This window comes from Culicoides brevitarsis, chromosome 3, assembly GCF_036172545.1.
Source record: "Culicoides brevitarsis isolate CSIRO-B50_1 chromosome 3, AGI_CSIRO_Cbre_v1, whole genome shotgun sequence".
NCBI classification, from domain to species: Eukaryota; Metazoa; Arthropoda; class Insecta; order Diptera; family Ceratopogonidae; genus Culicoides; species Culicoides brevitarsis.
This window is the reverse complement of record NC_087087.1, coordinates 3077410-3149498: the sequence shown is the minus strand read 5'-3', so window position 1 is coordinate 3149498 and position 72089 is coordinate 3077410. Positions and strand designations below refer to the sequence as shown.

Below are 72089 nucleotides of genomic sequence, written 5' to 3'. Positions count from 1 at the left end.
TTTTTTAATTAGGTAAGTTAATTATTTTCTTACAAAAAAAAATAATAATTTTCTTTCATTTATTTTTTGCCATTGTTAATATTATAAAAAAATTATAAACCTAATAAAATTAATTAAAAATAAATAAAAAAAATCAAATATTGTAAAAAAATAAAATTTTTATATAAACTTGTAAAAAAATAAATAAAATTTAAATTTAAAAAAAAATAATAAAAAAATATTGAAATATATCAAAACTTGTTTTTATTTTAAATTTACCGTATATGATATCTAATACAAAAAACTAATGTTTAATATCAAAGACAGCAAATCCCACAAATATAATTAATGATCTACATTTCTTTTCAAATGTACATCATTTTTCATTAAATTAAATTAAAACGTGAGTCACTTGTTGCCTTTAAAACACTTTTAATCCGTTACCTTTTCCGCACGACTGTCATTTTTATCTTCTTCTTTACATTTATAATTTCATATATATTTCACAACTTCAAGTTAATTTTAATTTAAAACGCATATCGCTCAAAACTTTTTTTTTTTTGATGTTTCTCAAAGCAAAAAAAAAGTGCCCAAAAATCGTGTAACGTGTAAAAAATGATGTTTCTTCGTTATCTCTTGTTGTTGTCTTTCAGACACTTCTCGAAAAGAAAAAAAAATTATGTGAAAAAAATAAATGAGAAGAAATCCAACTCACATATTTTATTATTTATGTACAAAAATTACAAATAATGTGATATGTGATACAATGTACGCGTTTTTGTGTCGTGTTCGGTAATAAAAGGACGGCGAACGGTGTGTGGTCGACACGACACGACACGACGACGATGAGAGTTCATGTGAAGCGAAAATAGCAACAAATCATTCTAATTTGAGAAATGTTTTGTGTACACATGACGTGACACGGAAGAGGTAGTGTTTGGGCAGAAACCGAATTGAATGGTCGAGCAGAAAGAAAGAAAGCAAACTGTAACATGAGCTTTAGTAATTAATATATTTTATATTTTTTTTTTGTTGAACACAACCCAAAGTTAGTAAATCATTAACATTTTTTTTTATTTATGATTTTTTTTTGTTTGTTAAGGATTCGCGATTCAAGTTTCGGCAATTTCAGTGTCAAGAAGGAAAATTTATGGTAATTAATAAAAATATAAATAAAACGCGCGCGCAGGAAAAAAAAGCAGTACGAGAGGAAAGGCGTCCCCATTTTATCTGTATTATCGGAAGGCATGCGAGGCAGGCAAGCAGAGAGATATTATGAAATTTCGCACGTTATCTGCAATACTTTATTTTTTCAACAACAAAACATATACACACATTTTAAGATGAAGCGGTACTCAGTTAAAAAATTGGGGCTAAAAATAATTAAATTAAAAAATTATTTAAAAAAAATTTTTAAAAATGTAAAAAATAATAATTAAAAATTTAATAAAAAAATAAGTTTTAAAGTTATTTTATTTTTCGATAATTAATTAATTTATATTTATATTTTAAAATAAGAAATATGTTAAAATATTGAATAAATATTTAAAATAAATAAATTAAAAATAACTAAAAAAAATAATAATTTGGGGTTTTTTAAGATAAAATCAAAAATTTAAAAAAAAATATATTTAAATTGAAAATTTATTATATTTTATTTTTTTAAAAAATAATTAATTAATAATTAAATTTTAATTAATAATTAATAATTATTATTAATTAAATTTAAAAAATTGGAAAATATGTCAAAATCATTAAATTTAATTAAAATTCAAAAATTTAAAAATATTAAATGATTTAATAAATTATAAAATTTTCAAAATTAAAAAATTTTTTATTTAAAAAAAATAATAATTTAAATTAAATTAATAAATTAAAAAAATGAAAAATTAATTTATTACTTAAAAATTAAATAAATTTAATTTTTTTAATATTAATTAATTAATTATAATATTTTTTTAAAATTAAAAAGTTTTTAAATTATATGGAAAAATTAAAAATTAAAAACTTTATATTTTTATTTAAATAAAATAAAAAAAAATTATAAAAAAATAATTAAAATTATTTAAAAAATATAAAACAAATATTTAAAATTAATTTAAAAAAATTTTAATAAAAAATCAAAAAAAAAATAAAAAATTTATTTTTTTTTTTTTAATTTAATTTTTTAATTAATTTTTTTATGTAAAAAATTTTTGCTTTTGATCAGAAATTTTAATTTTTTTTTTATTTTCCAAAAAAAAAAAAAATTATTTATGATATTTTTTTTATTTTAATGGATTTAAATTAATTAATAATGTAAATTAATTTAATTAAAATTATTGTTTTTTGAATTCTTAATTAAAAAATTATTTAAAAAAAATAAAAACAAAAAAAAATTATAAAAAATTTTTTTTTGTTAAAAATTTTTGATCTTTACCAAAAAATTTCGAAATGAGCATCAAGCAACGAAGGAAGAGATAGATGATGGTATATTGTGTGTTGCCTTCTCCTCTACGTCCGGTTGATGGTATAAAGTGCTGAATGTGTGTGTTAGGAAAAATTATTTCTTTTGAATACTTTTTTGTTGTTGTTGTTGTTGTTGCTGCTGCTTGCTGTTCTTCTTGTATTATTTACGTATCTTCCGCTCGGTCTGTAGCAAAAGCAGGCAAGGAGGCAAAAAGAAAACTGCCGACTCTTATTTGCGTACCCGTACAGCATTCTGCTCCAATATATCTTTCTCTTCAGATAATTTTATACTTTAGCGCAAGTCTTGGGTGTTATTTATTGCCAGAGTTTTCTGTAAACTTTTTTTTTTGTTGGTATACTAATAAAAATAGAACTTTTTTCCCAAGCTGTTTTTTCTTTTTCGCTTCATGATGATGTTTGTTCGCTTTTTTTTTCCTCTACGTGGCTCGCCAGACAAGTGAAAAACTTCAAAGTTTTTTTTTGTGTTTATTTTTTTTTTGCTTCAGAGAGAAAAAAATAAAACATTCCAATGGTTATATTTGTAATGTGTTATTATTGCGAACAAACACAAAACTCGTATCTAGCAAAGACTCATCCTCCGCCGCCGACGACGAGCATCATCCACAAAAGAAGAAGAAGAATAACATTCATTTCTCAACATAACAGCTTAAAATGTGAGAGATGCGCGCATTAAAAGTCATTATGCATGTTGTTTATGCAGTCAGCGAGCGGGCGAACAAACGCGGCACACACAAAATTTATTTATATATTTTATTTGCACACATTTAAAAATAGCTGGTTGGATTGCTGGCAACATTTCTTTCTACTTCCCTAAATTTTTTTTTTTTCATATAAAAAATAGAATAAAAAATTAACAAACAAAAAATTGGATGCTCATCGCTTCATTGTGCAATATATACCATCCTATAATGATACTTTTAAATAATAATAATAATAATATTTTTAGGATGATGCAATTTGAAAAAAATTTTCATGTTTTAACCAAAATGTTGAAAAAAATTTTAAATGAAAAAAAAACTTAAATAATAAAAAAAATTTTTTTTTTCAAAATGATCACAAATATTAAAATTTTTAAAAATTACAATTTGTTCTTAGTTTTTTGCATTAATTTATTTGCAAAATTAAATTAAATTATTTTTTTAAATTAAAATAAATTAATTTTTTTTAAATTAAAATTTAATTTTTAATTAATAAATATTTATTAAAAAAATAAGTTTAAATTTTAAAAAATAAAATTTTTAATAAAAAAATATAATTAATTTTCAAAATAATTTAATAATAAATTATACCAAATATTAAAAAAATAAAAAAAAATATTTCTTTAAAAATAAAATTTTTGAAAATCAACTAAAAAAAATAATTCAATAAATTTTCAAAATAAGTTTTAAGCTTTATTTTATTTAATAAATTAAATTTTAAAAAAATTAAAAAAATATCTTTATATTTTAAAAAATAATTTAATTTTATGTTTATTAAATTTAATTGAAATTTATTCGGAAATTTATTTGAATATTAAACTCTTTGAAATATTGTATATTAAAAAAATTAAAATGAAAAATATAAAAAATTAAATAAAAAATTATCACGAATGAATAAAATATTTGAAAATTAAAAAAAAATTATTTTAAAAATTGTTTACTAAATTATAAAAGTTAATTTAATTTAATTTATTCACATTGGTAAAAATTTTAAAATTAAAAAAAAATAATATTTTAATATAATTTCGAATTATTTTAAAAATAATAAAATTTAAAGGTTATAAAATATTTTCAATGAATGAAAAAAAATTAAAAATTAAATTTAATTTATCGAAATTGTTCTAATTTTAAATTTTAATTTTATGATTTTTAAAATAATTTGATATTATTTCAAAAATTTTTATATATATTTCAAAAAAAAAAAATAGTTAGTTCAATGATTTTTTTTAAAAATTATTTAAAAATAATAATTAGTTAAAGTTTGCTGTAATTTATAAAAATCATTAAATTTTAAAAAAAAAAAAAAATAATAATAAAATAAAATTAAATATAAAAAAAATTAAAATGCATCGATTTTTTTTTATTTTATATTTTTTTTAATGTTAATTATTATTTATTAGTTTTAAATATTTTTTAAAAATTTTAACAATACAAAAATATCATAATTGCTTAACCCTATTAAAATTATAAAATAATACACCGTCCTTTTTTTCTCTCTCACAAAAAATATAAAGTTGTTATTTTCCTTCATCATTTTCGAACATTTGCATGTCTCGCAAAAAAAAAATGTTAAAATAAAAATTACTTCAGCAAGTGCAAAAAAATAGCTAAACAGACGGCGATATGTCTGGCGAAAACGATAAATCTATCAAAAAAGTATTTTTTTTTTGTATTTTTCGTTCAGCTCGAATAAACGTCGCGCGAAAGATGATTTCATGATGGAAGACTTTATCTGCAATGACTGCCCTCTTTTTCTCATCACACAAAATAAAATGTTGTCGTTAAGAAAGAAAAAGAAGAATTTGAACAAAAAAAGTCGACGATAAGAATTTTTCTTTGTTTTTGCGAGCGAGGCACATGTGAAGACAAAAAATACGAGATAAGACATAAATTACATGATTCGGAAAGAAACTTTTTTTTCTCGTCTTGTTGTTAGGAAAAATTGTTTATACACGAATTCGCAACGCAAAAAAAAGGACAGATGAGATATTATCACTTCTTGGCAATTCTACGAGGAGAAACGAAAAAAAAATTTTTTTTTTTAAATTTATCACTCATTTTAATATAAAAGTCGTGCTGTGTGTGAAACGGCAACACATATCCTTATAACTCACTCCCGTACGAACTTCAAACATCTTCATTTCTTTTCATCATTTTCTGTGCCAAAGAAAGCATGGCGTCATTATGACGACGTGACACATAGTCAAAACGGAAGTTGCTGATGGAACGAAATCATTTTTCTTCTTTTTTTTGTGTATTTTTCGCTATTTGCAGATTTTTTGTGCTTGCCGCTGAGGAAGAACTTGAGAAAAAAATTTAAATCCTGTTTGAAAAATTTTTTTCTCGAAGGCACACAGCGAGAAATAAATCAACGAACCATGAATTGATCATGCCAGGATTTTTTTTTGAATTATTTTTGCGTAAAATAAATTTAAAAAAAAAATTGTCGCATATAGGAAGTCATGTTATTATTAATTATTCACTCAATTAACTTCAAATTTTAACGCCATCCTGTAAAAATTAATAAATAAAAATTTTCAGGTAAAAAAAAAAAAATTTTTTTTTTAAATTATTATTTATGACACTTTTTCATATTTTTATGAATATTTTTTAAAAAATAATTTTTTTTCAGTCTGTTGGTGTTCCTTCCTTCCATATGGTTGTTTACAAAAAAATTCAAGTTTATTTTTTTACAGAAGCTTATCTATTGTCATTCAAATTATTGACACCAAAACAACATTTTGCACACTTTTTTGCTTTGTTACAACGTTACGTAAATTTTTGCAACACATTATTATTCAAAAAATATTAAAATAAAAAAAAATACTTGAAAAAAAAAAATTTTTTTAATATGAAAAGAATGACCAAAATATTTGTGTGTTTTCAATAACTTTCCTGCTTAAGTCGCAGCATAGAAAACAACAATTTTTTGTACAAAAATATATTTTTCATGCACAAACGATTTATGGCTCTTCTGCTTTAAATTGATTTGATTTATGACTGCCACAAAAAAATCTCTTTTTAAGAATTATATTGCACAAATACACATAATATTGCACATACAGGGAAAAAAATCTGGCAACGAATGCATCTTTATATGTTATATGCGAAGAATGATGATGCGAAATGTATAAAATATAATGCATTTCACTTTAGATTGTTGTTATCTTAAATTAAATATTATTTTTATGAAACTACAAACAAGAAAGTGATGTATGTTTTAATTGATTTGTTTTTTTTTTTATTAAAAATTAAAAAAAATATTAGATTAAAAATAAAGTTATTTTTGACGTTATTAAGGAATTTATAAAAAAAAATATAATTAAAAAAAAATTAATGAAATAATTATATATTTTTTTTTATTTTTCATCATTAAAAAATTATTTGTTATATATATTAAAATAATTTAAATATAAAATTTGAATTATTAAAAAAATTAGAAAAATGTTAAAAATTATTATTCAGTTATTTAAAATAAAATATTTAAAAAATTAATATTTTTTTAAAATTATAAAAATTTAAATGTTTATTAATAAAAATAATTTTAATTTTTTTTTTCTATTTTTTTGCATTATCTGTATGTTTTAATTAATTTGTTTTATGAAAATTTTAAAAAAAATATTTTAAAAAATTAAAACAATTAAAATTTTTTTTTAAAAAAAAAATAAACTCAATTAATAATTAAAGTATTAATTAAAATTAAAAATTGATTGTATTAAAAAACTATTGTTTCTAATGAAATAATTTTCTTTTTTTCATTATAAATAATTTAAAAATTTATTTTATTACAATATTTAGGAAATAAAAAAATTAATAAAAAAGTTTTAATTACTTTTTTTTAAATTTTATTAGCTATAAGCTTGATAAATTTTTTATTTTAATTAATGAATAATTTAAATTATATTAATTAATTTAAAAATAATAATATTTTTTTATTTATAATAAATAATAATTTTTAATTAAAAACATAAAAGAAATTTTGTATTTAATTTTAAAAATTAATATTTAGGAATTTAAAATAATTAATTAAATTAGTAATTATTTAAAAAAAAAATATTGAATATTATTATAATTCAAAATAAATTAATTTTATTTTCAAAAACATAAAATTATAAAATAATTTATTAATAAAATTAAATTTATTTAAATAATTAGTTTATTATTTTTGAATATTTTTTTTTAATAAAAAATAAAAGAAAATTTTAATTTTGAAAATAATTATTTGGGAATTTAAAATAAAATATTTCATAAAATCATAATTATTAATTTTAAATTATAAAAAATGTTAAATTGTTAAGTAAAAAATTATAAAATATAAAAAATATAGAAGTTATAAAATTATTATTTAAAAAAATTTAATAAAAAAAATAAAACAATAAAAATTAGCAAAAAAAGAATAAAATTGCACAGCCTGTGTTTTGATTTATTTAAAATAAAATCCAACAATGTTTAATCATATATTAACATTAGCCACAGTGCAAAATTTATGTTCTCAAATATGTTTTTTTTGCAAGCCGTTCATATATATTCAATTTTTCATTCAAAAAACTTGTGCCTCGTGCAAAAACATAATATTTTGCCCGAAAAACGGCACACTTGTGTGTTTTGTGTCGCTCGCACGAAAAAGGACATGGTATATATATAATAAATGTTCAATGTGTTACTCAAAGCTCCATTTATTTTATCAGTGAATGCAGACAAGCAAGTAGTATTATTGCACATTGGACGACATTTTCCATGAAAAATACATTTTAGGTTTATTATTTTGTGTAGAGAGGTCTATGTTGCATATATTTTATCTTTTCTCTTCCATAAACACTCCAGCATTTCGTGTCATTTTTGTCCGTGCTCGTTTTGTGCGGAGATACTACCGACTAAAATGTCAAGTTCATATTGCACCATGATGTATTGTTTTTCATTTTCTTATATGTTATATACAGATTTTTTCATATTATTATTTTTTTATATATTATATACTTTTATATATGTTGCAATATATATAATAAACTAAAAATAATATAAAACTTTATTTTTAAAAAAAAAATATATTTTTTTTTAAATTTTATTTTTTTTTTTTTTTCAAGGAAGCCAAAATAAATAAAACATCATATATAAATATATATCATATATGATACATACATATAATGAACGTTCATTTCAAAAAATGTTTACAAACTTACCCTACCCATACAAAGATGGCGCGCACATGTGTGACAAACAATCAGTGTCATCTATGTACAAATCGACACATGTTCCAAACATACAAAATATATACGTTAAAGACGCATTGGGTATAATATATAACATACACAAAAAAATATATATTACCATTTAAAATGTACTTTTAACCAATTCGCAAAAGGAAATCAAAGCAAAAAAAAATTTTTTGGCATGAAAAATAAAAAAAAATTTAAATAAAACTAAAAAAATTTCAATTTTCTAACGTATTTTTATTGACAAAGGAATACTTTTGTATCTTTTTTTTGTTGTTTCTTCTTCTTTTTCATTTTCTTCTTTAACCAAATATTGCATCTATTTGTATATAATATAATATTATGATAAATAATAGTTTTTTTTTATTTTATCATTTACTTCAGCATTGTTCATTATTATTATTATTTATTATTATTATTACATTAAAATAGAATCTACTTATAATTTCCATTATATTCACACAAATTTATAATAAATGATGGCAAAACATCATTCTACTTTCTTTCTTTTCATTTTTTAATATTATTAATTATTTTGTATAGTTTTGTATATTTTTTACGTATTTCTTTTCATGTTCCACATTACTGTATTTTTTGTTTTTTTTTTTTTATTTTAAATTAATTTAATTTAATTTCTAAAAATGTATATAATTTAAACACTTTACTTTTTTAATATTATTTTTATTTATTTATATTTATAGTATTTCATCATAATAAATTATTACGTATATTAAGTTTCTATATTTTTTTCTTCACATCTGGGGACAATTTTTGTGTTTTTTTTATTATTTTTTTGTAAGTATTAAAATTTTATTAACTACTTTATTTATATTAATAATAGTTTTGTTTTTTTTTTAATAATTAATTTTATTAAACTTTATTATATTATATATTTCTTCAATACTAATTTTCATTTTTTTTTACACAGGTGAAAATAATAATTAATTAAAATTTAAAAATTATCTATTTTTTTCTTGTATTATAATAATAATAATTAATATTTTTTTTATAATTATATAGGAAACTAGTACTTTTTTAATTGTGTTTAAAATGTATACAACGTTAATAATGTAAAATGGCAAATAATTGGATTTTTGTGTAAAAATAGTATTTACTCCAATACAAACATTTATCTTTTTTTTTTCAATATAATTTTAATTTATTTTTTATAAAAATGACTTTTTAGCCAATATTTTTTTTAATATTATTACGTATACTCAAGTATATTGTTGACTTTCTCATTCATCATAATTTTCGAATATATATATTTAAAAGTGTGTAGAGAAGAAATATTTTTTAATAAAGGTATTGATCAATTTTATTTATTATGATAATATAATAATAATAATAATAAGTGTATATTGGTAAGTAAGTTGAAATTAATTTTGTTTTTTAAAATAATAATAATAATTTTAGTACATGCTAAAGAAAATTATGAAAAAAAAATGAAACAAGTACGTTAACATTACATGTATAGGATTTTTAAGCAAGACTCACCCAATCATGTAGTACATTCTCTTGAAAGTTTATTAACTACGGTGGTCATGTTATAGTTATTATTATTATTATTTTAAATGGTAGATAGTACATAATAAGAAGAAGTGTGTATGATGTAGAAGAGAGTGAGATCGCGGAAGAAAACATATATTTTTTTTTGATTGCTTCTTTTATCGCTACGATTCATTATTATCATATTAATTTTTTTTCTTTATTATTATTAATTTTCTGAACTTATAATGTATGTCTATGTACAATATTGAGGATCACTTTTCTTCACTGGGATTTTGAAAAATTATATTACGAATAATAATAATTATATAATAATAAAAATAAAGTTACTTTTATATATGTATAAAAAAAATCAACAAAATATATCTTTTTTTTTATCAATTATATATTTTTTTAAATAAAATACTTGTTTTTTTTAAGCTGCGGACATAATTAATTTTTTCTATATTATATGTATATTATAATATTATATATATTATATTATATTATATTATATTATATTATATTATATTATATAATAATATATATATAATATATATAATATAATTTAATATAATATAATATATATAATATAATATAATATAATATATTTATTATAATATATTTATATATTTATATATAATTTATAAAATATTGCATTATAATATATTAAATTTTTATATATTTTTTTTCATGCTAAATATTTAAAATTTGGGCATAAATCGAAAAGTTATTTTTTCATCGATTTATGATATAATTTTTAATATTTAGTATAAAAAAAAATTATATACATATAATATAGTAAAAAAAAAATTTGTTCGCCACATTAATAATAATAAAATAATTAATTATCATTTAAAATAAAATAAAATTATGTGCTTTTTTGTTTGTTTTTTCTTTTTCATTAATTTAAACATATAGGAAAACATTAATTTCACTACAATTCACTTATTATACTTATAATAATAACCATTTTTTTATTATTATAAATTATTTTGAAAAGGATTTTTTTTATTTATTATTTGTATACAACTTCACTTCGACGACTGTAATAGTGGCAAATATAAATAATACATTGCGTGAGTGTTTCTTTGTTTTTTTTTTCGGTAAATGTTTCCAAAATATATGTCGATTTTTTAAAAAAGTTTTTATATTTATTATTTTTTTATTTTGTCTTAATTTGATGGACAAGAACGTAATTTTATTATTTTTTTACTATTATTATTATCATTATCAGTTTTTTTCTTTAATATAGTTTATATTACAGTTTTTGTATTAAAAATGTCTGTCAGCGGTAAATTATTAAGTAATTTTTTGGTACTCAATTTTGTACAGTTTCCTTTTTATATTTTATTTATTTATATATTTTTTGTATTTTTTATCTATTTATTTATAATTTTTTCTTTCAACGACGACACTTTAGAAAAAAATGATGATAATGGAGGAAATTAACGGATTAAATTTTTTTAAAATAATTTCATTCAATTACTTATTAAATTATATTTTCTTGTTATTATTATTAAAATTATATATAAAAAAATATAAAAGATCGAATTTCTCGTTGAAAGAGATCGATATCGAGCGTCGTATAATATTACAAAATAATAATAATTTAGAACAACTATCTTCACTCTTTCTCGCGATAAACTTTATTTAATAATATCAATTTTCCGTGCACGTTGTTGTTGTTGTTGTTGTAATGAATGAACATTATTAAGCTAAAAACGATCGCTTACTTACATCCATCATCATCGTCATTATCTTCAATTTTGTGTCTGCAGTGCCGCGTCGACATTTTAAATTATATACTCTCCGCGCGCCGTCGTTGTCCACAAAAAATGTGATGTTGTTTATACGCCATCTCAATGTTTATATATTGAATCTTTATAGCTAGACGAATTATTATACTTGTTACTGTACAGCTAGTTTTGCTCTACCGCGTGTTGTGCTGCCGCTAACGCTGCGGCTTTTTGTGCCTGCGCCTGTTTCTCCTGCTCGTTCAGCTCCTTGATCGCCTGAATTTCCTTTTTCAGCTTCATCCGGCGATTTTGGAACCAGATCTTGATTTGTCTTTCCGTGAGGCAGAGGGCGTGCGCCATTTCGATGCGTCTCCGCCGCGTAAGGTAATGGTTGGTATGGAACTCTTTTTCTAATTCAAGTGTTTGGTATCTTGTGTAAGTTTGTCTGCCGCGTCGCCTTAGCCCATTTGCTCCTGAAATTAGAAGAAAAAAAATTATTTTAATAATATGGAATTTAGTTGCGACTTTTTTTTTAATTTTTTTTTTTTTAATAAAACGTTTTACTTTGTTGAAAACTTTTTATGTCGGTACCGCAGTTCGTGAAAAATTTATTAGCGTGTTCCGTAAATTAAAATTTATTCATGAGCAAAATCGATACTCGGACATGATAATTATAAATAAATGAAATTTCTCATTTTCAGGCACATAGGTTTGTTGTTGCAACTATTTTTAGGGTGTTACAAGTTTTGAAGTTGTTTCAAGATTTTTAATTTTTTTTTTAAATATTTTTTTTTGGATTTTATATGATTTTAAAATTATTAATTTAATTATTATTAATTAAGTTTAATTTAAAAAAAAAATGGAAAAAAATGAAAAAAATTAAAAATGAGATTTTTTTGAAATTTTTTTTCAAACGTCAAAATTTTGACAATTGTCAAATTTTCTTATAAATAAAATATTTTTGATATTGATTTAAATTTTTTCATTAAAATTTATAAAAAAATAATTATAATAAAAAGAAAAATTCTTTTCTGTCATTTTTTAAAATATGTAAAAGGTAACAACATCAAAAAAAAATATTTATCAATTTTTCTAATTTTTTTTAATTTTTGACTCTATGACATTTGTTCATAACTTTTATTCAAAATAATATATTTTTAATTATTTTTTTGTTAATTTTAAAAATTTTACGAGAATTTTTAAAAATGACAAGTTAAATAATCTTATTAAATCTTATTAAATAATATCCAAAATTTCACTACTTTGACAATTTTAAAGATCTTAAATCTTTAATTTTTTTATAATTTTTTTTTAATTTTTTATAAATTTTTTTTTTCGAATTTTTGACTTATTTGTAAATAATTTTTATAAAAAAAAATAAATTTTTAATTTAATTATTTTAAGACTTTTAAAAATTTTTGACAGATGTCATCTTAGCTCATGTCAGATGTCAAAACTTTTTTTGAAAATTTAAAATTTTGAATTTTCACGTTCAAAAATTATATTTTGAATAAAAATTTTATTAGAAATTTAAAAAAATAATTGTTTAAAAAATATTTAAAAAAAAAAATTATTTAAATTTATTTTGACATTTATTAATTTGACAGTTGTCAAAATTTTTCGATAAAATTAATTTTAAAGCATTTTAAAAATTATTTTTATTAAAATAAAAATTATTTTAATAGCTTTTATATCTTTTAAATTTAATTTTTGACCAAATTTTAATAAAATTATGAATTTTAAAAAATTTTTTAAATAATTTTTTTTAATGAAAGGAAACAAATTAAAAAATTGCATCATCCTTAATTGTTAAAGTTTTTCGTGTTAAACCGTATTCGATCTTTGAGATAGCTCGAAATGGAGGTGTTTATTTAACCTCCATCATGTTCTGTGCCGTTCTGAGCTCCGGTCGCACAAAATACGAGAGAGAGAACGAAGAGAATGAAAACACGAACAAATAAATCTGCGGGAGGCATTATTTCATAAATTTTTCATGTGATCGTTTTTTATTTATCTTATTATTTTTATTGTGTAGCGCGAAACAACGTGAAAGGAGTGATTCGAGTGTTTTTCAGTTATTCGCATATCTTTAAGAGTAAAGTTGCTGCTATTGTTGCTGATTTTTTTTTTGTACCGCGTACTCGTCTCTAACATGGATATTTTTTTCTTAAATGGCCGAACAAGTTTTACCTTTTAAAGAATATATTTATCGCATACCACAATTTTAAACATACAACTCTCTAACACAACATTGAATATTCGATGTACTTTTTTTCGTTCGTTTTTGTTGTTGCTGGCGAACATATAAGCAAAAACAACAACATATTCTTCATTATGAATGTTATCCATACCTTATATATCTCGTGGTTTGGTTTTTCTTGCGATTTTTTAAGGCATTGCTGCTGCTGCACAAAAAATAACTACTTTCAAGTCGATGTTTGTTTCATTACGAACGACAAGCGACGACGACGACGACGAGGAAAAAAAGATAGAAAACACATTTTGCGTGCTATAAATAAAATCAAATAGACAAAAACGCTGTACGTTCATTCCATTCGTGATTTTATATATTTTAAAATAAACAAATGTTTAGAATTTTCTTCATTTCCTTTTTTTTCTTCTTTGCTGCACTTTTGACGTCGCTTCGTTGTCGTTTCAGTAGCGTCTTAAGGCAATTTCGCTTTACGTTTAACTAAACTGTTGGCAGTTTTGATGCAATTATTCGACATTCACCGCACCTCTTGCTCGGGTGTTCAATTTTGTTTGTGCACAAGCGAAAGAAAAGAAAGATAAATTAGAGAGAAATAGTTAACTTTGTTGTTTGTTCCTTCATGCTTCATTCCTCTCCCATACATATATTATATATTATTTCATATCACATGTACATATATAAAATTTAAAACAAAACAAAAAAAAAATCTTTTGAAAGCATAAATAGATAAAAAAAAGAACAACGGTTACTTTTCAATATTATTATTTTTTTACTCAGTTAGAAATTTAAAGGAAATATTTATTTAATAAAAAAATATTTGAAATATAAAAAGATATTAAAATATAATTTTAATTATTTATTTAATAAATTAATTTATTAATTAATTTAATTTTATTAATTAATTTTTTTTCATATTAAAAATTTAAAAAAATATTAAATTAAATATTTAAATTATTATTTGTTTAAAAAATATTTTTTATTTAATTTTTTTTTCTAATATTTCAATTTAACTTTCAATATATATATTTTTTTTAAATTAATTTTTTAATTAAAAAAATAAATTTTTATTAAATCAAATATTTTTATTATTTTTTAATTATATTATTTTTTTTCAAATTTTTTTTTCGAGTATTTTTTTTAAATTCCCAAATTTTTAAACATTTTTATTAAATTCATTAAAAAAAATGTTAAATTTATTAAATTAAATATTTTAATAAATAAATTTTTTAAATTGTTTTTTTTTTACTTTCCATTTTTTATTAATATTTATGTTAAATTAATAAATTAAATTTTTCATAAAAAATAAAATAATTATTATTTTTTTTAAATATTTAATTTATTTTATTTTTTTATTAATTTAATTTTTTAATTAATAAATTTTATTTAGTTTTAAATTTTTAAATTTATTTTTTTAATTGAATAAATTATTTTTTTCAGCTTTAAAGGGAAATTTCAAAAATATTTTTAAGCTCAAAATTACATCCAAATTTACCCAAAATTAATTTTTTTATATTTTTTTTAGTAAAAATTCAATTTTTTTTTAAATTTTATATTTTTTTATTTATTAATATTAATAAATATTTTTTATTATTTTAAAATATTTTAATTTTTTTAAATTTCTTAAAATTATTTTAAATTAATGAAAAATTTTTTTATTTTTTTTTACTAAAAAATTTCTATCTGAGTAAAAATAGGAAAAAACTAAAAAAAAAATAAACTTGATGATGGTGACTTGACTTTAATCATGAATCTCACCTCACGAAATAAAAATGTTAGCGGAGACGACATTTTGAGCGACTGACTCAGATGCACGATCCTTTGTTTATTAAAATGACACGAATTTCTCGTATATGTTATTTTTTCTTCTTATATTTTTATTAACATGTTTTGTTAACAACAACTTAGAGCAGGAATAAACACACGAAAAAAAAGTTATAAGATAATTTAAAGATATACAAAAAAAAAAAAATAAAAAAAAGCAAAGTTAAAAGTATATTGATTTATGACTCTATTAGTGAAATCTTATGTGTTTTAAATAAATAAATATTTAAATTTTTTTTCAGCGTTTTTTGTACATTTTTTTGTATGTTATATGTTATACATTATTAACATATATACAAAAAAAAAACGAACGAAAAATGTATAAAATGATTAAGATATTTATTTTTATAAATAAAAGAGCGTACCTGATGAATTTATTTTTTTTGCTGGTCCAATCAACGTACATATAATAAATATATTAAAATAAAAGCATTGGCATGGCGGAGAAGAAACGTTTTTTTTTTGCATTTATAATTTGTTAATAATATATTAATATTTAAAATTGAGGGTGCACGGCAATGTTGTTATTATTTAAAAGTTAATGCCTATAATATCCCCTTATAATTACATTTTTATTGATGCTCAACTGCAATTATAATCTCTTATATATTCGCCATTAGTACAATTATAATATTAAGCAAGTTGTTTAGTGCTGAAAAAAATTATCATCGAGAGATCGCTTGAGAACGTTTATCATCAAGGTAACTGTGCGCGTATTACTAAAAGCACTGCGTGAGGGTTCTTCTTTACTTCTTCTTAAGCAAAAACGCCCCTTTTTATTTTTTTTATTATACTTTTTGGACGAAAATAAGGATTAGAGGTAAGTTTTATGTCTTGACACGAACCGAAGCCGAAAAATGCAATTTTATGAAGTACAAAAATTATTTATTTATTTATTTAATTGGGACTTGAAAACCGGTGTACTTTAATTCGATTCGCTCCAATTTTTTGTTTTATTTTTAAAAATTTTTGCCGAAAGATGTAATATAATAAAATTATCAATAATAATTTAATGATAATAAGTTTCTTTAAGTTATATTTTTTTTAATGATTTTAAAAGATAAAAATTCGATTAAAAGTTATTTTTGAAGTCTGTCTGCTCATAAATTATATTTTTATTAAAATATTATTAATAAATAAATAAATTAATATTAATATTAAAAATAAATATTTCTTAAAAATAATAATATTTCGATATTATTAATTTTTTAAATTTTTTTTTCGATTTTCATAAAATTTTAAATTATGTTGAAAAAAAATCAATTCACAAAAATTAATAATTTTTCATAACAATCGAAAAAATTTTTTTTTTTAATTAATAATATTGAAATATTATTATTTTTAAGAAATTTTCTTAGTATTAATAATTATTTATTTATTTATTTTAAATAAATTTTAATAATAAACTAATTTAAAAAAAAAATAAATAATAATTTTGACAGCAGAACAAATTCGTATAAAGTTGCAATATATTATTAATAATCTTTTTAAAAATTATAGAAAAATTTTATAAATAAAACATAAAAAAATAAATAAATAATTTTTTTATAGTTGAAAATAATTTTTATTTAAGTTGAAGTTTAATTTATTAAACAAAAAAATATAAAATATTAAATTTAATAATTAATAAAATATTTATTTAAATCGTTTTATTTTACAAATTAAATTTCAACTTAAATAAAAATTATTTTTAACTTTGAAAAAAAAATTATTTATTTTTTTTATTTTATTTATAAAATTAATCAAAAATTAATAATAAAAAAATAAATTTTTAAATTATTAATTATTTTTTTATTTTAATAATTTTTTTTATTAATTAATTAAATTTAATAATTTATTAATTAATTAAAAAAAAAATAAAAAAATATTTAATAATAATTTTTTTAAAAAAAAAATATAATTAATATTTAAAAAATAATAATTAAAAAAAATTAAACATAATTTAAAATTTATATTTAAAATAAATACATATTTAAAAAAAATAATTAAAATTATATAAAAAAGCACTTTCATCAACATATATTTTTTTCACACACAAAATAACTCAACATACATTATTTTTTGTTAATTCACGAAAAATTCCTTTAATATCGCGTTACCTACTTTTTTCTTATTTTTTTTCCTCCTTTGTCTCTTCATTATCTTTTTCACTCTGTACATTTTTTTTTTTTTTTTTTTTTTTCAAAAAAGCGTTCAATAACCTGTTGTATATAATTTGGTCAAATTTCTTTTTTAATAAATAGTTGTGGTTACTTCACGTTTTCATTTTTTTTTTTTTTTGTTGTTACAAGTACTTCATTTATGTATGTTAAAACGTTGCACGGAGGACGACGACGACGCGCAATCATGATCGCTTTTGTAATTTATATTAAATGAATGGTTTATATGCCTGCGAGTTACTTTACTTCTTATTTTTTTCTTGTTCTTCCTTCTTTCTTTCACGTGTAACAATCAACTGTTATTTTTACATTGTTGCGTTTTTTTTTGGTACATTAAAGGTTGAGCATCAAGAATTTTTTTTGAGAATAGATTTTATTGAAGTACAAGGACCTCCTCTATTAAAGGGAATTTGTTTCAAAAAAAAAAAAAAATCTTATAAGAATTCACTTCCCTAAATAATAAAAATAAAAATCATGAATATATAAAAATAATAAAAAACACGCATTAAGAACAACCTGCTGCTTAATTATTTTATATTATTATTTAAAAAACATCACTTATTCCTTTATCAGACAATTAAGTACCACATTTAATCGTTCATTCCTTTTTTCTCTCTCTCTCGTACAAAATTGAATTCACAAGCTGCGTTATTATTATTATGCTATAACAATTGTAGTAAATTGCCACTGTTTTGATCTTAATGTGTATGATTGACATAAAATATATTTCATGGATAATAAAAGTGCACATAAACAGACCATATAAATCCACGTGTACAAATTTTTATCTCATTATGGCGCGTATCGTGTATGTCCCGTACAGCCATAGGCGCATACAGGAAAATAAATATGGTTGAACGTCGAAAAAAAGCAAAATAAAGCATAAGAGAGCAAGATAGCAGCATTTGGAATCAAGTGGTGTGAAGCGATTTGACACACAAAAATTTTTCGTGTACGTATATCCTTTATATACCTCTTATATACGACAAATTCCATAAAATATACAAAAGAAAATACAGAAAAGAAGAGAAAGCATAAAAATACGGCGAAATGTTCTTCTTTTGTATTTTATGGTGTGGGTACTTGATTTATTGCAAGTCGCTCGTGGAATTTCTTATTATTTCGTGTTTTGTACACGAAATTCAAGGAAGTTCAAATTTTTTCTTTTGGCGAAAAAATGATGAAAATCAAAAAATTTCTCATTCCCCATAACAAAATTCTAACTTCTAAAAGCGATAGGATGGAAACGAATGCGTAAATAATTGGCAACAATTTCAAAAATAATATAATAATGAAGGGGACAGCAATTATACAAGTGAATAAATCTAATTATTCGTTCGTCTCTGTCCCCTGTTTGGTGCGAAGATAATTTTGGTCTCATACTACTCCGAAAAGGTTGTGCGTGAACCCTTTAAAAAAGAATAAATAACTGTAAACTTTAATTGGAGTTCATTTTTTAAAAGTTATGTTTTTTTGTGGAGTTGAAGCAGAAGTTGTAATTATATTGATGTTCAAGCGTTCAAACAAGAAACGTATTATTATTTTTAAATTTTACGAAAAATCAGTTTCGTCGTTTTTTAAAAAAATTTTATAAAAAAAATATATTTTTTCATGTTTTCTTTAACAAAATTATTTTTTTTAATTAATTTTTTAATTTAATTTAATATTTTATGAAAAATATTTTTATTTAAATAAATAAATTTTTAAAAATAATTTTGAAATATATTTAAATAATATTTTTATAAATTGAAATATTTTTGGTTATAACTTTTTTTATAATTCGTTATAATTCAGTAACAAATTTAATTATTTTTTTTTTAAATTTATCATGTTTTATAATATTATTAAACTTTAATAATTTTAATTTAATAAAAAATAATAAATATAATATTATATGAATAAAAAATTTAAAAAAAAAATATTTAAATAAAATTCAATAACTTTTTCAATTTTTATAAAGTTTTAAGATATATTTAGATTAAATTAAATTAATTTTTTTTAAAATTTTTTAATATTTTGAAATAAAATATATTTTTGAATAATTTTTTATATTTTTAGTAATTAATTTCAAAATTTGTCAATTTGTATATTTTAAAAAGTTAAATTTGAGTTCAACTAAAAAAATTATTTTTTTTAACATTAAAATATTTTTTTTTATAATATTTTTTTTTATTTTTTTAATAATTAAAGTTTTTAATAATAAAAATGTATTTGTTAAAAATAATATTTTTAATTTTGAAAAATTTATTAATAATTTATAAATTTAAAAAAAGTAAAAATTTGGCGAAAATTCAATGAATTTTAAAATTTAATAAAAATGTAATGTTTTGATAAAATTATTTTCAAAATGAGTTTTTAATTTTTTGGTAATTATTATCAAAAAAATAAAATATAACAAAATTTTTTAAAAAAAATTAAAATTTTTATAAAAATTTTGTGAAAAAAAAAGAAAAATATATTAATTTGTATAAAAAAAATTATAAAAATTAAATTTTGTTAAAAATTAACAATAAAAAAATATATAACCATATTAAAAAATTTTAAAAATTAAAAATTTGGCGAAACATGATTTTTCAACAATTTTTTAAATTTTTATTAAAATTAATATTTAAAAAAAATCGACCACACATCGAAAAATAAATCAAAAATTTAACATTTTTTATTATTATTATTATTTAAACAACTTTTTTTTTAATGAATGAATGAACGACTAAAAACTTGTTTTTTTTTTTAATAATGATTTTTTCCGTAGAAATCTCGCCTTCTGCATCATGTTTCTTCATGCCTTAGTTAGGTGCTAAATCAGATAAAGTTACACACATCCACACGAGACACATCCGACAACGACGACGACGAGACAAAAGACTTTCATGATCATAAGTCATACGTTCGTTCCTTGCTTTAAAGAAGAAAAAAAAGCCAGCAAAATTTTCGAGATAGTATCAAGTTTAAGCAAGCCATGTATACTATTATTATATTATACTATTATAAGATTCCATCTTTTGTTCGTTCATGATGATGTTACAAGTGAATAAGAACTTTTTGTTCTATCCAAGCGGCAGCAGCACGCGTGAGTGAGTATTTTGCTTTTGTTATTATTTAACATAATTATAAGATAAATTAAGTAATTTTATACACAATATTGCTCTCAAGTTTATTATTAAGTTTTGTGCTATTATTATTATTTTGTCTGCGAGAAAGGAGGAAAATAATAATAGATAACGCCGAACAATAATAATAATAATCAATAGTTGTTGACACTTTCTTTGTGTCTAAATGCATAAAATTTAACGACTTTAATTATTATTTTATTATTATTAAATATATATGTTGAACATATAGAATTTAAGTTATTTTGTCTCAACATATATATTATGTACAAATATCTAGTTTTCCTTGAAAAATTTATACTTTAACAGCTGCGTTGACATTTTTTTGTACAGAATTCGATTCATCTTGCCGGTTTAACAATTATCTGTATTACGCTTAAATATTTCAAATATTCGCAAGTCGCTTTTATTTTTAAAATATATGTTTAAAATAAAATAATCCGCAAATATTTATTATTTTAAATATTTTTTTTATCTTTTATAAATAAATAAATTCTTTAAAAAAATATTTTTTTTATATTTCTTTAAAATAAATTTAATAATAAATAAAATGAAATAATTAAAAATTTATAATTTTAAAACATATTATTTTTAATTAAATTTCCTTTAATTTAATTTTTTCTATATAAATTAACTTAATAAAAATAAAAGTTTATATTTAACAAAAAAAAAGACAAAAATAAAGAAATATTTTATAAAAAAATCAATTTTTAATCAAAAAATATTATTTTTAATAACAAAATTATTTTAAATAATAAAAAAATAAATATAATTTATAAAAGTATGATTTTCAATCAAATTGAATTAAAATATTTTTATTATTTATATTTAATAAAAAATATTTATTTTAAAATTTTCTAATGATTTTAATTTAAAAAAAATAAATTAAATTTAATTTTTTTTAACAAATAAAAATTTATTTAAAATTCAATTTAAATATTTTATAAAATTAAAAAATCATTTTTTATAAAAAAAAATATATTTTTATATCTTAAATATATTTGATGATAAGTAAAAAAAATTAAATATTAATTATAAAAATATTATTTTTAATAAAAAAAATTAAATTAATAAAATTAATTAATTAAATTAAATTAAAAATTAAATTAATTAATAATATAAATTTAATTTAAAATATTTTATAAAATTAAAAATTATTTTTTTTTATTTAAAAATAATATTTTTATACGTAAAATTTATTTATTAATTAAAAAATTAAATAAAAATATTATTTTTTAATTAATTATTAAATATTTAATAATTTAATTATAAAAAAATTAAAATAAAATAATTTCCTAATTTTTTTTACAAATTTGTCGCCATTAAAAATTGCCAATAATAATAATATCTATACGCACGGGTTTAAACCACGCAAATTTATTACGTTAAGTACCCAAAATAATAAATATTCAACTTTTTTTTTTGGTGTCTTCTGTTATTATTGCTTTGCTATTATATATTTTAAGTACAAATTTCTACCGAAAAAAAATAAGAAAAAAGTAAGAAAAATCTTTTTCTTCTAAAAATTAATGCATATGCCGCTATTTATATACTCTCTTCCTTTCCATTCATCTACTTTACTGGTTTTGTGCTTCATTTTCTGCTTTGCTTTCTACTAATTTAAAACTTTAAATTATGTTTTCTTTAAGATTCTGTGCCCTTTTTTCTCCCTCTGTATACGAAAAATTTTGTGTACGAAGAAAAAAAAACATTAATGTTGTCTCCGTGCAAGATTTAAGCGTTTAAACGAGAAAAAAAGCAGGGGAGACGAAAAAGGGATCTAAAATACTTACAGTCCCTGAGGCTTAGGCAGCGGCAATAACTCAAGAACGAATAAAGCCTCCTCTCGTGAATTATTAGGTATTTAAAAAAAAATTTTTTTTTTTTCGGGGAAGAAAAGTGCTTTCTATACAAAAAAAAAAGAAAATTTGCTGTCAAAACCGTTTGAACATAACATTAGTCATTGTTTGATTTTCCTCAAACATCAGCAAATTTTTAGGAGGTACAAGCCTCTCGCTTAAAGGGACCTTTAGCGATGATTTACATGTTTAATATAGTTATCTCCGAATATTTTAGACGCACACACACTAATAAATAACAATCATCCTTTAACCAACGTTGATATATGACGTTATGCCCGGTTCAATACTATTTTATATATATTTCGGTATAAATAGTTGCTGGTTGGCAGATAGAAAGCAAAATCCCAGGAGCACAACAAATATAAAAGCTTGAAAACCCATTGAGGTTGTTTCTGCAACAACCATTGTGGGCATATAACATCCGATATCAAAAGTTATACATGCATGTACACAAATATATATGTTGCGCTAAAGTTAATTAATCATTTGTGCCGAAGGGGGTGGTGTACAAACTTCCATGTATTTCTGCTAAAAAGTACCGAAAACAGCCAAAAATGATAATGACACGATCTTTCTCTTTTTTTTTTGTTTTTTTTTTTATAAATAAATAAATATATATAACATACATGTTTAACATTATACTTAAAAATGAAAAAAAAAAATCGTCTGTGAATGATATGAAAAAACAAAAAAAAAATCTCGTATAACATGTAAAATGTTGTCTCGACCGAGAAAAGTATCTGTTAACCATTCATCATTTAATAACAAGTTCATTTAACGAAAAAAAATCTGTCCTGTTTTCTTCTCCATTCCATTAAAACTTTCTATAAATTATTAAACAACATGGATTCACATTTCGACATGATTTGTGGCCCTTTTTCTTGGGAATATGGCGTGTAAGTTAGTTAATGATAATCTCATGTAAATTTTTTGGACACATTTCGTATTTTTTTTTCATCATATATATTTTTGTTTATAATAATGATGATGTTATAGTTTGAGTAAAGGAAACCGATGTTTTTGGAAATAACAAACGTTTCCGTTAGATTTTTGTGTTGTTTTTGAATGTTTTTGTCATTATTAGTTTTGAAATATTTTTAATGATAATTTTTTTTAAGAGATTTAATGATTTTTAGATAATTTTTTTAGCAAAATAAAAATTTTATTTAATTAAAATTAATATAAAATAAATTTATAAATTTTAATATTTTATTAAATAATTTAATAAATTTTTTAAAATATATCAAAATTAATATTAAAAATAATTTTTAAAAAGTTTTTTTTTTTTGATATTAAAAAATATTTTTAAAATATAAATAAAATTTAATTTTTAAAAAATTTTATATCATTAAATAATCTTTTTATTTAATTATTATTATTATTTATTATAATTTTTTTTTGTAAAAAAATATAAATTTTATTATATTTTGTGTTTTGTATTATAAAATTGAAGAACATATCATGTTAAACTTTATCGAAAAATTAAATGTTATTAAAAAAAATAAATATATAAATTAAAAAATATTTTAAATATTGATTTTGATATTTTTAATGAATTTTGTAGTTAGTTTTTAAACATTATATTATAAATTTTTGTATAGTTAAATATTTTTTTTATTAATAAATAACATGAAAATAAATTATTAATAAATCAAAAAATAATTTAGTTAATGTAAGTTATACAAAAATAGTTGAATTAAAAATAATCGCTTAAAATAATTTTCAATATGAATTAAATATATTTAAAATTTAAAATTTTTATAAGTAACAATTACAATATAATATATTCAATTATTTCTTATTAAAAAAATTTTAAATATTATTATTCAAAAATTTTTAATTAAAATTTTTTCTTAAGTTTTTATATTTTTTATTAAAAATTTATAGAAAAAAATTAAGATTCATATAAAATATTATTTTGTTATTAAAACAATTAAAAGAATAAAAATATTATAATATTTAAAAATAGTTTAAAAACAATTTGATTTATTTTTTTTTAAATTTTTAAATAAAATTTTCAAGATATATTTTGAAATTTTTACGAAAAATATTGAAATTTTTTAGTTTTTTAAAAATAATTTAATTTTAAAACAAAAAGAAAAAAAAATGAATTGATCGAAAGAAAAATTGTTTTAAATTTAAATTATTTTTAAAAATTGACAAATTTCAATATTTTTCGTAAAATTTTCAAAATATATCTTGAAAATTTTATTTAAAAATTAAAAAAAAAAAATAAATATTTAATAATTTTTTTGTAAATAATTTAAAAAAAATATATTTTTTTTAAAAAAATTAAAATAAAAAATAAATTTCTTTAAAAATCTTTACTTTAAATTTTTCATTCTCTCATGAAAAAAATTCTTTAACCTTAAATCCCTTTAACAATAAATTTTTCTAACACAAAACTTTAATTTTAACATTTTTTTTGTTTCTTTTATCGACTCAAGAATTCATCATCTAAAAAACTTCCAAGTCCATTAAAGGCACTTTACTTTTCAAAACGCAATTAAGTCGATACACACAGAAAAAAAAAACGAAAAAGAACCTGATAAAACTGCTTCACGAACATATGCGGCTTGTTCCTACTAATGAACAAACAGCATCAAATATCTTTTTTTTTTTAAATGTGTGGTTGGTTGTAAAGAATATTTTAAATGTGCGATGATAAAAACGGCAAAAAAAAATTATTGAGAGAATGTTGGATGTTGTTGCCATCTTGAATTTTTAAGAAGAAGTCATTTTTTGTGAGTGCAGCTCGTTGTTCGAGCGAGAGACAACGAAGAAGAAATATACAAGTAAATCGTGTTTTCTTTATTTTTTTTTGTTCTGTACCGTGTGTATTAGTTACATAAATAAAAATACAACGAATCCAATCGCACATCGCATGCGATTGCCTTTTCCCGACCATGATTTATTTTACACACGGGACAAATATAAATGATACATGTTTTTGCTTTATTCCCGCGTCGTCTCTGTTATTTTTCTTTTTTTCTTCGTTTAAATGAATGCACATTCTTTTCTTTTGCATCCATGTTCTCGCTAGAAATAGAAACGCGCTGTTTTTAAATTAACTGTCTCATTAACGATTCCCTTGTTTTTGTTTTTATTTTTCATTTATTCGAAAAATCTGACGTTCATTAAAGAAATAAAGACAAAAACGGAGGAATTCCTCACGCGGTAATTTTCTCTCGGGACGAAATTTTTTTTCTTATAATTTTCAATCAATGCGATTGACTTCATTTTTTGCCTTTTTCTCGACTTTAAATGAACAAAAATAGCAAAAAACGCACTTTTAAGAAGATTAAATTGAAAAAAAAAACTCAAAAGATGGATTGCAGACAATTTAGCTTATCACCTGCCACCCCTCTTAACTTTATTTATTTTTTGTATATATTTACCAAAAATATGTAGATTATGTGCCCTCCTTATTTGCTAAAAAAAAAATTTGTGCGTGTTCTGTGACACAATTTTCGTCGCCGTGCCATAGAAAAAAACAGATAGGCAAAAAAAAAATTGGAGGATAAAAAATTTTTGAATAAAAAATTATTCTCCAAGGTAAAACAAAATAATTTTCTTTGTTCCCGTCTAACATACGGCGCCTTGTTAGGAGATACAAAAAAGGGCCATATTATATTAAATATATGATTTATACGTTCTTTTCGCATATTATATATGTTCCATATAATAAAACACAAGAAGCAAAAAAAAAAAAATAAACTTTGCTCTCAATAAATATCAACCATCATCATCTCGAATTTTTTTTTTGTCAAAGAACTTTTTTTTGTACATAAACAGCTAATTTTACATAAAATATATGTTCACGCAACTGCTACCGCACACCATTCCAATCCTCTTCAGCAGAAGCAGAAAAAAAATAGCATAAACATATTCAAAGAACGAAAAAAAAAATACGAACCGCAAGAGTAGTACGGGGAAAGGAAGAAAAAAAATAAAAGAAATGAAAATATGTTAATTTTATTCCATAAGAATGATTTTAATATTATCGATTGAATGGAACATTTTTCGCTCTCTCAAGTGTGTGTTTGTACGATATATTTATGCTACAAGAGGAAAAAAATACATCAAATTGTATTTTGCTACTTTTGTGCTGTGATGATTTGGAGTTTCGCGATTTTTTATTTAAAAAAATTTTTTTTTTAGTTTTAAAATAAATTTTTAAATAAAAATTTAAAATTTTTTGTTAAAAATGTTGAAAATTAGTTTAAAAATTAATTTATTTTATAAAAAATTAATAAAAATTGAATTTCCCCCTAAATTATCAATGGGGAGGTATATGAAAAAGTAATACAAATTGCATACTTTTGAGGAACTTTTTTGCTTTTTAATGTAAAATTTAAATTTTAAACAAAATAACTTTTTAATTTAATAAAAAAAAATATTATTGAAATTATTTCTGATAAACTATTTATTTATAATTAATTTAATTTATATTATAATATTTAATAATATAATTATAGATTTTAAAATATATTTTTTTTATTAATAATATATTTTAAAAATTATTAAAATAATTATTTTAATTAAAAAAAAAAAAATATTTTTTTAATTTAAATAAAATAATTATTTTTTTTATTTAATTAATTTTTTTTTTTAAATACTTTTTGTTATAATCAATTATTTTAAATTTAATTTAAAAAATATAAATATTTAAAATTTGATATATTTATGAATTATTTTATTGAATATTATTTAATAAAAATAAATAATTAAAAATAATTAAAGTTTAATTTTTTAAAAAACATAAAAAATAATTAAAATAAATTAATTTTTTTAATAATATTTAATTAATTAAATTTTAATAATTTATTTTTTTATTTTAATTAAAAATATTTTTAAAATTATTTTTAAATTAATAAAAAAAATTATTAAAGTTTAATAAATTTAAAAATTTTTTTTTTTTAATTAATAAAAATAAATCATAAAATTTTAATTAAAATAAATGAAAATTTTTTAAACTAAAATTTAAATTTTAATAATTTATTTTTAATTTTTTAAATTAAAATTATTTTTTTTAATTAAAATAATTTTTTTAATATTTAAAATATATTATTATTTAATATATTTTTAAAATTTATATAAAAATCGCATCGCAGAAAAAATATATTTCGCGAAACACAAACTTTTCACAATTCCTCATCATCAGAATAAACACAAAATAGATGAAGTAGCAATGGAGACGAAATCAACATAAAAACAAACTTAAGAGATTAAACGAGATACCCTTGCGATGATATATTTTTGTCTTTCATGGCGGCGAATTAATCGTCAGTCATTCATTTCATTTTTATTCATTCGGAAATGCTTTCGGAAATATTTGTTTGTTTACTCCCAAAAAAAAAGTTACAAAATAAATCACTTTTCATGTGAAGCGAAAAAAAAGAAGAAATCCACTCCTATTATTATTATCATTAGTTAAATCTGCAATAAATGCCATCAAATCTATTTTATTCTGTTATGTTATATTTTTTCCGTTCCTTATTGCAGCAGCAGCAGCACGCAGTAATATTATTCGCATTTATTCTGGTTTCTCTTCTCTTTTTGCCATTATTATTATTATTGCTACTATTATCAACGAGATAAAAACTATGACTAAGGACTTCTTCTCGTTCGCATGCAGAAAAATATAAAAAATGACATTTTGGTGCCAACTTATTTGGCTTCTTTCGTATTTTTTTTTCTGTGTTGAAATAAAAATACAGAAAAAAAATAAAAGACATGTGCAATTCGTTTGTCTGCATTGTACATTCATCTTCATAACATGTACATATTTTATGGGTAGAGGTAACTAACTAACCAGACGACGACGACAATTTTCGAGCAAGAGGTCGAAAAATGCAAAAAAAAAAAGGGAAAAGTCATTAAAGCGAAGATAATTCAAGAATATCATAAACATTAGCGTGATTATAGGTGCCTGCGACGACGAACGACGATGATGATGACAATGTGTGCAAATTACAAGGAATAATAGTGCAAATATCGTAAAATTATTGAAGATGAGTCGCCCCAATATTTTGTTCGAGGTTCATGCGAGTGTTTGTAATGTATGATCGAAAGGTTATATGACAAAATATATATTATTAAATGTAAAATTATTATTTTTCTTTGCAAGTTGAGTGTGCAAAGTGTTGCTGTGAGCGTTGAATTTTATGCTTGGACAATAACATGCGATTTTTGTATATTTTTGATAATAATTTAAATGGGAATTGAAATTTTTCTTTGATTTTAAATATTTTAATTTAATAAAATAATTTTTTTTTTATAATTTTTAATTATTTTATTAAAATGACTTAAAATAAAAATAATTTATTTTCATATTTTAAAAATTATTTTTTAATAGAATTAAAAATTTTTATTTAATTTATTTTATAATTATTTATTATCAATTAATTTTTTTTTATTTATGAGATTAAATTTTTTAACACAAATTTTTATTAAAAAATTATTTATTTTTTTTTTGTGACTAAAAATTCATTTAAAAAAATTTAAAAATTATTATTAATTTTAAAATTTTAATTAAAAAAAAGTTAAAAATTAATTTTTAAAAAAATAAAATAGGTAAAAAAAATAATTTTAAACTTTTTATTTTTTTAAAATTTATTATTTTAATAAAAAATAAAAAAAATATCTAAAAAAGTCGAAATTTGAATAAAAAAATTATTTTAAACTTTTTAATTAAAAAAATTTTTTTTTTAAACTTTAAAAAAATATATTTCATTAAAAAAATTATAAAAAAGTTAAAATTTGAATAAAATAATTTTATTTTTGAACTTTTTATTTTTTTAAATTAAATATTTTAATAAAAAATTTTAAAAAATTAAAAAAAATAAAATTTGAATAAAAAAAATTTTTTTAAACTTCTTAATTTTTTAAATTAAATATTTAAATAAAAAAATCATCTAAAAAAGTTAAAACTTGAATAAAAAAAAATTTTAAAAAACATTTTCTTCAAATTTCGTTCAAATTCTTCACCAAAAATTCTTTCATACAAGAAAAACTATAAAAAAAGTATCGTCGCAAGTTACCAAGACAATAAATATCCAATACAAATAATGCTATACTGCTGCTACTTCGATCAACTTCAGTGAATTATAGCCATAATTTATAATTTTTTTCTGTTCAAACAGAAAATTTTCATACAAATTCCATAGAAAGAGGCGCGAGATGATGATAAAGAAAAAAATTATCCTCTATTGTTGGTCTGCGTACTTTTTTTTCATAACTAACTATCATCTCATCTGCATGCCTCCCGATCCTGTGTGTGGCAAAAGCGATAGAGGACACAAAAAAAGAACACAAATGGGGAAAAACTTTTCAACTCCATACTTTATTCAAAGATATAATTCAGGATTTTTCATCGGGATTTATGTCTTGAATTTAAACTACTTTTGTGAATTTATTGTTTCATCGTGTCTCTGTGCCTGTGTGTTTACTTGCGATTAAATATGATAAATATTTTTTTGTCCTCCTCTCTTTTCGCAATCGGGTGCTGAACGGAAAATTAAAGTTTTCTCTAATGAATGCATGAAAAATATTCAGTGACAACAGCAGCAGCAACAACAAAATATATTCATTGCAGAGAATAAATAATGTTGCGCAAAATACAGAAAAAAAGCTTTATTACGGTTCGTAAATCTCTTTCTGTAGCTGGATGGGCAGGCAGCTAATATTGTCCTTGGCGCGATAAAACAACAACACTCCGACACTCGCGCGAGATTGTGTTGCGAAAAATTATTTGGTCAATATATTTAAATTTTTCTCGACGCGACATGTGACATTTGACATGGAAGCAAAAACAAAAAAATAAAAATTGGAATAAAAATAAAATTAAAATAATTTTATTTGAAAAATATTTAAAAAATAAAATTTTTTTGAAAATATTTTAAATTATTTTATTTTCTTATTTGAATATAAAATTAAAAAAAATAATTTAATTAAAATTTTAAAAATATTTTAAATAATTCAATAATTTAAAAAAAAATATTTCAAATTTAATGTTCTTAATTAATTTTATTTTTTAAACAAAATAATTTAAAATACAATAAATTTTAAAAATTTTATTTAATAAAAATTTATTAAATTTTATTATATATTTTATATATATATATTTTTTTTTGAAAATAAAATTCATAAATTTTTTTTTTTTTAATATGAATATAATTTTTTTTTTTTGAAAAAAAATTTTTTTTTGTTTAATAAATTCAATAAATATTTCTTATTTTCTTTAATTTAATAATTTATTTTGAAAAATTATTATTTATTCAAAAATATGTTTAAAATTATTAATTATTAGTTTGTATTTTTTATTTTTTTCATTCAGTAAATAAACAACATGTATAATATATTAAAAAAATAATTAATATATATATTTTAAATATAAAATAATAATGTAATTAATTTTATTTAATAATATTTGATAAAATTTAATAAATTATTATTATATAATATTTTTTTGAAAATAAAATTCATTTAATCAATTTAAAATTTATTTTTTAAAATAATATAATGCTTAATTAAAAACATTAATTTTTTTATATTGCAAATTAGAAATATGTTTTAAAATTTTTTTTAACAAATTAAATAATTAATATTTTAAATTAATTTATTTTTGTTAAATTTTTAATTAAAAAAATATTTTATTTCATATAATATTCAAAAATATTTAAAAAAAAATTAACAAATTAAATAAATAATATTTTAAATTAATTTATTTAGCAAAATTATTTTCTTTTAAATAAAAATTAATTAATTAAAAAAAATTTAAATTGACTTTAATGAAGTTAAATAAAAAAAAAATTAAATAAATTTATTTTTATTTAAATTTTTAAAAAATATTTTTATTTTTATTTTTAAAAATAATAAATAAAAATAATGACAAATATTCTATCAAATAAATAATAAATTCTTTGATAATTTCATAAAAAAAATAATAAACAAGAAAAAAAAAATCGATTGATTGAAAATTAATAATTCCAAACAAGATAATTAATGTTTTGCAATAAATCTTGAAAACTTGGGTGATTAGTCGCTTTTGCATCGACATATATGTAATAATAACAAGCTTGATTGATTTATTTCTTGCCATATCAAGGCATTCAACGTCTATTTATAGCAATTGGCACTAAATACAACCAAAGTAAGTGCGATCGATAATTTTACAGAAGTTTTTAATGAATTTCTTCGTTTTATTTTTTCCCTCACAAAAAAGTAGATCATCAAAGATTTCTCTTTTTTTTTTGAAACAATTTTTTAAGAAAAAAAAAATTAAATGTTCAGGTAAAACGAAGTCAAGTCAACAATCGCCTCTTGCATGAGTAATGTAGTATGTGGCATAAAAAGTCAATGAACATTCTTGTTGCCCCCTTGTACATCATCACAGCATCCATTTTGTACGAGCGAACGAACGAACGAACGACGATTAAACATACTTTTAATTTTTCCGTTTATGTACAAGAGCCAAGTTTTTGCAGTTTTGCACCGAAGGAGTACATAATAAAATAAAAAAAAAACAGGAAAAATGTTGTGTGGAGGCATAAAGATGAATTTCAAACAGGTTTTATAATTGGCTTGAAAGACATTGCAAAGTTTTTTTTGAACTTTCGTAGTCAGCTTCTGAATAAAACAATGCACGTTTAAAAAGGAATAAAATGAAACATGAGTCAAAGCTCTTCTTTTGTTTTATTTTTTCTTCTTATTATTTATTTATTTATACAAAAAGTAGAGAAAAAAGGAGAAACCAAAACATAATAGCAATAATAATAAAATATAATGCAATTTACTGAGTGCAAATAAGCTAAATTCTGATTATTATTGTCTTTTGTCTCTTTTTCTCGATTTTCTCTCATCATGCAACTTTTTCGGAACAATTGATTTATAAAATATTCGGAATTTATGCGTTTTCCCTTCGATTCGCTCACTTCACTTCACAAAATATTTTTTTTCCTTTTCCGAATAATATCATGCACTCGACGAGATACATATCTCGAATTGTTTATTTTTGTCACGTATCAATCCCATTATTAATTTTTTCTAGTTTAATATTAATATATATTAATATGGCTCCCAAAAAATTCAAAGAAGTCATTTTTAGGGGGTGTCGGGACATATTCGACTTTTTGAATAATATATGGGTTTGTTAATGATGTGGCAAAAACCATTTTCTTATTTATGTTTAGAATATTTTATTGCTCATCAGATAAAACTCTCGATTATCTAAATATTTAATAATATATGGGACTCCATTTTGAGCAGTTGATCTGCCTGATCTGGTTCAAGGGTCATTTAACGACAATAAAAACAAGGTGCATAAAAATAATAATAAAACACCCAATTAAAATCACATAACATATAATATATATATAATTATTCAACATTTCTTTTTTTTATTTCATTTTAATTTAAATGGTGTGGATATAAAATATGTAATGTGTCGTTTTAAAAGTGCCTTTTCTTATCTCTTCCTCTATATTATGCGCAATATATATATTAAGAAACAAAAAACTGGATTTGATTGTTTTTTTTTTGAGAGTATTGTTTGTTGGTTGTTACCTACATTGTATGCCTCAAGTCTCAAGATATTACAATATAATGAGGTTTTGCTTCTTTTTCGCTCTCAAGTGAAGTTTAATAAAATAAAATGATATTATTTAAAAACTGGAGCTAATTCAGAAAAAATATTGTATGTGTTTTATATATGTTGGTACATTGTGTTTTAATGATTTTTTATTATATTTTATTTTTTATTATAAATAAAATTAATAATTTTTAATATATTTTTTATATTTATAAAAAATTTTAATTGTTTTTATTTATGACTTTAAATATTTATTATTATTATTTTAACTTTTTTTATAAAAATGTATTTAAAAAAAAAACAATTTTTCATAAAAATCATAACTTTTTTATTTAAAAAAAAAACAAATTTAAAAATTAACTTTTTAAATATATTTTTATGTTTTTTTAAAGTTTCATATATTTTTATAAGTTTTATATAATAATTTTTTTTAAATAATAAAAATGTATAAAAAGTTTAAAAAAATACTCTTTTATACATTTTTATTTAAAAATAAATTATTTAAAAAAATATATATTGTATTAAATTTATAAAAATATATGAAACTTTAAATATAACATAAAATTATATTTAAAAAAATTTTTTTTTTAAACTTTTAAAAATTATTTTTTTAAAAATAAAAAAGTTATAATAATTATAAATTTTTTTTTTTAAATTTAAAAAAAAAATCTTAAAAATTTTATTTTTTAATTTTTTTTATTTTAAAATTGTTTGTTTATATATAATATAGATTTTTAAATAAATTTTTATTATTTTTTATATTTGTTTAATATTTTTTGTTAAAAAATAATAAATTGTTAATTTTTAACATAAAATATATAAATTTGAATAAAATTAAAAAAAACATTTTTATACTGTTTTTATAAACTTTTTTTTGTTTTTGTATTTTATAATACATTTTAATTGTCTTTCAAATTTATTTTATGAAAATTTTATATTTTTTAATAAAAAAAAATAAAAATTTTTGTTTACTTTTTATCATAATTTTGTATAAAAATGTATTAAAATTGTGTGATTTTTTTAAACATTTTTTTAATTATTAATTTTATATTGAAAATAAAAATTTTATATTTTTTTTATTATAATTATTTTTATTTATTTTTTAATATAAATATATTTATTTTATTATTAATTTTAATATTTTTAATTGTAAATTAACTCCAAATTGTATTTTTAATTTAAAAATATTTTTTTTTTAATTTATAAAAATGTATGAAATTTGGATTTAACATAAAAATATATTAAAAAAAATAATTTTGTATATTTTAATTTTAAAATATATTTTGAAATATACGTCAAAAAATGGAGTAAACGCACTGTAAAAAATATATATGATTGTCCTCCAACATATTCTCTGCACTAAATGCCAGCCAGCAATGTAAATCATTCATGGCTCTTATTGCTCGCCAAGCTATTCGTTCATTATACATGTTATTCCGAACGATTTTTTTTTCACAGAGACACAGAAAAAGAAATAACATTTAACATTTGGTTTAGTTTTATATACATTTATATTTAATAATAATAAAAAGCGTTCCGCCATTTCAATTCGTGAATATATTTTATCAACGATCAACATATTTTATATTCAATATATATACATCATGTTTCTTTTTTTGTTGTTGTTGCTTATACCTTCGTCGTATACTGCAGAAAAATATAATATATTTACATTTACATGTATTTATTCATTTTATATTATTAAACATATAGAAATCTATACGATAGGTACAAAAAATGGAATTGCAAATTTTATTCATTTTCATGTGATTGCAAAAAAGCCAATTCTTCTTTTAACTTTTTTTTTTATTTTATTTTATAAATCTTTATACAAGCATAGATAATGCAAAAAAACGGGAACGCCTCAGTTAAATCTTATCATCAAGCGCAAAAAAAAGAGAGAGTTCATGTATGTTACAAATGAAGTGAAAAAATGCAATGTTCGCCCTTTTTATATCTATCAATAATAAAATACTTTTGGTCTGCCCGAAAAAATAAAAATCTGTACAAAATCCAATTAAAAGACTGCAAACTGGCGAGTTGGCATCAGATGACCAAAACATGTTACCCACACGGCAAAAAAAAAGTATGTTTTATCTTTGAAGCGTGTTAAAAGTATTTATTTGTACCCCACTCAATGTAACATAAAAACGACGCGTCTCCATAAAATTGCAATAACCCCGAACAAACATTACGGGACGACGGAAAGGAAACAACAATCGTGATCTATGAAGATTTATTTTTTGTTTTTCGTTTACAATTTGAAACTTTACGTATTGAGACGACGAAATTGAGCGCATTTTAGATAAATTTTTGATATATTTTTAACCACGTGACTTTATTTGAAGATTTTTTTATATTAGTTCAAAAAGTCACGTGGTTAAGATATATCAAAAGTTTATCTAAAATGAGCGCATTGTCGTCTCAATAACTAAAATTTAAAATTGTAAACGAAAAATAAGATTTTAAACCACGTGGTTGAAAAAAGTCACGTGGTTTTAACTTAAATCTCATATTAGATTTATGTTAAAACCACGTGACTTTTTAAAAGAAGATTTCAAACCACGTGGTTTAAATTTACAAAATGCTTTAAAAAGCCATGAGATTAAGTTTATAAGATCTTTTAAGCACGTGACTTTTTTCGATCAGTTGATCATTATAACCACGTGGTTCAAAAAGATCAAAAGATCGAATAAAAAGTCACGTGGTTTAAAATTTGTTACAAACAGACTTCTAATGAACCATAAAAGCGACTTTTACTTCAAAAATATAATGCTTTAACAAGTAAGAAGTTAGAGAGAGAGATAGAGAGGAAAAAGTTCGAAAAGGGTGTCGTGCACGGAGTTCAATTTCACGTTTGATTAAAAATTAATGTCAAACAGGATTACTTCATGATATTTTATTTGCCTTTCTTGGTGCGGAATAAATATAAATCTCCAACGAGAAACGCCCAATCAATAGAATGGCGAAATTTTTTCCTACTTCGCGTAACTTTTTTTTTTGTTTCAAACAACAAGTAAAAGAGCTAATTGGCTTAAAGCTAATTAAAATCACTTAACAATGCATGGTAGCCCGTATTTAACGTCATCATATTAATAAATTATCCCCTGTGTGCAAGCAGACATGTAAGCTCTGTCGTTATTTACCTAACTTTGCGCTGCGACGACGACGACTTGCAGCAAAAACTTATGTACATAATATGTATATTTTGTCTATTATTATTATTATTGTTACACACAAACTGCATCGCTACACGAGTTAATAATATGTATACTGTAACTTGTTGTTTTTGTATTATGTACCTCTAACTTTTAAGATCAAGTAAATTAATGGTATCAAGTTTGTTTATAGAATGCACAACAATATATATTTATGTACAACGTTAGACATGTTTAGGCGAAAATTGTTTTTAGTTAATAATATATATAATCAGATAGCTATTTATTGCATGTATGTACCTATGGACAAAAGGTTATTATCATGGATTTGAGATTTAAATTTTGCTAATAATGGATTTTGTACTTTTTTCAACATTCATCATCGTGAGTTTAAAGTTATCACGACTAATTATTGTTATTATTTTTTATATAAACATGCGAATAAATATCATGATAATTTATTGAAAGTTATAATTTTCTATTGATATTATCAATAATAATTTTTTAAATTATATTCTTAAATATGTATAATGTTTGTAAACATGTAAAATAATAATAAATAATCAATTTTTGTATTAAAATAATGTTTATTGATTATTATTTTTTTATATATTTTCTTTGTTAATACTTGAAAAATATATTAAAAAGTAATTATTTGAATAATTCTCAACATGTATAAAATTATATTATTATAAAAATGTATAAAATATTATACAAAATAATTATTTTTTATATAAAAATTTAAACATTTTATAATATTTATTATTAATTTATAATAAAAATATTATTTTTAAATTATTTTTATTATTTTAATAAAAAATTAAATAATTATATTAAATTTTAATGTTTATTAAGTTTTTATTATAATAAATTTAAAATATATGTTAAATTTTTAATATATTTTTAACATATATTTTTATTTATAATAAAAAATTTATATATTATTATAATAAAATCGTATTAAATTTGAAAATAATTATTTTTTATATAAAAATTTTAACAATTTATAATATTTATTATTAATTTATAAAAAAAATATATTATTTTACGTAAAATTAATTGAATTTGTATAAAAATATAAAATTTTTTAATAATTATATTAAATTTTAATGTTTATTAAAAGTATAAACTTTTATTTTATTAATAAATTTTTACAAAAAAATATTTTTTTTTATATAAAAATTAAATTTTTAATATAAATTATTAACATATATTTTTATTTATTATAAAAATTTTAAATTTATTTATTAAATTTTAAAAATGTTTTATATAATTTTTCTTTAAATAATGTTAAAATATAAATTTTTAATATATTATAACATAATTTTTATATATAAAAAAGTAATAATTATAATTTTTTTATATACTTTATAAAAATTTTAATATATAATAATAAAATTATAATTAATAAATTTTTATAAAGTATATAAATAATTATATATGATAATTATTGTTGTTATATAACATAATTACCAATAAAAATGTTCACTTTCAATTTAAAACAAATAAATCGAACATCCGCCAAAGTTCATAAATCATGATTTGATTATTATAACATTTCACCGTCGCGTACATGTATCACTTTTTATCATTAGCAATTATTTATTGTTAATATTTTATGAATGGCTCTTTAGTTCTCTCCGCACATTATTATTATAAATTATCGTATCAACGAAAATTCGCGCACATCGAACAAGTGCACGACGACACTTCATAAAATATATTTGCACTCTATTAAAATACAATGCAATATTTAGGATTTATCATCAGCAACATATATGTTCAATATCTCTCTCGCTCATAATGTATAATTAACGCAATATGCACAAATTAAAACCGAACCGAGAGTGCATGCAGCAACATAATCTTTAAAATATATGGATAAAAGTCTAGTTATTAATATTTTGTGGTGCGTGATACCAATTTATAATATGTTTTAGTGTCTCGGCACGAGCAAAAGAGCAGATTTTGTCGCATTTTCTCGTTCACACAACTTTGACTTTTAAATCATCTCGTGCATTGTTAAAACTAAATAATATATTTTAAAAATTTTTACCAAAAATAATAATAATAGATAGAAGTGCATGTAAAATCAGAACAATAATAATTGTACATTATTATATCTCTCTCGGTTCGCTTCGAGACAGTGTTGCACTAATATTAAATATATTCAAAGCAAATATATTTTCATCTATAACAACAAGCCAGCCCCCAAAAATATACATATATGTCGAGTGTATGCAGTGTTTTCCCAAAATTTACAATTGGAAAATAATTGGTTTTGTATATTTTACGGATCCCTAATATATTGCGCCAACACACACAAACACACAAGGTTTAACAGGTTTTGCTCTATAGCTGCATAATTTTCGGGGAACAGGCATTGTATCGCCATTTGTTTTATTAGTTTATTATCATTTATCAATATCATAAATCATTGCCGTAATAAACTGGTGTAATTTAATTGAACTTTTAAATTGGGTTCTCTCTCTCGCTTCACTAAAGTTCATGACGACAAAAAAATTTTAAAGCATTAGAGAAATTTTTATATAATTTGTCATGTTGAGTTGTTTAAAATTTTAAATAAACATTGGGGGAAATTTTAAAATGTGCATTGGGTCAAAAATTTCATTTAAGAAAAATTTTGTAATTTTGGCTAAAACTTGAAGATTTTAATCATAAAACAGCTTAAAATGTGCATAAAATTTCAAATCGTTGCTAAAAATTCTGAAAATACATTCGGAGACATTTTAAAATGTGCACTGGGTCAAAATTTTAAAATTTGTTTTAGCCTTCGCTATAATTTATTTTAAAATTTTTAATTAAAAATAAAGCCAATATTTTCAAAATTTTAAATTAAAAGGTAAACTGGGATAAATTTTTATATTCAAAAGATTTTTGTGCATTGGGCCAAAATTTTAATTTTTTAATATCATATGAAGACTTAAAAAATGTATAAAATTTTAAATCCTTACTTAAAATACTAAAAATACATTAAGGGACATATTGAAATGTGCATTAGGTCAAAAATTTAAAATTTTATTTTGGGATATAATTTTTAAAATATTTAACTTAAATTGAGGTAATATTTTTAAAATTTTAAATAAAAAAAATATGTAAAATTTGCATTGGGTAAAAATTTAAAATGTAAACTGGGAAAAATTTAAAATTAAAAAATTTTGTGCATTGGGCCAAAATTTTAATTTTTCAATATCATATGAAGACTTAAAAAATGTATAAGATTTCAAATCCTTGCTCAAAATTTTAAAAATTCATTAAGGAACATTTTGAAATGTGCATTGGGAAAATTTTTAAAATACATTCTGGACTATGTCACAATGTTAAAATTACTTAAAAATTTTGAAAATTTGAATTTTAAATTAAAACAAAAATAATCTCATAAAAAAAACTTTAAAAATATTCACGAAAAAATTTCAAAATGTGCATTGGGCTCAAAATCCGTTAAAATCATCACACAAATTTCAAACGACAACTTTTATAATTTTTTGTATCACTCCTCATCGTTAGATATTTGTCAATATAATTATGTCTGCCTTTGTTATAATCTCGCATGTCTCTCCTTATATGAGAGAAGAATAATAATTGCCATTATTGTTCTAAAATTCAAAAAAATATATGAGAAGATTAAAACTTTGGCAATAAAATTTACACATTTTTGAACGCAGTCAATGCGTCGTCGTCGGAATTTATTATAAATTCTCCTCCAAAAAATGCTTTAGAGAGTATGAGAAACAAGTGTTTTATGACTCGCACTCAATATTCGCCATTTATATGAAGTGCCGCTTTATAGGAGGATGTTAACCAGATGACATAAAAAACACAAGAATCACTCAATTTTGGCGTGTCGAATGTTTTTCTAACCCTCGGGGGAGCCACGGATGCCAATTTTCTCAAATACATAAGGGTTGTAAAAATTTATTGCCTTTTATGATTTTAAATTTCTTCATATTTTTTGTTTTGTTTTTTTTTTTAGAAAGTTTCGAAGGAATTTCAAAGGAAACGATCATACTGTGCCGAAAAAATAAAAAGGGATGCAAAAATTGCGTAACATTACAATTGAAAATATTCTTTTTTTGCCTTTTATCAGTGCTGAAGAATAGAAGAAAGGCAAAGAGAAAGCACCTTCAAGGATAGATGATGATAAAAAACCGAAATTACGACACAATGCGACGACATAAAGGAAGAGAAACTTTCTTTTTTGAGGAATTTCTGGCAATAACTCACAAAATATGACATGTTTTGCCATAAAAATTATGACGACGTCTCTTCTGCACATTGCATTCACACAAAAAATTGTAAACAATAAAAAAAGGACAAATTTTTACGTAATATTTTGTCATGCATGTTAATAACTTTCTCTTCTTTTATTTTATTTTTCTATTCTATTCATTTTTTCACTTTTTTGTTATTTTTTTTTTTGCACTTTTTAAGCAATAAATATTTTTATCACTTTATTACCTTCGGAGTCTTTCTCGTAACGAGACGAGATTTTTTTAAAAATATTTTTTTTTTACATTTTTTAATGAATTAAGTTAAAATCAAGCCAAAATTGAGACATTAACGTCTTCTTCGCAACTAAACTACTGAACTAAAATAAAAACATAAAAATGGGCGCAACATCTAAATTATTTTTTTTAGTAAGGGAACTATCATCATCACATCTTCTCGTCGTCGTCGCGAGCGAGCAGGTAAGATTTTTATGATTATTTTATATTATTATAATAATGTGATACACAAAAGAAGCCATATTTCTTTTTTATTTTAGTTTATGCTTTTATAAGTTGTTCGTTGAATTTTTTGATATATTTTTGTTTTGTTTTTAGCACGGATTGATTTCGGGACTAAAATATTTTTTAATTTTAAAAAATTTTTTAAAAATTTTTTTAATTTTTTTTTTATAAAAATAAAATAAAATTTTTTAAAATTTTTATATTTAATAATTAAATTTCTTGAATAATATTTTTTTTTAATTTTTATAAAATTTTTATTCATTAATTAATTTATTTTAATTTTAATTTTAATTTTAATAATTAATTTAAAAAAAAATAATTTAAATTTTAAATTATTTTTTTTTAATTATTTTTTTTTAAATTAATTTTTAAAACGTTCATGAATTTTGACTAAAATTGAAAAAAAAAAATAATTAAATAAAAATTTAATTTTAATATTTATTTTTTCGGTTTTAAATAGAAAACTTGTAAAATTTTTATTGAAAAAAAATAAAAATATTTTTTTTTATAATTATATTTAATGATAGACAAATTATGAATTAAAAATTTTTAAATTTTTGTACAAATTCAATAATTTAAAAATTATTTTTAAAATTAATAAATTAAATTAATTTAAAATAAAATTAAATATTTTTTGTAAAAAAAATAAGATTTTATAAATAAAAAATTTATTCTTAAAATCTTATAATTTTACAAAAATTATTTAATTTTATTATTAATTAATTTAATTTATCAGTTATTAATTAAAAAAAAAATAATTTTAAAATTATTGAATTTTTATAAAAATAAAAAAAAAAATTAAATTCATATTGTTAAATTCATTAAAAAATAATTTTTCGAATTTAATGTTTATATTTATTTTTTAAAAATTAATTTAAATATTTTTCTCTTATTTTCAGCCAATATTCATAATTTTTCAAAAAATGGTTAATTTAACAAAAATCAATTAAAAATAGACGACAAACGTTAATTCAACATCAACATCTGAAGACACAAAACTGGATTATAATTTATTTAACCCATTCGAGCAGAACGTCAATAATTTTTGGTTTTCGTTAAAAGCATCGATGGATCACAAAAAAGACAGCTGTGAATAAAATTTCAGGAAAATCAATTAAGGTTCGTCTCAGATTTTTTTTGTCTTATCTTACATTCTGCATTTAAAAGCCATGTGTGTCTCATGCTCTTCAATGTTATTAATTAAAAGACTCTTGTTGACAATTTATTTTATATTCTCGAATAAATAAAAAATTTTTTTTTTCGTTTTTGCCTCGGAAATAAATCAATATCAATCCTATAACTCATGTGATATGACGTCGTCGCTACGAAGAAAATTGTGAACATTTTTATGTGTATTTTGATATAGTTTATGTATACGATAAAAGTCAAGTCACTCTCGGGTACAAGTGTTTATATACCAACGTCTCGTTATGTACTTTTGCGAAGAAAAACAAGAGAGAATCTTCCGTACGTATCCATACATACACGTATACTCGTACAGATGTATGGTAGTATACGTGTATAGGCTGATACCCCTACCAACAAAAATTTATTGTACCGGCAAATTCCCTCTCTCTTTCGTTGTTTTGTTGTTTTTTTGAGCACATTTATTCTTCTCAATCGTCCATTTCTCTTTATTATTATTATGTGTCGTCGTGCAGCCCGTAGCTCTGTGCTGTACGTGTGTATGAGGTATGCGCGTTCGTTATGTTTTTACGGCAGTAGTACATCACTTGCCGAAACAATATTTCAAATGTGTGCGTGCAGCGTGTATCTATACAGATTTATATTAAAAGCCGATTAAGAGAAAAAGCACATAATAAAATACGCGTGATGAGAGAACTTAACGAAAACGACAGCCATTATTGCGTCATTGGCAGTTTATAACAAAAACGGTGACTTGAACGCGCATAAATTTTAACCTTTTTTATTTAGTTTTTAGTTATTTTTTGCGACAATTAATGCAAAAATTTGTGTCTAACGAATAAATCGACTGACAACTCGTAAAGTTACCACAAAATTTCATGAAAATTGCACAAAAACAAGGAGAAAACATCAAAAAAAGTCTCTCATCGAATTCAACCGCAAATCAAAATGAACGAAAATGTGAAATATATCAAAAAAATTAAAATTCAAGATTTTAAGTGCATTTAAATATTATTCGTATCATGGAGAAGAAAGAAAGAATCTTGTGTTGTCTACGATAAAAAAAATAAATAGATTTTTAATGTTGTTTACTATGCGATAAATAACTCGCGTTGTTGTTGTTGTTTCTTTTTGTGTCGTCGTCGTCGTATGGCAAAATAAAAGCTTTCTTTGGCAGGCAGCAACGCAGCAGATGTGATTGTACTGTACTCTGTAGCGAAGCAGGGGCGTAGTAGCTTAAATTTATGGAAAATTACCAAAAATGTGCCGTTTTAAAGCTTTAATTTTTTGTCAAAGATTTGATCTTGATACTAATTTTGATAATTTTTGATAAAAATAAAAAAAAAAAAATTTATAAGAAAATAATTAAATTTTTGCCTCCGAGTGAAGAATTTTTAATGAAAAAAATTAAATTTCATTCAAACTTTAATGATTTTATTCAAAAAATGTTTAAAATTACACAAAAATTATTTTAATAAAAAAATATTTGAATTTTCGTGCTTCATAGAAAAAATTTTTTTTTTATTTTGGATTAAAATTTTTATATTAATAATTTTTTATGTTTTTAAATATTTTTTTTTTTTTTTAAAAATAAATTATTCAAAATGACAAAAAAAAATTATTTTTGAATAATATTTTTTTAAATTTTCAAACAAAAATTTGAATTTGGCGCCATTTTCATATTAAAAGATTTTAAAATATGAAAAAAATAAATTTTCACAAAATTTTAAGGAATATATTTTTTAAAAAGTGTTAAAAGTTGTAATTTGAGACATATTAAACGATTTTTCATATATTTTGAAATATAAGAAAAATTTGGCGCCATTTTTAAAAAGATCAATTTTTCTTTACAAAAATGGCGCCAAAATTTTTCAGAATTTAAAATATATTAAAATCAATCAATTTCTTTCTTAAATGAAAATATTTAACAAAAATAATTAATTTTTGACAATTTTTCAAGAATTTCAATTTTAGATAAATTTGGCGCCATTTTTAAAAAAAGATCAACTTTCAAATTTTTCTATATAAAAATGGCGCCAAAATTCTTCAGTATTTAAAATATATCAAAATTGATCAATTTCTTTCTCAAATGAAAATATTTTTAACATAAACAATTAATTTTATTAATTTTTGAAGAATTTTTGAAGAAAATTCTAAAGAAAATTTTCAAATTTAAATAAAAACAATAAAAACGCCCCCCATACGTCAATGAACGAACTAATTTATCACTTTTAAAAGAATTTCCATATACAAAAACTATTCCGGGTCGAAGTTTGTGCCCCTCTCTTTAAATAAATATAATGAACAACAACATTGACTCCGGAGAAATTCTTGTGTCTATTTAGAAAATTTTATCGCACATAAATATTTCTGCACTTGCCACACGAAAAATACAGAAACTAAATTGAACTAAACTAAAGTTGGAAGAGAAAAAAAAGCGAGCAGAGATGTATTTTTGTGTCCCGAACGAAAAATATTTATATTCGACAATTGGTTTATGTACTGCACATTCATTTTTCTTCAACCTTATTTGGTAAATAAATAGTTGTTTTTTTTTCTGTACAATTTCACCGAGGAGCGACAACGACGCTTTTTCATTCAATCCCTTATCTGAGAGCTATCAAATTCCCATTAATAACAAGGAAAAATCCGGAAAATTTCTCATTTAACATTCATACAGCTCTCGTGTGTCGATATCTCTTCGTGCCGACATCGACAACGACGACGACGACTCCTCGACAACATTTTGATAAAGAATTTCTTTTTTTTTTGCAAGTTTTTTTTTCTCTTTGTATATATATTTTGTACGAGAGAAGAAAAGCATGGAAAAAAGAAGAGAAATGTTTTGTTGTCTTTTCTTTTGTGCACAAGCAGCACATTAGTACCCCGAAGTACGAACGCAAGAAAGGAAAACACGAGATAAATTTATTGATCGTTATACCAAGTTTTTCCTTGATATATTGTGTGCTCGGCTCTTTTTTGCCTTTGCATGTTTGTTGTTGTTGTTGTAAACAAGAGAGATTCTTCATTCATCTTCCTAAAAAAAAAATAAAGAAAAATAAAGAAAGAAACTCCATAAAATCACATGCGCAGTCCATGATGATGTTTAGAAATTTTCGGGTCATAGATTTCATTATCTTCCTTTTTCGTTTTTTTTTTGGCATTTGGCTTGAAACGGAATGTGATCCTGATAAAATATATTTAATTAACTCGAAAAAGTAGTTTTTTCCGTTAAAGGGAAATTTTTATAGGGGGAAGGGGGAGGGATTTCAATTAATTTTATCCCTCAAACCACTTGAGAAACGGAAATTTATGGAGATTGATGTCCGAAAATGATAAAATATACAAAAATAAACATTTTTTCTCGTTTAAAACGAAATTCTCTGTACGGGGGGAGGGGGAGGGATGAAAGTTCAAATTAAAGCAAAACGCTTGAAATTTAAAATTTATGAAAAGTCACGGCAAAAATGATAAAATGTAAAAAAATTAAACCAAAATTTCAATTTAAATCGAAAAATTTTCAGGGGGGAGGGGGAGGGATAAAATTTAAATTAATCCGTATTGAAATCCGCTTCAGGAATTCTTATAGATCAATGTCCAAAAGTGATAAAATCACAAAAAATAAATAATCAGCGGCACACGATGCCAATTTAAATTCATTTTTATTTTCTCATTCAAGAGCTACCTGAATTTCGCATCAAAACAACATGCACAATAGTAATAATAATTATTTAAATGACTGGAAAGAATATAAAAAAATAATAAAATTAAAATTTAACAATGTGCGGCATGGCATGGCATACCGGAGAACGAACAAATAAACAAACAAACAGCCAAACGAGTAAAAGACAAGGTGTTTAAGAAAATTATCTGATTATTGATTTTTATGACCCTGTTTTATTTGTGTTTTATAGCGTGACATGCTATAAAATCGGCTATATTTTGTACCTTTTACATTTTTGTGAGCAAAGCACCACATTTAAATATAAAATATTGTTCGGTACGTGTGTACGTGCGGTATCCCCAATTCAGAGAAGTTATAAAATTACGTCATAAAAGGCGTGGTTATAAAAACACATTAAATCATTTCGAATGTGTGCGAGTGTGTGTGCGTTCGCATAGTAAATAGTCGAGGAATGTATTTCTGGGCTAAAAAGATCTATTTTTCTTCGTTTGTTTAGCTGCGTGTGAGGTTTGTATGGGGCACGAACAAGAAAATGAGCAATTGTTGCCTTAAAACATTGTAAATAGTACCCCGAAAATTTCTCTCGGTGTTTCTTATCTTTATCACCGTCTCGTTTTATATATAAATGTTTTTTGGTACCTAAGATTTTTTTTTTGAAACACATTTTATATTTTATGGGTTCCCTTGTTTCTATGAATTGTGAAGATTTGTTATTTTAAGTACAAATTTTTTAGCGAGAATTATTTTAAAATTAATTTTTCAGAAATTTTATAATTTAAAAAAAATTTATCAAATATTTTTTTATTAAAAAAATTTTCATTAAAAATTATTTTTATTATAAAGAAAAAATTATTTTATTTAATTTTATGAAAATTTTCATTAAAATTTTTTTTTCTTTATAATAAAAATAATTTTTAATGATTATTTTTTAATAAAAAAAAATATTTGAGGTTCGTAAAATAATTTTAAAAAAAAAATATTTAAATACTCAAAAAATAATTAAAAATTATAATTTATTAATTTTTTGATGTTTAATACTTAAAAATATTAATAAAAAATTCTTTTAAAAATAATAAAAAAATACTGAAGTATGAAAAAAATAGAAGTAAAATTTCTCGAAAATATTAATTAATTTAAATTTTTAAGATTTTTGATGAATTTTTTTAAATTTATTTCAAAAGTTTAATTTAAAAAAATTCTAATATTTTGAAATAAATTATAAAAAATTCATCAAAAATCTTAAAAATTTAAATTAATTAAAATTTTCGGGAAATTTTACTTCTAAATTTTTTTTCATACTTCAGTATTTTTTTTTTTATTATTTTTAAAAGAATTTTTTATAAATTTTTTAAAGTACTAAATATCAAAAAAATATTTTTAAATGATAATTTCCATAAAAATTAAATGAAAAAAAATTTTAGGCGTAAAATATTATTTTAAGGCTTAAAATTATTCAAAAAAAAATTTTTTTTTTCAAATAAATTGAAATTTTCTCTTTAATTTAGATATTTATTGATAAAATTTTTCATAATTTTTTTTTTTTTTTGAATTAATTTTTTTCAAAAATTGTCAGTAAAATAAAATATCTGCGAAAAATGCCTTCTTCACAATTTCAAGGAACACTCAAAAAGATCTATGATACGCGATATCACACAAAAACTTTTTTTTTTGTGTAAATAACGAACCTGTGTCGTTACCAAAGCAAAGGAGGCACTTTAACCATCGTCGAAGGGAGGGAAGTAAGGGAACGCATAACAACAACAACAACACAAAAAAAGAGAAGTAACGTCAATAAAACACCTAATCGATCTCATTTATATAAATTTCGAGTGGATTTTGTGCTGAATTTACGGAAAAATCGTGCCACAAGGCGCACAAATAATTTGCGGGATGGGAGACGACAAACGCCATCGTTTTTCAAAGACATTTATCATCGGATCCCTCGCACTCTTGCGCTCTGCTGTACACATAAAATATGCATCGGTTTTCCGTCGTAATGTTATAAAATGTAATAAATCTCGAAGAGTCCCCCTCTACCAAAAAAATAAATTGAAGACGAAACAAAAAGTCGCTTGAATGAACCGAAAATATGTCGTTTGCTCGGTTAATCGATTGATTTTGTAAACGCAAACCCCGAGAATCCATTAAGAAATTAGTATAATAATATTATTATATTAACAAAATTTCGTTTCCTCCTTTCGATGTCGTCTCGTAGCATGATTTCATTTTATTTATTATTTGTCAAACCGCCATAATTTATCTATTTATTTATTTTTGTCGTTTCTCTCTCACCATTAAACATTTTCGAAAATGATAAAAAACATTCGCTTTCACTGTGTTAGGTCCACAAAGATTAAAATTCTAAGGATTTTTTTTTCATTGTTTTGTAAATTATCGGAGAGAAAAATCTTATCTCTTTAAATTTATTTATTTCGAGGACTCGAAAAATGTCGGTCGAGGTGTTATTTATACACGCATTCCAATTTATTGTTGTTTAATTTTAATTTATTTATTTTTTTTAAATAAAAAGTTTTCTTTTAGATAAATATGAATAAAACGTTAGATTTGGTAAATAAATCATTTGATACGGAAAAAAGATTTATTTTAATTTTTTTTAAATATTTAAAAAATAAATAAATATTTTTTTTTATTTTTTAACTTACATGATTCTTTTGCTTAGTCTCATTATTACCACGTAACATTGGAAGGTTTGTGGCAAAAAAAAAATATAATTTAATAAAATACATAAATAAAGGAATTTATGAATAAATAATTAAACAACATAAAAAATTCATGAGAATGCATAATAATTAAAAATATAAAAAAAATCGTAAATAATTAATATTATTTTTTTTTTGTAAAAAAGAATAATTTTAATAATACAAAGTAAAACGTAAATTTATAAAAAAAAATAATGAATGAGTTCATGAATTATTTTTTTTAATAATTAAAAATTTTTGCAAGAATTATTTCTTTAATTAAAATTTTATTTTTTTTTATTTTTAATTTTACAAAATTTTTTTCTATTTTTTTTTAATTTTTTAAAATTTTTTTTAAATTGAATTTGATTTTTTTTAATTATTAAATTTAAATAAATATTTTTTTAATTATTTAATATTTTTTTTAATTAAATTTTATTTTTTTTTTTATTAATTTAATCAAATATTTTTAATTTAATTTTAATTTTTTATAATTTTCTTTTAATAATTTTTATTTAATTTTAATTTTTTATATATTTTTAAAATTAAATTTGAACAATTAAATTTAATTAAACATTTTTTAAATTTTATTTTATTTTTTTTAAATTTATTTTATTTTTTTAAAATTTAAATATTAATATTTTAATTAAAAAAATAATTCTATCAAAAATTCTTAACACAAAAATTTATTTCATGAACTCAAACCGCTGAAGAAATAAACAAATAAATCAAAAAAATAAATAAATAATAATAAAAAAGCGACGACTTACCTATCCAGTCGGGTAGTAATGAGCCAGCAAGAGATTCTGTGTATCTCTTACCTGAAAAGACACGAAAAAAAGAAGAAAATTATTAGATAAAAGTTATAAATTTCGCCATATGCTACAAATTACATTCGCTCTCCCGCTTTTTCTCAACTTTCGTGATCTTTCTTCTTCTTCTGTGCAAAATGCGAAATGTCACACACACTCAAGCACGAGAAAAAAGGAGGAAAATGCGCGAAAAACAACAAATTGTAGCCGAAAAAATGCTTTCTTTGCCTCCCTCCTGCCTGTTGTTAAATATAATTAATAAAACATACCGCGCGCATTAATAAAAGCGCAACGCAAAACGATCATAAAGCATAATAAAGTATGAGGTAGCACCTCTTTTATCATCCAAATAATTCATGCAAATTACACAATTATGCTGTAAAAACACAAGGAGAAACATATCGCATCATACCCATACAGGCGTAAATTACATTACGCTTTAAAAAGATATATCTTCGCGTATATATGCGAAATTATGCGCTACTTGCGATACACCATGTGGTTTTGATATCGCATATAAACAACAACAAATACTCAAGTATGGGACTTTTGAAGTATGGCAAGGCTTTAAGTCGGTATAGGAGACACTGTAAGGCGTTTTAAAGTAAAAAAATTAAATTTTACTATTTTTTTTTATTTAAAATTCTTAAAAGCTTTAAAAATTCTTAAGATCGAAATTTTTTATAAAATAAATATGTAAATAAAAAAATTTAATAAATTAAAAATTTATCAATATTATTTATTTTTTTTCAATTTTAACTTAATTAAATTTTTTTATTAATTTTAATAAATTTTTATTTTTTTAATTAATTTTAATTTTTTCAATTTTATTTTATTTAAAATAATTTTTTTTAATAAAATTTAATTTTTTAACGAATATTTTGAATTAACTGTTAATTTTTTTATTAAAATGACAAAAATTAAAAAAAAAATATATTTAAAAAAATATTTTAATTTATATACATTGAAAAAATATTTTTTAAATATAATTTTGACTTTATTTCAATAAATAAAAATTATTTAATAAAAATTTTCAGTTTTCGAAATGATTTTTTTTAAATTAAATTATTTATTTATATTTTATATTTATGATGATTTTTATTTTATTTTGTTTAATTAATTTAAATTGCTTAAAGTTCATAAAAAATAAAACTTTTTTTAAAAGATTAAAAAAAAAAATAATAATTTTTATAAAATTTGAGATTTAAAATTTAGATTTAAAAATTTTTATAATAAAATAAATTGTAATAAAATATATAAAAAAATTATATATTAAAAAATTATTAATAAAAGTTATTAATAAAAATTTTTAATTAATTCAATAAAATTATTTTTTTAAAAATAAATTATATTAAATTTTTAAGCAATTTCAAATATTTTAATATTTTTTAATTGAAAAAAATATAAATAAATAAATAAAAATTATTAAAATTTTAAATATATATTTTTAATATGTTTTAAACATATTTTAAATAATATTTTATATTTTTTAAATTAAGCTTGAAATTTTAAAATTCATTAAAAATAAATTCAATTTTAAAATTCATGTAAAAATTCATAAGACAAAAAATCATTTGCAGTGCAGTAATCTAAACACCTTTTCCACAAAAACATGCTTCCATGATACCATAAACTGCCAAAAAACGAACACAAAAGAAGAACGCGAAGAAGATATATGAGATAAACACCTGTGATTTTTAATTCATTTTTTTTTTGGCAAGAAACTTGAATGAACTGAGGGTTAGATACTTTGCTCATCAAGCTTAGTTAATAATAATAATAACTAAAAAATTAAACATTAATACAACCCCATAAATTTTGCCTCTGTGAGCTATGCGAAGAGTTACTTTCTTAAAACATTCATTATAATGTTTTATACATTTTACATTAAAAGTCCTTCTTTTACAAATACAAAATGTCTCTTTTTGTAAATAAATTATGTGCGGGTACAGAAGGATATTATTATACAAAAGAAATTAATTTATTCTTATACATGTATAAATATATTCAAACACATAATTCTAAAATAAAACAACATTTTACCCCTTCTCCATTGCGCTGCACTTGTCTGCGAGCACATTTCTTGAAGAATGTAGAAAAAAACTTTTTTCTTTTATTTATACTATTTAGAAGGCGGGAGAGGGTGTTTTTTATGCTATATTTGCTTACACAGGCACGAGATCGCAAAAAGGGTTTTAAATATGCGTTTTGAATAAATAAATAAACTTGTTTGAATTTATTAATTGTTATCGTTGCGACGACATAACTTTCCGAAGGAAACGGAGACAATTTTTTTGTGAGTCCGCACGACGCCATATTAAATTATATTATGTATTTCGTACTCATTGAACGAAAAAAAAAACTGGCACACACAAAAAATAAACGTTATAAATCTATTTGATTTATGGCGCAACCCTTTCCCTGATAAATTAAAATCCTATTGAAGAGATCGAACGGACTGATAATTTATTTTTAATTTTTATTTTTTAATTTCTCATATCCTTGTTTGCCTTTTTTCCGAAAAAAAAGTAAATAAACATTAATAATAATAATAAATAAAAAATATATAGGATGAACCTTTATAATTATAATAATTTTTAACAAACAAATATTTGCCAAAAAAAAAGGCTTGACACCCTTCCTGCTGATCTTATTATTCGATTATTATTGTTCGAACGACAAACCAAAATTATATTTATTTATAATTGGTGATTTATATTATTATTAAATTATGTACGGAACATATATAACATCATATATATGATGCGGCGAAATTGCAATTAAGGGTTGCAAAAACTACTACCCGCCCAATAAATTTATCAATTAACCCTACAGCGAATCAGTTATTTATGTTAGCTTTAATTTGTCAATTCAATAACTTACTTTATATATATTTTCTATATGTTAGTATAATATTTGTATAACATTTTACCCTATGGGCGAAAAACGGGTCAGATTGATCTCTTAAGGGATCAGCTGATCCCTCAGGAGTCAATTTGATCCCTTAAGATAATTTTTTTGATCAATTTGTTCTATTAAGGGTTCAATCTGATCCCTTAAAGGGTCAACCTGATCTCCTTTCGAGTTGGTCATCTACAGACCCAAAAAATGAGACCCAAGAGATCATTTTGAGCTCTTAAGAGGTCAATATGAACCCTTAAGAGATCAATTTGATCCCTTAAAAAGTTCAATTTGATCTCTTAAATGATCATATTAACCTCTTAAGGGATCAAAACGACCTCTTGATTCAAATTTTTGGGTCTGCAGATGCATGATCGACTCGAAAGGAGATCAGGTTGACCCTTTAAGAGATCAGATTAAACTCTTAATGGAACAAATTCTCTTAATGGATCAAAAAAATACTCTTAAGGGATCAAGTTGACTCCTGAGGGGTCAACCTGATCCCTTAAGAGAATTTTTGTGGGACGAAATAACCTTTTTTTAAGGCCCTGGGGTCTTGAAATAAGGCCCTCAAACTTTTACATGGAGAAATTCCGAATTTTTTTTATTTTAAAAAAAAAAAAAAAAAAAAAAAAAAAATTTTAAATTTTTCATTTCAAAAAAGCTTGAGGGCCTTATTTGAAGACCCCAAGCCTTAAAAGATCATAAAAATTCTCTTAAGGGATCAATCTGACCCGTTTTTCGCCCATAGGGTATATATATATATTGCATAACGAGCAAAAAAAAATGTTTCTAAATAAATTTTTTAACTTTTTTTTTATCATTGATTGGAAATAAATTTATGTTTCTATCATGTTATATATGTTTATTTTCATAACATATACAATTCTATATGTTGCAAGAGGAGAAAACAGGATGTGATCTATTGGACAGATTGCATCGAATTGATAACAATTGTTATAAATTTCATGCGTATTGTTATGATAATTGACTTTTTATGACACAAAATGTGCATCTACACAAAATACAAATCGAAACGACGACGCGGAATTTGAATAAAATTGATTGATTAATCATTATTTGTTTTTAAGTGAGGCTTGAAGGAAAATTTTTCGTAACGGATAAAAATTATATTTAATGACAAAAAAAAATACGAGCGGTAATTTTATCATTTTAAGTGCGCTGCAAGTGTTTTAGCAATGGCATGTCGTCGCTGCATGCGCTTGTTATATAGAGTAAACAATGTAAATTTTATTCATGAGCATTTTCGTTTTGTTTGAGTTGTACTTGTGTGCATGTTTCGTGTGCGTTGAGTACATTTGAAGCTTCTTCATGTTTATTTTGGTTCAAGTTGAGTTGTGTTTTTGGGAGGGTGTTAATTAGGTTTTGAAGGATTTTAGTACTAAAAATTTATTGTTTGCAAATATTTTCTTCTAAATTTTGAGTTTTTGAGTAAAAAGTTGATTAAATAATAAAAATTAAAATTTTTAGTACTAAATTATTTTATATTCTCAAATTTTTACTAAAATTTGATTTTTTTTATATTTGAATTTTCAGGTAAAAATTTTAATGAAATTTAAAAAAATTTTTAGTACTAAATTTTTTTTCTGTACTAAAAAATTTTAACTTAATGTTCTAAAATTTGTACTAAAATTTAAAAAATTTTTCTTTTTATTTTGAGTTGACGGGTAAAAATTTTATTAAATAATTAAAAAATATAAATTTTAGTACTAAATTTTAATTTTCTGTACTAAAACTTTAAATTTATTTAAATAATTTAAAATTTTAATTTAATTAATTTAAAATTTTATTAACTTTTTAAGAATTGAATGAAAAAAATTAAATTTTTTTTTTTTAAATTTTAATTGAAGGCTTCAACGAGTTTTTAGTACTAAAAAATATATAATTTTCGCAAAAATATATTTTTTTTGTACTAAAATTTGTACTAAATTATATTAGGTATAAAAAATTAAACAAAAATTTAATTTTTTCATAAAAATATTATTCACTTAAATCTGAAATTTGTAATTTTAATTAAAAAAAAAAATATTTTGATATAAAATTTTTATTTAAAATAAACATTTTAGTACTAAAATTTGTTTTTTAGTACTAAATTTCATTTTTTTTAAATAATTTTAAAAATTCAGGTAAAAAAGTTAAAATTTTTCAAAAATAAATAATAAATTTTCAAAAATTGACTTATTCTCATAAATTTATATAACACAAAAGTTCAAAAGCCATCAATAAATTTAAAAAATGGCAACTTTTACCCTCATATTTCAAACAAAAGGATTGATTCAGTCATAAAAATGATTGAAACATCAACAAAAACTTTTTGTTTGCTTTTTTATAAATATATTTTTTAAAAAATAAAGATCACACCCTAAAAAAAGTGTCAAAATAATGTTATAAAAATTCCATTCCGATGACTTATTCGCAACTATTATCAGGATTAATCCTCTTTAAACAACGCCGCGCGCGATCATCTATCATATTGACACACACACACACGCAATAAAATTTAATGCCAGCCTCACAGTCCTTTTTTCCTTGTTTATGGTTGCTCTTTGTACAATTTTTTATTGCAATTTTCCGGGACATATACTGAAAACTTTTTTTTTCGTCGCTCGCTTGTGTTGTGTTGTGTTATTAAGCAGGAGCATCCAATTTATCTTCTATGGAGGCTTAAAATACATTGTTATTTGCATCGATATCACACGTTTTCATGTAACATAAATTTTAAAATTTTACGTGTGTGTGTGTAGGTTGTTTTCGGGGATACAGCAGCATCAGCGTCGCACACACACGTTGCATGGCTTGCAATAAAGCTCAGGCTATATTAAAGGGGTGTTTGGCTTAGTTTATGCGCAACAATATATTTCAACAAGGGATGTTGCCCTTTATTTATAGCTAGTCGAATATGTACATAAATTTGAATATGCTGTACCTACAAAATGTTCAATGTGCAATAGTTATTTATGTATTAAATTGTGGCGAAGTCTTGTAGCTCTTTTATGGGTATTTAAAGAGCGGTGTCTCAATGCTGTTTAAAAATATTAAAAGTTTTCGTGACTTTTTATTTATTTATTTTTTTTATTACCAAAAGTCATCATTTTAATAATTTTAAATAAATAAATAATTTTAAAATAATTTATTTTTTAATAATTAATTAATAAAAAAATTAATTTAATAAATAAATAAATTTAAAATAAATAAAATAATTAATTTTTTATTTTTTTTTTCTTTCAGAAAATGTAAAAATATATTTTTTAAAATTAATTTTAAATTAAATTAATTAAATTATTTAATTTTAATTTTTGTTTGTTTATTTTTTTTTAATAAATATTTTTGAATTTTAATTTTTTTCTGTTTTTTTTTTAAATTTATTTTACTAACTTTAAAAAAATTAAATAATTTTTAATTTTTTTCTAAAATTTTTTAAAATATATTTTTTTACAATTTTATTGATAATTTAAATAATTTTATATTTTTTTTTATTTAAAAATATTTTAATTAATTATTTTTTTTATATTTAAATATTAATTAATATGAAAAAATTTAAAAATAAAATTATTTTATTTTCTTATGATTTTTTATTTATTTATTGAAAATTTAATTTAATTAAATTCTTGAAAAAATATTTTTTTTTTAAATTTTTAAACTTTTAAATATTAAAAAATGACTTCAATCCTTTAAAAATACCATTTTTTTTTCTTCAAAATGCAGTAAAAAAAATCAGAAAACTTTTTTTTTCTTTTCGATTCACCTTTCATTTCACGTAAGACGAAAAAAAGTTAAAAAACTACGTGAATTCTTTACCATAAATTTTCCAACAGAATGCTTGCATTACTTACTTATAATTTCCATAAAAAAAACGCCGTACTTTCTTTTAATTTTTTTTTCTACCTTTTCCATTTCGGTTGCGTGAGCTTAATTTGTGCGATGTCAAGTGAAATTTATAACTAAAGTTTTTTTTCCTCATTTTTTATTTATTTTTCGGTAAAGCTTCTTTTTCTTCCTCTTTTTCTTTCTTTTGTCTAGACGCTTTTAGTCAATTTTCTCTTCTATTTTGTTGACCAACGAAATTTATTTAAATGTTTTATGATTAATAACGAAAAAAATAAAAAAAAATATTTTTTTTCGTTCACATATGCAGATTCATTCAAAACAAACCATAAAAATGCTGTTTAACCGGTTTATCACACAAAAATCTGAACCAGCCATATATCAATTTGTAGAACGAACTCTGAAAAGTTATGTGTATCGTGTGTCGTATTGCTCAGGAAAAAAATTATTTATCTTATAGGAAGGTAAGATTAAATGTTCGGTTGTTGTAGAAGATGTTATTAAAAATGCGGTATGTGTGTTGGAGGCAGAAGAAGATGGATGATGTTTAATTTTTTTGGAAGAAAAAAATCGAAATTTGATCAAAAAAGTCATTTAAAAATATTCTTAAAGGAAATTTTCGAAGATTTTAGGATAAAAAATTAAAAGAAAGTGAAATTTTTTCATAAAAATACGTCGAAATTAAGGTATTTTTGCTCAGAAAATTAAATTAAGTGAGCAAAATTTTATTTCTTGAATGAAATAATTTTAAAATGTTTAAAATAATTTAATAATAAAATAACTATTAATATTAAATATAATTCAATAAAATAAATAAATATAAATTAATTTTAAAATCAAGAAAAAAAATTATATTTTTAAGAAAAAGTATATTTAAATCAAATAATATTTTAAATTATTTGATAAAAATTTACTTTTTTCTTTAAATTTAATTTTTTTTTTCTTAATTTAAAATTATTTTTTTTTATTTATTTTATTTAATATTAATAATATTTTTTATAATCAAATAAATAAAAAAAAATTTTTATCGAAAATTATTTTATAATTTTTTAATAATAATTAAATAAATCAATAAAATAAAATAAATAAATTAAATTTAAAAATCGAATAAATAATTCTAAAATAAAAAAAAAATATTTAAAAAAAATTAAAATTATCGTAAAAATATTAAAAATTTACCCAAATTTTAATGGAAAAAATTTTTAAAAAAACTTTTTGTTAAAAAAAAATCATAAAAATTGCCTTCTGAGCAAATTTTCTCAAACCACATGCCACTAACAATCCAATTTTTCTATTAAATACTCAACGGAATTCACAAATTCACACTCGTATCTGTTTCTAACACGAACCGATGATCAACTTTTGCTCATAAATATCATTTAAGACGAAGCAAAACTATTAATTTCCTCAAAAAAAATATAAAACTGTGAATTGTTCAATGACTGCTCTTCTGCCTACGTAACTGACACGATATTTCATCTTCTTCTTTCGCTCCATTCGAGTGTTTCTGTACGAAAAGTCCCTCAAAAGTCGAAAGTTTTTTGAAAAGTGCAAATATGTGTAACTATTAATCCCTTCCTTAACATGCCGAGCCGAAACTTTTTGAATCCAACTTAATTAAACGGCATAAATTTGAGGCTCAGAACACAGAGAGACAGAGACAATAATCATCATCATCGCCGGAGTTTCGAATGCAAATGGTACCATATGACTTTTCGTTCGTTTTGCCTTCGTTAACGCTTTTATTGTGTGTCAGCAGCGACGCACGCACGATGGCGATCAAGCACATATGTCCGAAGGTATTTAACTGAATGATTTATGTGCTGTTAAAATATGGGAACGAGAGAGTACGATTCATGTGGTTTTCTCGAGAGTTGTAACTCGAAATGGAACAAAAAAAGCAGAAAAACGACAGTTTTCGTCTGGAACGACGTTTTGCCAAGTCAGACATGAAATGAAGGATTTATTTCTTAATATTCGCACATGACTTGCCAGCCTCTTGCCGGAGCACAATAAATAATATATTGAAATTTACACTTCACTTGCTGCCATAGAACTCATCTCAAAAAATCTCTCGTTACCATAAAAAGCGGAATTTTTCGAACAAAAAAAAATATAAATAAAAAAATATAAAAGAGATCCATATTTTATTTTTTTGTGGTACAAACCAGTAAAAATGTCATGTTAATAAGATTTATTACAAAGTTCTTCTTTTTTTTATTTATTTCTTATTTTGATCACGCCCAAAGTAACGAAGAAAAAATGATATGTTGAACATTGAAATTTTTTTTTGGTTTTTTTTAATTCTTTTAATTAAATTCCGTTTTATTTTTTTGAGACTCATGTGAAGTTCACAGACAACAAAAACACGACGAATTTTTTTTTTCTTGCGTTGTTTATGAAAAATTAAACGTGCACGGAATTGAGACAGAGAAATATTTGTCACACACAAGTGAAGAAGGCGTTTGTTAGCCAAAAAAAAAATGTCTCTCTATTATTAATATTTTTACACGTTTTTTTGTGGATTTTTTGGGATGTTAGTCAGCGCAGAATATTAAATCATGGAGATCGTTTGGACACGATTAGAGAGGTAGGAAAGATATCCTGTTACAAAAAGTGATATTTTTCAGTGAATTTGTGGTTGTGATAATTTTTAAGGCGATTTCGGGGGAATATTGGATGAGTAATTTGATGAATTATAATAGAAATTTGAGAAAAAAGGTTGAAATTTATTTTTAAAAAATTTTTTTGGAAGGAAAAATGGATGCAAAATTAATAATTTTTGGGAGTTTGAAGGATTTATTGAGAAATTTTTATTATAGAATTAAAAATATTTTTAAAAAAATATAAAATTTTTAAAAATATTTTTTTTAATTTTTTATTGAATATTTTTTTAAATTTTTATGATTAATTATTTTATCAAAATTTTCAAATTATTTTATTGAAATTTTTATTATTAATAATTTTTAAGTATTCTTTCATAATTTTGTTAATTCAAAAAAAAATTATAAGAATATAATTTTTCCTTATTTTTTTAATATTATTATTAGAATTTAATTTTTATTATTTTTTTATTTCAAATTTTTTAATTTTTATTTCTGAAACTTTAATAAAAAAAAAATAATATTTTTTAAAATAAAAAAAAAATTAAAAATTGATATAATTTTTTATTTTAATAATTTTTTAATTTTTATCAAAGAAAAATTCTTAAAGAAAATTTTCTTTAAAAAAATTTAAAATTAATTTCTTCATATCTTTAAATTAATCATCCAAATATCAAAACTATCAAAAATCCATAAAAGATGGCATTACTATTCCCGTTTTGCCGAATTTCATTAAGAGGTCGCTTGCCAAAGAAGCATTTCGAACACACGAAAACGATCCAGGTAAGAATAAAATATGAAAAAAATCATAAATTATGAAAGAGAAAAAAAAAATTATATCGCACCATAAACAACCTCATATATGCTATAAAGCATTTTATTCACACTACTGCTCGTGTGGCAACGAAACGAGTTCCTTCGTTCATACAAAGTGTTTCGATATAAAGTCATAAAAAGGAATAGAAGTGCTAAATTTTCACCCTATTAAAGAGTCCGTCCTTTTTTTAAAGAAATTTTTTTTATGTTTGTGTTTGTGCGTTTTTATTGCTTTATTATAGAGGCACGTCCCTTTTCTTACAAGAATTTTTTCTCATAAGAAATTTTTTTGCTTAAAGAATTTTTTCGAACCCTGTGACGAGACCTTGAAGCGATTTTTTGGTACGTGATGTTCAGGTAAATGCAGATATTATTCAAAATAACAAAAAAAAAGTTAAAAATGTTTAGTAATAAATCATAAAATTGTTCAATATTGCATGTTTGTAGGTGCCAAAAAAAAAGTAGCAGGTAGTCTGAAATTGCGTAAAATTGGAATTTGGACAACAACAAGTTTTAGTTTTGTTGCAACTTTTGTGCAAAGTGTATCGTGTGTTAAGTTGTGCGTTTAATTTAAATTTTGAAGAATTTTTTAAGTTTTAAAGTTGTAAAAGTTAAATATTTTGTATAAATTTCTAATTTTTCTACATTTATAAAAAAATAAAAAAAAAATAAAAAAATTAATTTTAAATAATAAAAAGTGCAAGTCTTTCAAGATATTTATCAAGAGAAATTTATTTTAAATTAATTTTTTTTTCTAAAATGTTATAAAATTTGACTTTAAAATATTTTTTAAACACAAAAATTTCCTTGACTTGATGCTAAAAGTGAATTAAAGTTAAACTTTCATCAATATTTTGCAAAAATAACAATTTTTTTAATAAAATGATAAAAAAAAATCAATATTCATTTAGCAAGAATTAAAAAAAAAATTATTTCTATCAATTTTTTGAAAATTTTGTGTCATTTGTTTAAAATTTTAACCTTCAAAAGTGCAAAAAATAAAAATTTTTAAAATATTTAAAAAAATTTTAATATAACAAATGAGAAAAATTATTATATATTATTATTTAATGTAACATAATATATGTATAATATAATTTTTTTTAAAGATTTCAGAGACTTAAGATTCAATTTTTTATTAAAAAAATAAATAAACTTAACCTTAAAATTAAAAAAAAAATTTTTGGCGGGAATTTTTGACAGATCGATCAGTTTGATTTGATCAATTTGAATTTTGGCGGGAAAATATATTTTTATTAATTTATATTAAACATATTATAATTATATAAAATATAATATAATATTCTCAAAAAACTAAAATTTTAAGATCAAAATTAATAAAAAAAAATTTCCCGCCAAAATTCAAATTGATCAAATCAACTGATCGATCTGTCAAAAATTCCCGCCAAAAATATTTTTTTCAATTTCAAGGTTAAGTTTATTTTTTTAAGTCTCAAAAATCTTTAAAAATTACTTTTATAACCCTTTAACATCTTTAAACATTAAAAAAATCTCCCCTTTCACTCATAAAACGAGTTCAACACTCTTAACCCATTTCCAAAAATGACAAATTTCCCGTAAACATGAACAAACAAGTGAAAATCCTCTCTTGTCTCAAAATTCATGTCCAGCATCATTATCACAGAGAGAAAACACACGTATGGTAAAAAGTACAAATGTTGCGTTAGGTCACGAATTTTATTACAAAATTTTATGATTACTCTTTTATTTTGTGTGTGTTTGGTCATAAAACACTCCGTTTGTTGTTCAGTTGGTGCTATATGAAGCGATAAAATAATAATAATAATAAAAAGCGGGAACCCCCTGGTTTGACGCTCGAATGTTATTGTTCGTCATCAATTTGTTTGTTTATTACATCATAAGTGGCTTAATGTAAATTTTATTCATTTTCTTGTGTGTGCACTAAAAGGGACACTTTTTGTCATGTATCGCGATAATCTTTAAAGAGCCAGGTAGGCAGAAAAATTTTTTTGTCGGTTATTTATGAGTTTGAGATGCAATTTAAAGTCGTCCTTTTCCATAAAATCGGCAATAAATGTTAACGTGAGTACACAAACCGTTCATTATCGCACCAAAAACACCAAATTTTATCTCTTTAAATTTTCGTTCAATAAAAAAAATTTTTTTTTAATATTTCCTTAATGGCTTTTTTCCTTCTACAAAAATTTTCTTCTACATGCGCGAAGGTAATTAGCAATGTGTGTCAAGAATAGTAGGTTAGTGCAGCGAAAAAAAAGCTAAATTCCCATAAATCAAAAGTTTATTTATTGGAAAATTGATAAATTTCGAAGTTATCAGCGAAATTTGTCAATATTCAGTCATTAAGCGAGGCAAAAACATGAAACAAAGGCAAATCTGACCTTTTTCAACATTCATTATCTTTGCTCTTCGTTTATTTTGCTGAATTATCTCCTCGTCGTCGTCATTTCGCGTTAAATAGTAAATCAAAGGAACAAAAAAAAACTTAATTTTAAAATGTAAACATTTTCAGATGATGATACAGCAGTAAAGTATAGTAGCAACGGCATGGAAAACGACACACAACACTCAATTTGTAACAATTTTTTTTTCTGTGAAGAGCAGAATTTTATGGGACTAGTTGCGAAATTACGTTTACATAGTCACGGGAGACAGAGACGTGGATGATGCGCTGGATTGCGAGAAACAAGTGTTTAACGAGTTGAGAGTTATTGAAAAAGGATTTTTGAGGTAAAAGCGCTTTATATGAGATTTTTAAATTTTTTTTTAAATTTTAATTTTTTTTTTAAATTTTAATTTTTTTATTAATTTAAAATTTTTTGTTTTTAAAATTTTTAAATTTTTAATTTAAAAAAAAAAATCAAAAATATTATTTTAAAATTCTTAAAAAATTTTAATTTTTTCTAAAAAAAATTTTTTTTTTTATTTTATTTTTTATTTTTTTTTTTTGGGAAAATTTTTATTAAAAAAAAAGTGAATTTTTTTTTATTAAATAAAATAAAATAAAAATTTTAAAATGTTCATCGAATTAATTTTTTTAACAAATAATTCTGGCTGTAAAAATTTTCAGCTCTTAAATGTAATATTTTTATTTTTTTTTTTGTTTATTTAAAATTTATTTTTTTTAATTTTTTTTTTTTATTTTAAAATTAATTTATTAATTTTTTTCATAATACAATATTTATTTTTTTACAAAAATTATTAAAATTCTTTAAGAAAAAATTTTCCTGAATTTTTTAAATAATATTTAATTTAAACTTTATTTTCTTAAACATACTTTGAATTTTCTCTTAAGAAAAAAAAAATTTTTTTTTTTTTTTTTTTTTTTTGAAAAAAATAATTTTAAATTGAATTTAATAATTAAATTTTAATTGTTCAAATTAATATAAAAATATAAAAAAAAATATTTCAAATTATTTTATGAAAATTAAAGTTTAAATTAAAAATTAATTAAAAATTCAGAAAAAATTCTTTTTAAGATTTTTAATAATTTTTTATGAAAGTCACAAAATAAAAATTAAACTATTTTTTTTCACAATTATGCAAATTTTCAACTTTCATATTTATTTTTTTTAATATTAATTTTTTAATTATTATTTTTAATTTAAAATAGTAAAAAAAATATTAAAAAAAATATGAATAAAATTTATAATTTCTAAAAAAATTTAAATTTTTTCATAAAATTTTTAAATATTAATTTAAGGTATGTCAAACTTTTTAGAAAATTAATTTTTTATTTATTTTTAATTAAAAAATATAAATTTTTAATTTAATTTTTTTAAGAATTTTAAAATTTCAAAATTAATTTTTTTTTTAATTTTCAAATATTTTTTTAATTTTAGGTCAAAATTCAAAAGACAGACCCTCAAAAAATAATTTTCGCAACGCATCAGAAGCAGTTACAAAAGCATCCCATATATTAAAAATTACCCGTGTAGGCTTCTCTTCCCGCCGTTCGTCACACAAGGCTTCCTCACGACACATTTTAACCACACACGTTCGCAATTTCTGGTCACCCTGCTACATTTTTTTTGCCCGTAATTTATTTGCTTGCATATAATGAATGTGTGTGAATATCGCTACTCTCTACTACTTACTACATCACTCGACGTCGTCGTCTCGCACATTCATACAACAACAACGACGTCGACGAATGGAAGCGCGCTAAGTAAACGGTGATATGATGATTTGATGCCACACGGTGTTATTAAAATACACGTGTTCTATCAGCAATATTAAATCATATTTTTCGTCGTCGTCGTCTATTCGCGAAGTGCAAAAAAAAATAAAAATATTATAACGAGAGAGCCTCATTTCACGCCCGATGACATTGATAACGATTAACTTAAATGGAACATGTGAATTATTGTGTTATTATGAATTTATTAAAAAAAATCAAATATTTGGCCAACGAACCGACATGAATATTAAAAAGTTTTGGTTATTATTCAGAAATGAACTTTGCGGGACGTGAACAATTTTTTTTTTTTTTTTTGTTAAAAAAATTAAAATAAAAAAAAATGATTCATGAGAAAATAGACAATAAAAAAAATAAATAAATAAAATTTTCTATTTTTTTCGGTTCACACAAAAAAAAAATTGTTTAGAAGCAAAAAAAAACTCACATGATAAACAAAGGTAAGAATCATCGTCGTGTAGAATATTATTGAAAGTTTATTGACTGTAGCCTTTTTTTCCTTTTTTTCTACACCTTCATTCATGACGACCTGTTGCCTTGTTTTTTTTCAGTCTAAGTCATGCGAGCAAGGCAAGTTACCTATAATTAAGATGCATGTGATTGACGTGCAAAAGCCAATTTTTTGCCATATTAAATTTTTTTATTGCTTCTTATTCGTTTTTAGGAATTTTCCTTAATTTTAGAGGATTTTTTTTTTAAAGAAATATTTTAATTTTTTTTAATAAAGTATAATTTTCGTGAATTTTTTATTAAATTAAATTAAATATTTTTTTATAAAAAAAAAATTTTTAAATAATTTTTTTATTTGAAAAAAATTAAATTATTTTTTTTTAATAATGAAAAATATTTAAAAAAAATTAAATTTTTTTTTTTAAACTTTTTTATTAAAAAAATATTTTTTAAAAAATTTAATTTATTTTTTTATTAAAAAAAATTAAAATTAAATTATTTTATTTTATAAAAAATATTTAAAATTAAATTAAATTATTTTTTGTTATGAAATTCGATCAAAAATTGATATTTTTTCACATTAAACCTTTTTTCGGTCAATTCAATTCAATTTATTATTTATTTCTGTTTTAATGCATATCGCACGTTTAACAATCAGACGTTTCTTCTCATTTCATTTCTTTTTGCGTTTTTTTTTTTTTATTTTTCTTACAGTTTTGTGTTTTTGTTGTGTGTTTGTTACCTACATGCATTTAATTCTGAACGTTATGCTTTCTGTCAAAACTTGCTTGAAAAATAATTTATGTTCTTCGGAAAGCAATAAATAACATTAATCCATATCTTATGTTATGCGAATTTGTGTATATGCAAAAATTATTATATATGCAACCTGAGCTGAAATTAAGGCAAAAACACTTCGATTCAATTATTATTGATTTTTAATGATTTCTTTAGTATTCGAGAATTTTTTTGTTTTTATTAAAAAAAATATATTTAAAAATATTTTAATAAAAAAATATTTTAAAATTAAATATTTTATTTTTTTTTTATTCAAAAATTAAAAAAAAATAGAAATTAATTAAATTTTAATTGTTTTATATTTTTAAATTTTTATTAAAAAAATTTTTTATTTTTTTAATTATTTAATAGTATTTTTAATTTAAAAAAAAAATTAAAATTAATTTTTAAATATTTTTTAAATTTTAATTATCATTAGTTAATTAGCTTTTATTAATTTAATTTTTTTTTTTTTTTGTTTAAATTTTTTTTTAAAATCAATAATTTTTCTATAAAAATGTAAAATAAAAAATAAATAAAAAAATTAAAAATTAAAAAATAAAAAAAAATTATTTTATAAAATTAAAAAATTATTTTTAAATAAAAAAATTAAATTAATTTTAAAATAAATTAAAATTTATTCAATATCAAAAAAAAATTTAATTTTTTTTTAAAAGTTAATTTAAAAAATTAACTTTTTTTAAATCAAATTTTAAATAAAAATTAAATTAAAAAAAATAAATTTAAAAAAAATTTTTAAAATTTATTTTATATTTAAAATATTTTTTTAAAATTTAATTTAAAGAAATAAATAAAAAATAATTAGTTAATAAATTAAAATAAAATCCAATAAGAAAAAAAAATTCCAATTAAAAAAGGCAGTTCCTGTCAAACATCAGTCAGTCATATTTGAACAAAAAAAAGAAGAAACCATCAAAAGAAATAAAAAAAAACAAAAATGGCACAAAAGTTTCTATTTTACTTTAAAATTTATTTATTTTTAAACAATCAGAACAAATGGACGCACGTCATCACATCGCCGCACAAAACAAAAAGAAATACATCACTTTATACGAAAAATATGTAAAACCGAGATGTGTGCTCAATTGTTAAATTCCACAGTGAGACGATATTTTTAGACAAATAAATTTAAATAAATGTAGCGCCACACAATTGAACAAATAAACGTTATGTCTCATGATTGTTCCGAAAGTACGACGACGAATAAAAAAATCGCAAGTTATTCACATATCAATTTAACTCTTCACATAATTGTTAATGTTAATTAAATAATAATATCAAGTACTCTTGTATCTTTTTTGTCTAGGTAACAATATAAAATACACCGCTCGTACAAAATTTACAAATGTAACTGATAATAATAATAATAATGATGATGATGATATTGTTTCATATATAAATACAACATATACAAAAATATATGTTTATTTTATATTTTATTCATTCACATTAATTTTTCTGCTTATTTTGTTTTGTTGGTTTTATTTATTTATTTACAAGTTGACTTTTTTTCTTTATTCCTCCTCCTTATTTTTTTTTTTTTTTTGCAGAAAAATGTATGTTTTCATGTTCAGTGCTTTCTTAAGGTATTATTAAGATGTTCTTCGCATGTTGCAACGTTAAACAAGAGACGCAGGTAGTGAAATAGATAATCTATTTTTTTTAACGTGAAAATTTAATATTTTTATCGAAAGTTATTTTAATTCAATTAAATGTTTAAGATTACACTCGCGACTTGTTAAAATTATTTATGGCAAGCAAAACCCTCGTATGTATAATAAAAAAGAAGATTAACTACATTTTAATACAATTTTTTTTATATATATATAAAAATATACCTGCATGTGTTTTAAAACTAAATTCGAACGCGAAATGCATAAAAAAATAAAAACGAAGATGAATTACAGCAAAAAAGCGAAAAAAACGTTTTTATGATTAATTTCGCTTTTTTTTTAACAAATGTAAAGTAATGCAAGGTTAATGATACGCTAGACAAATTTATGGCTGAAGGTCGTCTTATCATCAAACGATTTTTTTTTGTATTTTTATTTTTTTTTTAAATAAAAATAAAATAAAAAAAAATAATTGACAATAAAAAAGACATAAAAATAACATTTATTGTCACTCTAATCGGTGTTTCGTCACTCCTTTTACTCTAAAGACCCATACAATGTTGTTGTAAATTCTATGTTCTCTCGCATAAAATAACATATAATTAAAGTCTTCGTCTCGTTTTTATTGTTTATAGATTTTTAATACGACGCATGGGCATGTAGTTGTACGAAAAGCCGATAAAAATGGTTTACGATGTGTTTAATTTTTTTTTTTTCGGGTAGCTGTTGAAAACAAATTATTTAGCATTATTTTGTGTAAAAGTGTGCACAAGCACAAAAAAGTGTCTGTTTTTTTTGTGTTTTGAAGTTTGAACCTTGCTTGGGTGTAAATTTTAATTTAATGGAAGGAAATTAGCACACAAGGTGCGGGAATTAATTTTAGTTTGATTTATTAATTAATTGAATTAATTATTATTTTATTTTATTTTTTTTTTATTATTTTTTTTTTCAATATAAAAAAATATAATTTAATTTTTTAAAGTAAAAAAATTATTAAATCATAAAAAAAATAAAAATAAATAAAAAAAAATTGTTTAATTAATTTAATTTTTTTAAAATATAGACAAATATTTTTAAAAAAATAAATAAATGATAAAATTCATAGTTTGTTAAAATTTCAATTGTTATTTATTTATTTTTATTTTGACATGAAAAATTAAAAAAGAAATATTTTAATAAATTTAAATTTTTTTATTGCTTTATTTAAGTAATTTTTAAAATATAGAATAATATTTTTTTCTATAATAGTTAACACACAAAAAAAATTGTTTGATGTTTTGTGTAAAAAATAAATAAATTATAAATTACAAAAATAAATAATTTAATTAATTATTTTTCGTTTTGATTTTTGTTATTATTTATTAATTTATATTTATTTATACATAAAATATTTAAAAAAAATATTTAGTAAAAAAAAATTATTAATTAATAAAAAAATAAATAATAAAATAATTTAATTTAATAAAATAATTTTTATTTATTTATTTTTTAATAAATTTTTAATTCGAAAAAAATTAAAATTCATCAAATAAAATAAAATGTATTTTTTTTTACACAAAACGAATTAAATTTAATTTTATGTATAAAAAAATAAATAAATCATAAAAAATTTAAAAAAATTATAAATTTAATTTAATTAATTTTTTTTATTTTTTAAAAATAAAAATTAAATAATAAACATTTAAACAAAAATAAATAAATAAAAAACAAAATACAATAAATCAAAAAATGATAAATGAACTTGCTATAAAAAAAAGTTCCGTCGGTAAATTTTTATAGCAACCCATAACGATCGGAAATAATTTTAATTTTTATTGACTTAATTTTATTATTTTTATTTTAGTTCAGCAATAATAATTGAGTTCCCCAAAAAATAATTTTAATGCAAAAATAATAAAGTTTTTTTTGCAAGGGAATTTCTCGTACACTACGCGCGGGATAAATAAATGAATGGATGGAGGGTAGAAACAGAACAGCACGTTCAAACAACAACAATAATAATAATATTATTAAGTTGTAAAAAAAAAGAGTGTGGAATGGTAACAAACATGGGATATATTTAGTTTTGGAGTGGATTGCACACGATGACGATGGCGATGCACAGAAGAAGAGAAATAGGAAGGAAGTTATAAGCACCCTTCGTATTCCTTCTTTTTCGTACTATTACAATAATCTGTTTTTTTTTTGTAGGTCATTTTTTGAAATAATTTTTTTTTTTTTTTAATAAATCACGAAAAAAAAATTGAAACTCACCTGCAATCGCCATCCACGGATAAAAGGTATGATTTGACTGATGGAGACCTGACGTAGCGCTTTGTGCACTCGGTGTTCCAATGCCGCAATTTGCATTCCAAGCTGCTGCCGCAGCAGCGGATCCGCTTCCAACGCCTGCCGAACCTGTTCTGCTTGCGGGACTACTGGCTGCAGCATCGATATAACCACTAACACGCGAATCCGGGGTACATGCGGAAGGTCTAACGGGCACTGAGGATCCTGTTGTTTGTGCAGCACTTGCTCCCGTTGTCGCATTCCAAACATCCTTGTAGCCGTTTGTGTCAGCAGCGGAGCCTTAAATAATTTTTTTTTATTTAATTTTAATTTTTTTCACTTTTTTTAAAAATTAATTTAAAAAAAATTTTTTTTCACATTTTTTTTTTAATTTTTTTTAAATCACTCAACTTACCCAAAGAGAGCGGAAATCCACGATACGCCGCAGCAGCTGAGGCTTGATCATGATGAGATGCTGCAGAGCTCATCATTCCAGCTGCTGTTTGATGCGGATGTCCATAAAAGCCGGACTGCTCAAAGTACGAATTCATGTTGGCGATAATTTTGGCGGCTTTTTATTTAAAACTTGTCTCAAAAAATTTTTTTTATATATTTTTTTTGTAAGAATTTTTTTTTCTTACAAAAAAATTAGTTTATAATTTTTTTTTAAATAAATAAATTTTTAATTATTTTTTTTTATTTATTTAATTTATATTTTATTCAGGAAATCGTATCATCATATTCATTTATTTATTTTTTTTCAAGTCAATTGTTTTTTTATTCAGTTCACAAAAATATCAAACGAGTGTCTCAATAATAATCATAAAAATAGCACATTAACACCTATTATTTTTGCAGACACTTTCGTTTTCTTTCTTCTTTCTTTTTTATTAGTTTTAAACTCTTTTTTTATTATTAACTGATTTTTGCTGTCACGTTTTTTGTTCAATAAATATTTTTTTTTATTTTTTTTTAAATAATTTAAAATTTTAATTTTTATTAATTTTAATAATAAAAAATCATATTTTATTTATTTTTATTTTTTTTTTAAATAAAATTTTTTTGGACAGTAATTTTTATTGCAATTTTATTTTTATTTGATGATGACACTATCTTTGCTGCAGAAGAAGTTGAAGTAGTAGCTTGTGTTTTATTATTTTAATATGTTTTATATTTATTTTATTTTATTTTATATTTTTTTTTTGTTCGGGGGGGTAATAACAATATTAATAAAAACGCGCCTGTTCTACACCGTTGTCTTTGAACGAATGATGATGATATTCACTTTGATACTACGATTCCGAATCGAAACTAAACTGAACTCGAAAATGTTGTTTTTACAACATTATAGTCAAGAGTAATCTTGCGCAATCGTTTTATTTCACTTACACCCATTAACAAACACATTATATGACTCTTTCATTTGTTATATTACACTATAGAGAAAAAATATTGTATTGCCCGTTTGTGTATCGATGGCAGCGTATGAGCTGTGGCAACGAGTATGGCTCTCTTATATACTTTGCGAGTACGGGAGGTATGCCATAGACCGTATGCGACGTAGACGTGTGTCTATGGGACTTCTTCTTTATGTACAAAATGTACATTTTTCACTCTATTTATGTAAACTCTGAATAATACCAATGAATTTTGTATAAGCTATTTAAAATTATAATATAAAAATAAATCTGTCTTTATCTAGCGAGCTCGCAAGAAAAATATTTTATATTTTTTTATAAATTCATCTTTTTAATTTTTTTTCTCTCAAAGAGAGATTATTTCTCTCGAAAATATTAAAAATAATTATTTTCATTCAAATTTCAATAAAAATCGTATAAATATAAATTTTATATTATTTATTGATTAAATAAAAATAAATAATATAATTATAAGAAAATTATAATTATAAATAATATATAATAATATAATATTTATTATTATAAAATAAATAAATTATTATTATTTATTTATTATTATAAAAATTATAAAATAATTATTATAAAATTAAAATTATTAAAAAAAACTTAATTTTGTAAATTTTTCCTTATTTTTATTATTATAATAATAATAAAAATAATATTTTTTTTTCATTTTCTTACAAAATTATATTTTTATTTAAACATATTAAAGAAAAGATAATAATTCTAATTTTTATTTTATTTTATTATAAATGTATAAGAAAATAAAAATTAAAAATTAAAATTAATACAAAATAATAATATTTATAATAAAATTAAATATGTGTTATTTATGAATATTATATAAATAAAAATAATTTATTTTGGTTTATATTTCAATATTAATATTATTGATTATTAATTATTATCAAAAATTAATAATTTTTGAGATAATGCAATAAAGATTTTTCAAAATTAAAAAAATAAAATAAAAAATTTTAATTTTAATAAAATAAAAAAATTATTTCAATTGAATAAAAAATAATTCAAAATAAAACATTTAAATTTAATTTAAAATTTTTTATATTTTTGTTTTTATTTATTATTTAAAAATTAATAATAAATTTTAATTAATTAAAAAAAAATAATTAAACAAAATTAATAATTTTAAAAATTAAAATAAATTAGTTAATAAAAAATATTAAATAAAATTAAATAAATAATTTAAAATAATACTTTTTAATTTATTAATTTTTTTTAAATTATTTTTTTTACTTTACAATATATTTTAATAAAAATATATTAATTATTAGTATTCAAAAATAAATAATTATTAATTTTAAATAAATTAAACAAAAAAAAAATCAAAAAATTTTCTAAATGAAGTAATTCAAGTATTTTGCGACAACGACGACCCTTCATACAAAAAAAAAGTAAATGCAGTTGACCCCTCAATATAATTGCTTTATTAACATCAAATTTATTACCTAACAATTTCATACTTCGTTATGTGAGCTGTTCGTTAGTCGAAAAGAAAAAAAAAATTTTTGCACACAGAAATAATGACAAAAAGGAGTAAAAATTTATTTGCATCACGAGCAAATAAA

At 21.0% G+C, this 72089-nt stretch overlaps 1 protein-coding gene across 1 annotated transcript; it reads right to left on the bottom strand.

The window, feature by feature from the left end:
- Positions 1-11709: 11709 nt before the first annotated feature.
- Positions 11710-69826, bottom strand: LOC134833049 (homeotic protein ultrabithorax-like). The gene is made up of 4 exons (XM_063847212.1): positions 69501-69826; positions 69071-69385; positions 49551-49601; positions 11710-12059 (listed from the first exon to the last, which is right to left on the bottom strand). The coding sequence occupies exons 1-4, from the start codon at positions 69634-69636 to the stop codon at positions 11770-11772; spliced, it is 792 nt and encodes a 263-aa protein (XP_063703282.1). The 5' UTR covers positions 69637-69826; the 3' UTR covers positions 11710-11769.
- Positions 69827-72089: the final 2263 nt, after the last annotated feature.

What these genes read in the sequence shown, in the direction of transcription:
- LOC134833049 (XM_063847212.1), bottom strand. Translation starts at nt 69,636, where the DNA reads ATGAATTCGTACTTTGAGCAGTCCGGCTTTTATGGACATCCGCATCAA. An exon ending in TGGATTTCCGCTCTCTTTGG is followed by an intron (nt 69,386 to 69,500) that starts GTAAGTTGAGTG and finishes AAATTATTTAAG; the next exon opens with GCTCCGCTGCTGACACAAAC. An exon ending in TCCGTGGATGGCGATTGCAG is followed by an intron (nt 49,602 to 69,070) that starts GTGAGTTTCAAT and finishes GTGTCTTTTCAG; the next exon opens with GTAAGAGATACACAGAATCT.